Source organism: Schistosoma mansoni, chromosome W (assembly GCF_000237925.1).
Source record: "Schistosoma mansoni strain Puerto Rico chromosome W, complete genome".
NCBI classification, from domain to species: Eukaryota; Metazoa; Platyhelminthes; class Trematoda; order Strigeidida; family Schistosomatidae; genus Schistosoma; species Schistosoma mansoni.
The window spans coordinates 12,621,201-12,693,289 of NC_031502.1; the positions used below are offsets into that span (position 1 = coordinate 12,621,201).

Sequence of the window (72,089 nt, forward strand, 5' to 3'; positions counted from 1 at the left end):
TTGTTTGTGGAACATCGAATCTTTTTCAACAGTTCACAGTATCTTTATAGGCAGGGGATAACTGCTTGTATGTAGTACTGGAGGTTAGTACGAACGAATACTGTATGCAAAGTCAGAAGTGTTTTGGCATCGACATAACTTTAGGTCCCACGTTATGACCATAGGGTTCTAAAACATTTGACAGCTATCACACGGCAGTGTGCGGTAGTTTTTAAGCCCTGGCTAACGATGACTCCCAAACCAGTGCATGTCCGAACAACAGGTAGCTCAGTGTTATTCACTGTGCATACATCTGTACCTTGTTGACTAATATGCATCACAATTCATTTGAAGGCACTTATTGGGAAATGCCAAATTCTAATTCACTTAGATAATATCTCCAGGTCGTTTTGAAACTCCAGACTATCACCTTTACTTTTTTATCGCTCTCCATATCTTCACATCATCAGTATATAACGAAACCAGTGACGATAGGAGACTAGGAAGGTCATATGCATGCGAGATAAAAAAACATTGTATCCAACACTTTACTCTGGGATGCCTTGCTAACTACAGTTTCCCAGCAAGACAACTTTGAGTTCACCCGTATTCTTTGTTGACGTCCAGCTAGGCAGTCCTTTATCCGAATAAATTAGTTGGCTCCAATTCTTATATCGGTTAACTTTGATCACAGCTGGTTGTGAGGGTCGTTGTCAAAACATTCACTGCGAAGAAGCTTGTTATAGAAGTGGAATCACAAACTTTAAGAGTGCTCTTTTTAAAGCATTGGAGGGTCTTGTGGACTTGAAGAGATCTACATCCCAGATACATTTCGTTATTATGAAAGCTGTTGAGATTAGATAAAGAGAGATTGGAAGTTAATAGTAGTCTGTTATTCTTACTCTGTCATTCAGTTACAATAATCGCGTGTTTTATTACTATGTAGTATGCACCTCCCAACAGTACTAAGTTCAACCCACAACAAATTTTTGAACTGCTGCTAAATCTTGTTTCGGTGCTTTCGCTTCCTTGCAACTTACTCGCACAGTAGCAAGTGTCGGATGTCGAGGTAGAAGGTGGTCAAGTATAAAGGGTGATGACGTGATCCTTGTTCGATTGCTTTCAGAGTAAGTCGGTTGGCTATTATTTCGTTGGGAATTTTTCAGATGGAGGTGTTACACTGTATAGACATGGAATCATATAGTTATTCGACCTTCTGTCCACAAACTTTGATTTTGGAATGTGTTTCGCTAGCTAATGTTGTTGTCCAGTAATTGCACAATACATTGTCGTTGCATTCAGACACATTTTGATTCTCTGGAGATAAAATCTACTGAGGTTGTAGTTGTCTTCAATCGTTTTTAGTTTCCGTGAAGACTGGGCAGAAAATCGAGCACTTAAGGAAGTACTCAGCGAGTATTAGATCTGACATTAGGCGTATGTGATAAATTTCTCAGACATTTTTCGGTGAGGATTGACAATCTCGTCAGCTGATATGCCATCTTTACTCGACTTTGCGTGAGCATAGAGTTAGTCTATTGACTTCGAAATATGGTGTGATACATCGAACGATGCAAAAATGTGATTAGCAGAGTGACGGATAACGTAGTAAATGTCATTTTCTATAACGAGCAACATAGTTTAGGGGCATATAGCGATCTCCTTAAGTGTGGATTATCCACCTTGTCAGTTAAAAGGCTTCCTAAAGAAAAGCAGCGAAAAACTGGTCCACAACAGTCCTACAAATTATGATATTTTTAACAATTGAGGTCTCCAAACATACACCAGAATATAGATGCTGGTACTTTATTCAAAACATAACTCTAAAGCACTATGAAATCTTATGCCGAATACTCAGGCACAGTGTGAATGAACTAGACCTGCAGAATATGTACAGCCTGAATGGACTGAAACAATTAAAATTTTGACATTTTAAAGTAAAAACGGGATTTACCAGTTAATCACAGCCCAATATTATTGGTACGACTGTTAAACGAACTCATTGACTATACATGTCCAACATAAAGTTGAAAGCAATTAGTCCTTTTCCTAAATTAAATGAAAGTTCAAGCAAAAGAGGTAACAAAGGGGAGTGAAATATTTTACATCGTATGGAAAGAATAAGAAATCGTCGCGTTATCCTAGGTCATAGAATGACTTGAGAGTTACCAGGGTAAATTCAAGGTTACGACAAACGGTTTTTGTACACAAAAGGAGAGTTTAGGTTCACAAATAGCCAAGGCTTCAATAAACCTGAGAATACATCCTTGACAATTTTTATACAACGTTTTAAAAGCTATATGAATGCCAATTTTGTAACCCGTTTCGCTATCAAGAAACATAGTTTTCTACCTCAAATGGTCCTACTTTTCAGAGCCACCTGTGAGACAATGAAGGATCAAGCTTGACAAGAACAAGCCCTAAAATAAGAAACGAGCGAACAACAATATATAAAGTTTAGAGTTGTTTAAAAAAAACTAACAACACCAACACATTTCATAACTGATATTAGCTCAGCGAGTCAGATATCGGGCATTATATCTAGCTATCAGGTCTTTGAGATTATATCTCCTAAAACATAAGCAGTGGAAAAACTGAGGATCTCTACAGACTAGTATCTCGTCGACAATTAATCTTCTCCGAATATAACTACTCTTTTGCTCACGCACGGAATATCAAATTGCGATAGAAATGAAAAAAACAGCTCCATACACGTGAAATAGCGCTTTACACTAACAAAAGTGCTATGTTTATTTGTTAATAGCGATATCATGTCCGTACCATTAGAATCTCTGTTCGCCGAGCAGCCATGGTTGTGTCGAGGTCGATGAAGACTACCAACTGGAGTGCGGAGTAATGCAATAGTAAAATCTGGGGATATCTTGCAACGTTTGTAGTTGTTTATCATTAACATAGAATAGGAGGAATGTGGCTAGCAACTTTAATCAGGACGATAGTTTAGTTCTCTTCGGGACTATTCAGATGGATGTACTTGGATTTCAGTGTTGAAATTCACTACGTGCCTGAACCTAGTGAGATTCAGTTCAGATGTTATTGCGTTGTACAATTAGCCACTGAGTCCAGATAGCCACTCGCTTTTGTAACGAGTATCAGATTTAATTCAATTTGAAATATTTTAGATTGTCCCATTTCTGAAACTGTCAACTTAAATTTGATCATTCTGCTGGACACATTTCATCTGTTATTTACTAATCTGCGTCATTCTAGCCATCCTGCGGCAATCAGGAGTAATAAAATTTCAGTTAACAACAGAAGAAATAAACTAATCTCAACTTATCAACTTTATCATCGTTTTCTGTTTTGTGTTCCATGAAATTGTAATGTGAGGATTTCATCCTTTTCAAACATTACCCACAAAATAACCAGTCCCCTTTTTCAATAAAGTTAATGACAAGGACCGGGACTTGACGGAAGTTATCTCAGTTTTCCAAACATGATCATTCAAACAGTAGTATACCACTACATGTGATAAACCGATCGAAACACTGCTGTCCAGTCAACGATAAGCTTTATGAATTAGGTGCATAAATAATTATACTCATCACTATCACAACTTGCAGATAAGTATTCATCATGTCATTATTGCAGCTCCAGCTGACTATAATTTGATTTGTGTGCTCGAAACGTATTTATTTAGGTAGAAACGAGAAGGGCAATAAATAACATTACAAGTTACAATGCCGTGACTATTATCATGTTAATTGTACGTGTAAAACAGTGTCGGGAACAACCCTGAGTTAACTGTGTCAAGTCGTCTTCACACAAAGTAGCGACTGGTGTTTGATTTGACTGCATCTTCCATGTTGCATCAGCAAGTGTATAAGCTCTTTGTAGTTCATGAAGTGAAATCTCAATAGGTTAAGTTTTAACCCATTGTCTACTGATCATTAACTCATTATTATAAAGTTGCTTTTAATGGACCTCTAGATCTTTGCGTTGACTGCATGGATCAATGCTGATGAGATAATTTTATCTAACAAGTTGCCCAGAAAGGTGAAGAACTGGGTTGACCGAAGATTGCTCCTTGTGAAGCTTCTGATACTAAAACCTCCCAACGTGAGTGCACTCTATTCATCTTGATCCAAAACATCCAATTCTCTGGGTAATTCCTGAGTCAGGATAAAAGTGGGTCATTGAAACCCATCTTCTCAACCTTTGCTATGAGGAGTTTGTGCTGTAATGTCAAAGGCTTTTTCGAAGTCGAAGAATATTACATTGAATGGTGTCTTTTGTGCCCAGAAAGTCGTCGAACTTTCGCATACTACGAGTAGATTTAACGCAAGAGACCTGTATTTCCTGAACCCGTATTAGTTTTAATGGAGCATACTGTTCTTATGTATGCTTTCCCTCATTTGACCATTGACCAGTCTTTTCACTTAGAGAGTACTGGTAGTAATGCCACCGGTCTATAACACGTCGAGTTTTTCTATCTTCATCTTTGCATATTGAGAAGAGTGGTCTCCTTGAATTCGCTCAGGAGTAAGTGTGAACCTAGCGAGTTAACCAACAGATCACGTGCAAACGTGCTGATAGATTCTGTTCAGTTTCAGGACCATAGGTCGAATATCATCACATCCTTATGACTTCCTTGAGTGTAGGGATTTAAGTCTCTATAATACTAGCCCATGAGCTAGTTGGATAGCTCCAAAACCCAAACTCGAGTCAGACGCGAATGGTGTAACCGACAGTCAACTCCGAAGTCAGGCCTCGTGGCCAACACCTACCTTGGATTACCCCTAAGGCATATCATGACACTATGGCTGCCTCAAAGAACGTATAACAAACAGGATATTATTACAGAAATACGTTAGTTATAGTAGATAAAAACGAAAATGTAAGCGCCACCACATAAGCCAGTCCATGTTGAAGACTAATTGAGGCGCGTTGGCTGTCCTTGACCTTGACGGGGGACGATGAACTATTCGACATTCAGTTACCCGACAGCCGGCCGGTTTGTCTAGGGCTTAGTAACAATTCACTTGCTCTAATTGCTGTCATAAGTCTGTCATAAAAAGCAATCCAAGTTCGAGGGTTTCCCATCACTTTACCATCTCGTGATGACATACATATTTTCTTTCACTTTTGAACTTCTAATGGTTGCGGTAAGCCGCTTGTGAAATCCTCGTGTAGATGTATCCTGCCTGCTAAGATTTGAAGATGGAATGTTGAAGTATTTAGCTACTAGTATTTGGTCAAACCCAAGGTATATTACCTTTAGTTTCGCCTGTATGACCTCATTCTTTTAGGTTTTAGGACCACTGAGGGTGCCAATATTCTTCTACTCAAATGCTTTGTGTCAGAACCAGCATAATTCTGTCGCTATGCTCAACCCGGTAATACGTGGTGTTATGGCTTTGAGGTGATTGTTGATGTATATTGCCCCCCCACCTCTTGTTTTGTGTACCATATTGTATCCGAACAGTGCCATGTCTTACGAGCTCACTTCATCTATGCTGTTTGGCAGTAGCCATACCTTAATCAGAACTATGATCTAACTGAAAGAACATGTTTCTGGTTTCTCCTAATTTACCCCTCAGTCCTGTTACATTGCAACAAGGATACCTGATGATTTATCTCACCATCCGATTCTTCTCCACAGCAGTGTCTGTCTTCTGGTTTTTAAACAGATTGTTTTTGGACGTGCGTTGGCCAGTTCCCTGCGGTCTGGCCTCTGTAGGTTTTTCGTCTTCATATTGGGTTCCATTAGCAAAACCGTGGACTCTGTGTTCTGTATGGTGGATTGTTGACCGGGATCAACAGACGCCAAGGGATATTTGATTGGTTTTTCTGCTGTTGCCTCTCTGTTCTGGGGGGAATTTTATAACGTTTAGTGTGACAAAAAGGTCGTTTTTGGACCTCTGCCAGGCCTTAAGGGCCTCGTTTCAGTCCTATTGGCTTTTGAAAATCGCAGCCATCAGACGCAAAGACTTAAGGATCGTGGGCTGTAACAGATGAGGTATCTCGCACACGCCCATTTTCGCAATGCTGTGAGGTCTTATACTACTACACCACTATTGTACGTCATGTATCGTAGGTTTCACTACAAACAACCTTTATTTATTATTATTATTATTCACAAACATCTTATGGGTACATAAGTATTGTGAAGAAACCATTTCGGGTTTGCAATAATACACAAGTTTCAATAATGTTTGCATTACGTTTGCCATGTTTGAGAAAGGAAGGAAAAGGAAAATAAAATATTAATAATAGAATAGTAATAATAGTAATAATAAATCAGGTTCTGTGTAATTGGCAAGAATTTTGAATTGATTTTGAAGAAGGAAAGGAAGAAACTAAGGAAATAGAAATAAAAGAACGCGGAATGCGTAAATATCTTAACGCAGAACAAGAATAAACAACTATGTATGTATCGCAAAATGAGTAATAAAAATAAAATAAAACAGAATAAATTGGTAAGTAAATAACTTATTATTGCAGTAAGATATGACGTTAGAATAAGTGTTTGTTCGTGCAGACATAGTTTTGGGTGATGCTATGAAAGTCTCAATTAAGTGCAAAAGATAATCAATATGTATGAGGTGTATATACATAGTGAAGATAAAACGAGTCTGATAAGTTGAATTCAGCGTAATACAAGTTATTGTCTTAATCCAAAGCTTCGTAATCTTAAGGATAATATTTATTTAGAAGGAAAAAAAAGGGAGAGAGAAAAGAAATGAACACCTAGTGAAAGGGTCCAACCATGATAATAATAGTGTAATGGATATAGACTTTGGAGATAAACTAATAATTTTTAAAAAATAATAAGAAGAATCACAATAGTAGTAACAATAATAATCAACCTTCAGTGCACTCGGATAAATACATGTAGATTTATGTAACAGTATACAGAGTGAGAACCGGGTATTAGTATAAACATTAGTGCAATAATAATTTAGAATGATGCTATAATAGTCACAATTAATTGCAAAGGATAATCAAATATAAATTTCTATATGTTATATATATGTTGTGAAGATTAAAAAAAATCTGAGAATTTATTTGTTTAGGTGTAACATAGGGTTTTTTTGTTTTTAATTGTAGACTTTGGATGTTTGGGAATAAAATATGTTTAGAAGGACAAAAATCACAAAAATCCTATGGGTACATAAGTGTTCTGAAGAAACCCGAAATGGTTTCTTCAGATATGTAATGATATACAAGTTTCAATAATGTTAGCATAACGTTTACCACATTTGAATAAAAATAATGAAGGGGGAAAGAAAAAAATAATAGTGATGATAGAATAACAATAGATCAGGTCCTGTGGAATCGAGGAGAGTATCGAATTATTGTTTTAAGAAGGGAAGGGAGAAAATAAGGGAATAGAAATGAAGGAACCAGATTTCGATAGGCGTTGATGAGTGGTGTTTGCATGAAATAATGATTGTTTTGTACTTAATGTTTGCTACGTTTGCATTCCAAATACAATACGTCCGTTTGCGCTCACTTAATTTCACAAGACTTAAATTGGATATGAAGATCCAACGTTATTTTTGGGGGGATGGTTATGTTAGGAAATCGATGTTTCAAATTCTAGATGTCGATGGTTTTAATTAAGCACAATCGACATGTTATTCAGCTACACTTCCAGAACCTAGAAGATTTCTTTCCGATATTGGTTTTTAAATGTAATACTAATAAGTATATAATAATAGCAATAATAATAACTTATCCTTAAATAACAGTCTGTTACCTGAGGCATGCCATTTCACAGGCAGTATCAAATTGTTACAGGAGATAGTCTTCACTATGGAGGGCTAATCAGTTAGTTCGATATTGTATAACGTACGTTGATCATAAAATCATCAGGGATAACATTTCTCACGTGTGAATGTTAATAATATTAGTAAGATTCGTATTGTCAATATCACAATTGGCGCGCCTTACGAAGATTGTGTGCTGAAAACAGTATTCTGATACACAAGTGGCTGTCTCCCTTCTTTGTCGAGGCTATTTGAGCCTATTATTTTGTAGACTTTATGGGGTCTTGAGCAGGGTTCATTTTTAGAGAAGTGTCTAGTTTGCTTGTAGTAGCATTGTTTAGTAAGAAGTGGAAACAATTCAGCGTTTCAAACACTTTAAAAAAAGATATTTTGAACAAACAAATCAGCATCAATACCGTTGGCTCGTGACATCCCACTAGACCATAAGGAACCGTAATTAAAACAAAGTGTTCTGTCCTACAGACACGGGTGGATTGAAGTTATCTCCCCACCATCATGTATCTTGGTCCGTAACGCCGCCCTCTCTCCTTTTGTGACGTTAGGTTTTCTTACGTTTGTGGTGCGTGCGGATATTGCTTTGGTCAAAGCTCATAGTTGGAATACACTGTCTCTACTAGTTCTATTTTACAAGCAAATCAAATGGCTAAAACATTTGTATTATGGGTTAGACATCCATTTAGTATATCATACTGCTATGAAGATAACTAGTGGTATAATTTATGAAACAGAGGTCAGATTATATGTGGTTTAGAGATGGTAAAGATAGATAGCAAATCAAAGAACATGAAAGGGTTTAGAATTGTAAAATTTTCAGAGTAAGATAACAAAACGCTGAGTGACTCACAGGAATTTAGGACATTATGGGCTTCTTTCGATCGGCCTTAGTTGATCAGCATCCATAAGATTTGTGAGTTATCTGTTCACTTGTAATAGAAAGAAACGACATGATATTTAGGAAGGGTAATGCAATTTTAACCATTAAAGAGATTCAAGATCTGAATATGAGGAGCAGGAGCATAAGGGCATGGCTAGTAATCAATGAATAATGGGAGAGGGTAAATCATGTGTTTTATTATTTGGTTATCATATTAATGACATTGGGGTACGTTATATTCATGAACGATTTAGATATTAGGCGGTCCATAATAAAGTGCCTCATTGTTATATGGACGTTCAGCGAATAGTTAATGAAGCTCTTTAGATTCTAGTAACGAGGTTATTAGCCTTTTGAATTTGGTAAAAGTGTCACAGTTACGGATAGGTATAGGTAACCTGTTCCACAATAAACTACACACTGTAAGAAACTTACAACGCATTTGCTTTTGGTGTTTTACGGCAAATAGTGCATATACGTTGTTTCTCAGTCTATAGGCTGGGTCATGGATCATGATTAGGCAGGAGATTAGGAGTGTGAGTCCATGTGTTGATTGTGGAGAAATATTAGATTGTTCCTTCGCCGACAGTACCATAAGGGTTCTAAGGCGAGGTGCTTAAATCTACTTGTGTAATCGAGAGTGGAGTCACATCCTAGCAGTCAGAATGTGAAACGTCTCTGGACACCTACTTTAATCTTGTCTGTGGCATTAATGTTTGAGAAGATGAAAGAGCAATATTCAAGGGAGGGTTTCACATATATTTCGTAAAGGGTAATATGATGTTTAAATGAACCAATGATTCCCTTGTATTGGCGACTGTTTTGACTTCTAATACTTTTTGATTAAATTGCGTTGTTACTGGGATTACTAGTTTATACTATAACTCAAATACTCTTAAATATCACACGTAAGGATAGTCTCTGTTATGAAGAAAGTATTCATTGTGAAACCAATCAGCTGTCTAAATTTAGAAATAATAAAGGAGGTGTGTTATTCAAAATTTAGGCTTCCTGCGTGATCAATACATAGGTTGTTCACTGATTTGAGTGTTTAAACTCTACTTTTATTCAAGTAAAGTTGTGGTTCGTAGGGATGATTTCCAAAATGCACGATCCCGCACTTGTGGTTAAATATTAATTGCCATTTTTCGCTCCAGATATTTAGGTTGTTGAGGTCACTTTGAATCTGGGATAAACTTTTACATAGAGCTTCAGGCTTGTAGCTGTAAATAATTCCCCCAAATCAATAGCTTTGTAAGTGTTCGACATTGGATGCTGACCACATTAGTTTTAGTGGACTTGTTTAGCTGAAGGCGCTCGGTCATGCATCCGTATCAGATCACGTTACAGAACGGCGTGGTAAACATATCCTATGATAATTAGCCAGATTACATCAGTCACTGTTCGATATATTGCTAACCCATCTAATATATCTTCCAACCTCCTCGCTTGTGACTTCTGATTTTAACCGGGTGGGCGCGATTCGATTATAGGTGTTACTGTTAAAGAGTTGTCAAACTACAATACTGGTGGTATCTTCATGCTTAAAGCCGTATACTGTTTTGAGATCATCAGAGTGTAATTATGCAGTATCGGTTGGTATGTTAAGCCCATGTGCCTTATTCGAACTATTGGAATGGTCAATTCACCTATCCATCAAGATTCATGATTTCATACTGTTAATTATTCACTAATTAACGCTGACTATTTTTTATATGAGTGTAGGTGTGTATATGTAAAGCCGGCCTCCAGCGAACTCCAACAGAGCCTCCAGAGGCTCAAAAAGAGCCCCAACTAATCAGAGTACGACAGAACATTCTGGAGTTCCAACGTGGCATGCTACCATTGGTCAGTAGCAATTTATGTCGTTAATTGGATTGGCTGAATTAGGATGTTGATTTAACTTAAGCAAACATCTATAAATACCTACGATTTTCTGTACAAAGATGATCCTTGCAGTAAGGTTTTCTCTGATACCCGTGTCCTCTCTCTGGTCTTCAAGTTGCTGAGTAGTGCTAGCCCTGGGGTTATCCGAATAGCTTAGGATCTGAATAAAGCGTTCAACCTACAAGACATATCACTGGCGACGGGGTTAGCTTATCAAGATGTCATTTACCTTTGGTCAATTTGAAGCCTTGCTGGAGCGTCAGGAGAAACGATTTGAGCAGTTCCAGGTTCGTATCATAGAGACTTTAACGCAGAAATTGAACCTGAGTCAAACTGGTGCTACAGATGATGCTTCCAAATCTAATATCGACCATATTATTAATTCTATCCATGAGTTTAATTTCGATGTTTCGGCTGGTATACCTTTCGAAACCTGGTTCAAGAAATACGAAGATTTATTCAAGGTCGACCTCGGAAAACTTGATGACGCCGCTAAGGTCAGAATACTCTTAAGAAAACTTGGCACAGCTGAACATGAACGCTACAGTAATTCCATTCTTCCAAAGGACCCAAGAGATTTTACTTTTGATGAAACCATTGAGATTTTGTCACAAATCTTTGCTGAACAGTCATCCTTATTCAATATTCGTTATCAATGTCTGAAGATAACAAAAGCAGCTGATGATGACTGGGTGAAGCATGCAGGTTTAGTAAACCGTGAGTGCGAACGTTTCAAATTATCAACTATGACAGAAGATCGGTTTAAATGTCTCGTATTCGTTTGTAGCCTTCAATCTTCTGAAGATGCTGATATCAGAACCAGAATTTTGAGTAAAATTGAACAGTGTCCAAACATAACACTACAAGAAGTTACTACCGAGTGCCAAAGGTTAGTGAACTTGAAGCATGATACCTCAATGGTAGAAAACGGTAACTGTTTCCATAATGTCAATGCAGTCAAGAGAAAATCCTTGCAAGGTTCCAGCACACCTAATTATCGTAATAACGGCGACAAACCATCATCTCCATGCTGGGCATGTGGAGGCTGGCACTATAAGAGGTTTTGCCCATATAAAGAACATTGTTGTAGTAAGTGTCATCGAAAGGGCCATATAGAAACCAGCTGCAGAAAAAGAAACTATAAACGACATTTTGCAAAACCTTACTTCAAGAAATACAGGTCTGGGGCATTAACGAAAAGAATATTGGTATCGCATAACAAAGCTCGGAGGTGCCGCCAGAGAAAGTACGTAACCTTGAATATTAATAAACACCGCATTCGACTTCAGCTTGATACTGCTTCTGATATTGCTTTAATAAGTCCAGAAACTTGGAAGAAGATTGGGCAACCCTCTGTGCATCGAACAACACAAATAGCACACAGTGCATCAGGTGGAAAGTTAAACATTGTTGGAGAGATACCTTGTATTGTGTCTAAAGATGCAGTAACAACAAATGCAACAGTGTATCTTACAAAGAAGCCGTCACTCGACTTAATGGGGTTGGATCTTATAGAAACACTTGACCTAGCAGACCACTCTATTAACAGTATCTGCAAACGAATCACAACTTACAACACCTCAGAGTGGAGTCAGAAAAATGCCATGCTACAAAAACACCAAGACGTGTTTAAAGAAGGATTAGGCGAATGCACGAAGGCTAAAGCAGTGCTAACTCTAAAGCCTGCAGCTACTCCCATTTTTCGACCTAAAAGACCTGTGCCCTATGCTGCTCTTCCAATAGTCGAACAGGAATTACAACGACTTCAGCAAATGGGTGTCATCGAGCCTGTGAACTTCTCGAACTGGGCTGCACCGATAGTGGTGGTCAAGAAGTCGAATGGAAGTGTCCGTCTATGTGCAGACTACTCCACAGGATTAAATGAAGCTCTAGAGTCCCATCAGTATCCGTTGCCCTTACCAGAAGATCTTTTCGCTAAGCTGAACGGTGGCAGATATTTTGCGAAATTGGACTTATCAGACGCATATCCACAAATCCCGGTATCTGATGAAAGCAAAGATCTTTTAACGATCAACACACACAAAGGTCTGTTCCGGTATAACCGACTACCTTTGGGGTGAAGACAGCGCCCTCTATTTTTCAGCAAATTATGGATACCATGTTACAAGGTATGCCAGGGGTAGCAGCTTACTTAGACGACATCATAATTATGGCAGTAGATAAAATGGACCTGCAGAAGAAACTGGACCTGGTACTAGAACGCATAGCCGATTATGGTTTTCGCCTCCGAGTGGAAAAGTGTGACTTCTATATGCAGCAAGTACGGTACCTTGGTTTCATAATAGATAAAGACGGAAGACGACCAGATCCAGAGAACATTGAAGCAGTGAAAAGAATGCCTAGAACCAGGGACATTACCACCCTACGATCATTCTTGGGATTGGTCAGCCATTATGGTACCTTCCTCCCCGATCTCCATCGTCTACGTTCTCCACTAAACGACCTATTACAAAAGAATACGAGATGGAATTGGTCTGCAGACTGCCAAGCGTCTTTCGAGAAAATCAAGGAACTCCTGACATCCAATCTCTTATTGACACACTATGATCCTTCTCTACCGATAGTCGTCGCTTCAGATGCTTCTAACTATGGTGTGGGTGCAGTTTTCTCTCACATTTTTCCTGATGGGTCTGAAAAAGCTATCTTACATGCTGCCAGATCTTTGACAACGACCGAAAGGAACTATAGTCAGATTGAAAAAGAAGCCCTATCAATTATCTTTGCAGTGAAGAAGTTCCATAAGATGATATATGGCCGACATTTTACTCTAATAACAGACCATAAACCACTACTTGCAGTTTTTGGGTCAAAGAAAGGTATTCCAGTTCATACAGCTAACCGACTACAACGATGGGCAACCACACTTCTTGGTTACGACTTCAAGATAAAGTATCAGTCTACTACCGCCTTCGGACAAGCTGACGCATTGTCAAGATTAATAGGCTCCCAATCAAAAACCCCAGAGGAGACTCTTGTAGCAAATATAAAAGCCGAGGAAGAAGTTCATCGTGTTTTGGATGACGCAATCAATGGACTCCCAGTAACCTTTGAAACTATCAAGAAGATCACTGAAAGTGATAAGATACTGAGCACAGTCAAATGCTATCTCTCGTCCAAATGGCCAAACAATCGCCTTGACGGAGAACTATTGCAATATTTTCGTCGACGGGACGCACTAATGGTTGTTGACTCGTGTATTATGTTCGGTAATCGAATTGTTATTCCGAAGTCATTACGTCACAAGGTTCTCAAGCAGTTTCACAGTGGCCATCCTGGAATCAATAAAATGAAATCGTTGGCTCGTAGTTATGCTTATTGGCCGTCAATGGATAAAGATATCGAGAATAAGTGCCGTAACTGTCCATCATGCATTCAAGCCGCTAAAAATCCTGTGAAATGCGAACCTCAGTATTGGCCTACGCCTGCAGGACCCTGGGAAAGAATTCATGCAGATTTTGCTGGTCCAATCGAAGGAAAAATGTTTCTAATTATCGTAGACGCATTTACTAAATGGCCGGAAGTATATACTATGCCAAACTGTACAACCTCAGAAACAATCTACAAGCTGTCTACCCTGTTTAGCTGTTTCGGAGTACCAGAGACCTTAGTAACAGACAACGGCTCGCAATTCACCGCAGAATTGTTCAAGCATTTCTGTAAAGCGAACGGAATAACTCATCTTCGTTCTCCACCCTATCATCCACAATCTAACGGACAAGCAGAACGCTTCGTGGACACCTTTAAACGAGCATTACTGAAAGGGGGAGGCGAAGGGTCGACTGGGCAGGTGATCACGAAATTTTTAACATCCTACAGATCCACTCCGAGTCCGAATGTTCCGGACGGCAAGTATCCTGCGGAAGCCATGTTCGGAAGGCGTGTACGAACCGTCTTCAATGCCATGTTGCCATCCAAATTAGTTGATGAGCGCAGTCACAATTCAAGTATTCGGAACTTTAATGTCGGCGACAAAGTTTACATTAAATCCTACATCGGGAAGAACCGATGGGAGCCGGGAGAAGTCGTACAAAAATTGGGAAGAGTTCTGTACAGAGTTCGAGGAACTTTTGGGATGTGCATACGACACACAAATCAAATCCTTAAAGACAAAAGAATGATGCAGGATCGAAGTAACCCGCCGAATTTTCCGTTAGATTTAATCTTAGACGCACCAATGCCACAAACGCCAAAGAACACTGGAAGGAAGCCGTGGACAGGGAAGACGACGAGAATAATGAGACGACGTCGCAACCCAGTTGTCAAACTACAAGTTGACCCCAGAAAGAAATCTTATTCGGGGGAGGTGTTAAGCCGGCTTCCAGCGAACTCCAACAGAGCCTCCAGAGGCTCAAAAAGAGCCCCAACCAATCAGAGTACGACAGAACATTCTGGAGTTCCAACGTGGCATGCTACCATTGGTCAGTAGCAATTTATGTCGTTAATTGGACTGGCTGAATTAGGATGTTGATTTAACTTAAGCAAACATCTATAAATACCTACGATTTTCTGTACAAAGATGATCCTTGCAGTAAGGTTTTCTCTGATACCCGTGTCCTCTCTCTGGTCTTCAAGTTGCTGAGTAGTGCTAGCCCTGGGGTTATCCGAATAGCTTAGGATCTGAATAAAGCGTTCAACCTACAAGACATATCAGTGTACACTTCTTATCCTATTTATTACATGTCTGTCATTTATTCTTGTCTGACTATAAATATTGATTAACGCTTGGCTAAAGTGAGTTAGCTTACCCGCCATCTCCAATGCGTGTCATTTTCGCTTCTCTCTCTGCTATTCGCTTCATCACTCTGATTCCCTGGCCAGATCAATGAGTGTAGAAAATATATGTATTCTAAATCCATTCTCGTATTTGACTTATTTAACTCCGTTATTAATCAACGCGGATTAAGTCATTTATTACATACGAGGATAGACAGTAGGTACATTTTGACACCAAATAATCATTCATATGATCAAAAAGGAATCAGATTTGAGCTACAACAAATTCGGTGAGCCACATTTGGAACACGCAACAGAATTAGCGACTCCGACAAGCGAATACAAACCAAAAATGGAACCGCCGCCGACGAACCTAACGCAGCAGCCTACGTCGATGAAGATACTTCGGCATCTCATACTTTCGAAAAGCGTACTCAGCGAAGCCTATGCAGCACGACATGGACATACTCGAATCGTATTATCTTGTCGATACTTTGTCCTCATGTCATTCCTGCTCATCGGTCCATCCGGCGGATTGTTCCGTTATGATTCGAATAATTATCATATGCTTGTTATTACATTAATGTCACATCACATAACGTGGAATCATTATTTTTGTTCGTATTGAGAGAAAATTATGACATTTACACAGTCACATCACTCACCGAACAAATTATAATTTTATGGACACTACACGTTATGACATTCCAAACTCACTGGACTATTTTTATTATTCAATAACGCAAGATTTTCCTGCTTTAAGTGAGTTCGTCCCATTTTTTTCTATGTCATTTATGGCCTAATATTACACTCATTCACTTAGTCGAGATTATTTTTTATGTTATTATACAACACATTTTTGATTTCGATATCGCCTCTTATTATGTCTGTGGATGCCTTTAATAATAATTTTGATAAGCTTTTCGCTAGGATCAATCATCTCTATATTGTTCCAGATCATTTCAAGGGCTTAATTATTATCGTTCATCCTTGCGGATATATCGCTATCTCATGTTAGATATTTCCAACATCTTTACGATCTGCTCGTACATTGAACAGCCTGCAACCTGCTAAGTAAATTGGTGTTCTAGTGAACGATGCATGCTCACGAATTCTCAGTCTAAACAGTCGAGCTAACCTTCTGCACGCTGATAACGGCATGGTCGCAACTTCGCAAACGCCAGCAACTTTATCATAGACATAAGTTTGGAGTCATACTCCCGATAGTAGGAACTTATGTTCTCGATGCAACTAATGTTCATTCATCTCATTGGTACGCAGCAATCGTCGTTTTCTACACTTTCAGCGACAAACTAAACCGAACTTCCGCAATTTTTGTTTCATGATGATCCCTACTTTAATGTTTATACACAAATCAAGTATTCGACGCCGCATTACCAGCCGATTAGTAATGATTATGCTCATATTATCTATTCATTCACATGTATAACTGAATGCTGCATCATCCATTACCCATAAACACTACTCGATTACCGCAATTAATATTCTATTCCCATTGCACTGTACACCAGAGTTTAGAGCTAGTTTCTCAAAGATACACTCTTGTTCGTCACATACCAATCAGTCTCACTCGCTGTCATCGATAATCCTATGTATTGGTATTTTTATCATGCCTTAGTGTGGTTTCGTAACAAACGAGGTTGAGCGCATATCCCTCTAACTACACAAAGCACGCTAGGCTTCATGAGCAAAAAGGAAAATGACTCCTCATATCTTGTCTCAGCAGTCACTATCCTGTTCCTCTGGTTATTCTACTAATACATATTTAACGATAACTCAACGTAAACTGACTTCGCATTTTATTATCATTATCAATAGCAGTACAGCAACGAATATCACCAGTTGATGCAGTCATCGTCGTACGGCTGGATTATTTTTTTGTCCCACATAAACTCCAGTTATGTAAATTCGAATCCACTCATCGTTAACCGACGCTATTTACTCTACTGAGGCTTATCAGAACATCTTCATATTCCACTTCTCTTTATCCTCATATCCCATCGGCACCACAGACCAATTTCTGTTATATTCTATCCCATTTGTTTCCTCGATCTATTCCGCTGTTATACGTATAAACAATTTGTTGCTCTATTTTCAGGATATTTCGAATCGCTCACACAAACGTTATTTTATCATCCAGACAGTCACGACATAAATGCATGTTAAGTTTTTTGTACGCTTACTTATTTACTCATAATCACATGCTAACATTTTCATTTCTGTCCGCATCTTGACGATATTCATGTACATTTTTACATAAGCATGACACTTTCATATGATGCTCTCACTCCTTACTTGACACTGTAATTTATCAGGTATTGTACAATTTTTCCCTACATGTTAACGCTATTCACATATCGCTTCAGTGTTATTTTCGAAAACAGACATTAAAAAGATAAATATGCTATTTTTTACAAGGGGGCTATGTAGTATCAGTTGATATGTTAAGCTTATATACTTTATTCTGGCTTCTGGACAAGCAAATGGACCATAGACTGAAGTAAAAAACAGTATAAAAGTTAAGTGAAGAGTTTTGACCAAATTACTTTTCTATAAAAGGTTATAACTTCAGCACTCTCTTTGTACAGTTTATTGTATGAAACAGGCTTGTTAAATTCGTAATGAACTTCAGAAGTTGCTTCATCCAAGAACGCTTCAATCTATTTTTGAGTGGAAGTAGTTATTTTTAATAAGTCAATAAACGAGACTAATCTGCAAATCAAAAATCTGTATGATTGATTGAATCTTGCTTCAAAAAATTCCTTTTACATTTATAGCACTGAAAAGAAAACTAGAATCTTCCTTAAATGTCGAGGGTATATGGATTGCCAAAATACCACAATGTTATCACACAGATAATTTTGATAGTAATAATAGAGGAAATACACTTTTTACATTCATCTTTTATCTTCAACATTAAAGTTGAGTCATGTTCATGACTTCTGTTTTTCGAAAGTTGTCCGTAAAAAGCTACATGACAGAACAGGTACGTTGTTCAGCGTTGAAAGACCCGTCCGCTAAATTTTCGGTTGTCCCATCAAATAAACATTCATTTTTGCTACCGGTATCCGTTTCATTGAGATTAAGAACCACAAGACGCCCTAGTGGGCCAAGATCATTTACAGATTTCCAGCGATCAGGATAACTCGATGTCCAATGCTTAGTAATGGCAGTTTCGTTACTAAGAATAATTGGTGTCGAACAACTAGAATTGTCCAGGGATGCGTGATGTGAATCCAAAAGTACTGAACAGTGAACAGGGTTATTTTTAAGAACAACTGTTTCATCCTTTGCAGGCGATAAGGTAAGATCCAAAAGACTAGGACCCACTTTCGATACCTGTAGATGAAAAAAAAACAGAAAAAAAACATTTGAACGAGTGAGCGCTCATAAGTAAATAATCTATAAGACTGAAACTGCTTTCTGTTAGCAGAACATAGACTGGATTAAGGCATGTTCTATGCACGATCGCGTTGGTGCACGCTGGTTGGCCAATTATTATCCAATCACCGCTAGTCGATGCATGGAGAAGACTCTAGAATTTTCTCATTGTAAAAAACTACAAAGTATACTAACGTATCTCTTATTATGCTTCTTACTTCCATCTACCCATGTTATCCGGGATATAATTTCTTTCCTGTTTAACCGTGTTCTGATTTGAGGACTTGTTGAGTGAATTAGTGTTCAAGACTACTGAGCAATAGGAATAGCTGGGTCATAATAAGAGAGAATATAACAATTTCCAAAAAGCAAATGGACCCAATAATAATTCGTACACGAAATTTGTAGGACAGAACAATTATTCAGTAATAAGATATTCACTCATTTCAAATTATCATTTTTTTAATCACCGAAGCCGATTTTAAACTTGTATTATGCTTTGAAACAGATAATACTTGAAACATTAAATATAAAACTAAGAAACTGATAAGTGGAAAAGAATGATAATGATTGGTTGTCTGCCTAGTCAGATATGTAGATAGTCTGACAGGTGTCAGATGAGTTATATATTCCCCGATCCTTATTATTTATTATTATTGATTGTCCATTTGTTGTTGGATTGTACTTAACTATCTTTTTAATGTTAAACCGGTTAAGCTGCAAATTGATACGGAGTCTGACAGAACATTAATTTTTAGAGAGACGTGAATAAAACTTGGTCGACCTCAATATCAATGTACATATTATAATGCTGAAAGTGCGACAGGAACTAATATTACTCTTCTTGGAGAAATGCAGCCACCTCTCTCATTGGAAGACAAGACTATGACAGGAAAATGTTATGTATCTGGAAACCGTCATACCAGCTTGTTAGGTATTGATTAGATAGATAAATTTGGTTTGTGGGATCTACCGTTGCGTATACCGAAAGTAGAATCTCGCCCATGACCAGAAACGGACAAGCCTTGGGTCCGAGTACACATCAAATATGCTGGACCAATGAATTGACAATATTTTCTGGTGTTGGTAGATTCATACTCAAAATGGCCTGAAATTTAAGTTGTGCGAAGACTGTCTACGTCTGAAACATTGTTACATCTCAAACAACTATTTGGTAGGTTTGGAACACCTAATGTTTTGGTTTCAGATAACGGGACGCAGTTTACATCGTCAGAGTTTTGCAAACAAAATGGTATAGAACATATTAGTATCCCACTGTATCACCCTCAGTCAAATGGATAAGTAGAGAAATTTGTTAATATTCTTAAGCGAGCTCTCTTAAGGATGGGAGAAGATAATATATAAGAGGCTCTGCAACAGTTTCTACTTTTTTACAGAATTACACATAGTCCAAACTGTCAAGACGGAAAATCGCCGACCGAAATGTTTGTCCGACCAATTAGGACATTTTTTGATGATCGAATCCGTCAGGGAGCACCAGTTCCCTCAAGATTACAGGTACACCTTGTTGACGAGTGCCAAGTAGCACGAGTTTCCTGTTGACCACCTCCAATCACCATCTTATATGCACATTATTTTTGACAGTATTCGATAAATAAAGTATTTATATGAAAGTACTGCAAAAAATGAAAACTCTGCTTATATGGCTTCAGTAGATGGACTAGTGGTTAAAACATGTGACATTCAATGACTGGATTTCAGGTCAAAATCTCAAGTAATCTAATCCGATTCTGGCAAATTGGTAGTAGAACACCAAATGTGGTAGACGTGAAGTACATGGGCCCATTCTCGGTAAATGAGTCAAATCGAGAGTTCCAACAAAGACAATTAACATACAGATGTAACTACAACTAAACTAATCTATACAGGATACACTAAAAACCATTCAATATCTTAGAATAACTAGCAGAGGAAGAAAATTGATAACTACTAGCAAAAAAGAAAACTATATAAAACTGCCTTACTTCTAGTGGGATAAGACAGTCCTGTTCCAAGTTTAACTGACAGGCTCTTGAATATTGGTATGTATGTGTTATAGATGAACTATTTACTTCCATTATTTGCTTTTTCTGAATTTTATTTACCATATCATCTTCAACCAATGTGGTGCTGGAAAATACTGATACCACTGGCACCTTATTTTTCTCATCAGAAATTTCGTACACCTTTTCCAAAATTATCCTAGAAGCAAAGATATGGTTATAAGTAATGTGGTTGTGTTGTTCCGTTGTACTATTTAATTTGGGATTAATTTTGATTTGGTTATTTATTCTCTGAAGAAGTGGCTCACACTGAGTCACGAAACTTCAGAAAATCTAATTTTTCTACTTATTGGGATATCACAAATATATTAATTTATTTATAACAATCTACCCAATGCTCGATTTATTTGAAATTTCAAGTCAAACCTTGGTAATGATACCTAAAAAGATATAGTTGTTCAATATATTGCAAATGGAGTGCAAATAGTAATAAAGAACTGTTTACTACATAGTAAGATGTGGGTCTTTGAAACAGAATAATGCGAACTTTAATTATATTATTGTAAGTGGACTTCTATAATTAATAATCAAATTGAAAAATAGTAAAAGTGATTTGCATGGAACAGCTTTACAAAATTTTGACAGGCCATAAAATTATGTGATAACTATAATCACATGTTTATAAAATATATAGGCCATTAATAGCATTTCACTAAAGAGTTGCACACCGCCAGAAGTTAATCCATCACTATCAACATAAATACAAGTAGAAATATGAGCTAGCCAAAGTTATTATACCATATCAGTGAAGCAAGATGAAATTAACATTGTAAATCGTAAGGGAGTTGAGACAATAGTAGTAGCGATGAAGTGAGAAGTAAACACTAAGAACATGATGTGAAAAACACTCAATGGAAAGGCATGTCAGAAGGAATACTAGGGCTGAAGAAAGAAGTGAAACATAAGTACGGATTTAATACAAATGGAAAGCAGACAAATTTCGAATACCAATTAGGTACTTTAAACGTACTATTTAAACACTCTGTCTTAAAAGATACAAATAACAACTATGAGACGTGGTCATAAAAATAATAATAGGGAAACAAAAGAAGCATTTAATCGAAGTAGGAAACGGCGGAAACGATAGTCAATGAATGGCAAACGTGAAATAGCAAATTACAGTATAATAAATCCGCGTGAAAACTTTTAAGCTTATTAACTATTTAGAGGAACATATTGATTTTAGATGTACACAAAATATTCGAGAACTACACGAAAAAAAGTTACGAACTGAAATAGCACAAAATGACATGACTAAGTAAGGAGTATCAGCGGATAGGTAAAATACACATGGTCTTGGAGTTATAAACCAGAATTTGTGCGTAAATAACAATGAAAACGAAGAAATGAAAAGCAGGTGTGTCGCATATAATGACATGACAGATTAAGTAAGGTATACTCCATGACTATTTCAAACCATTGGTTGACTGTGCACAATGTCTGCTGAACATAAATTGTGCTGTATTTTATAAAATGAATACTATTACAACAAAAACTTGATCAAAAGATTATTTACTTAAACATATTTAGTTTATGTTGAAGAAAAATGACGGAGGAAATAGAATGTACACATTGATTGGCAAAAATCCACTATTATCCGTAAAAGCAAAGGCAAATTGACTTTTAAACTAATCCCAAGTTAAAGCAATGAACAACAATATACTTACTTTATGTGAGGCTCACAAGACTCTAAAAAGTAATAGTACGGAGGAATCGTGCCATGTGACCACTGTTTTATTTCTGAAAGACCAGTTATCAGCTTTTTCAAACAAATGTTTGTGGCAGAGATATCCTGATGGATTTCAGAGTAATCTGAAAACACAGTCCAGTTGACAGCCATACTAACTGACCGTAAAAAGGCATCTCTATCTAGACAAATCAAGTTGATAAGGCAGATCCATTCTTTTGAACGAGCTAAGGTTAACTGGTTCAACAGGTATCGTAACTGACAAAGAGTCTCTTTATTAACAGTTCTAGAAAGTAGGAGGACGGAAAAATATTTTACGAAAACCCAGTGGAGTAAGACTGCTCTAAGCAAAAATATTTTTAGCCAGATTACTAATGAATATACATAAGTGTACATCAGTCAGAAACAGTTGTATAACAAGGTTTATTGACTAGTCATCAGAAACTTTCAATTGAACAAAACTGATTACAATTGGATCCCGAAAGGTATTCATTAGCCTGCATAAAAAATCCAAGCGATCTACTTACAATGTTTCCGTACTTACGTAACAATCTCTTCATTTATTACTCTATTACATTTGTCTCATTTTCTGGAATAAAAACCCCTTGTCAAACATGTGATATATTTATTATTTTCCATTAACCTTAGTTATTCGTATTAAAAATTCCTCTAATCCTATGCAGTTCATAATTTGATTCACTTTATTATTATATACAATTTGCTACAATATCCATATAGTTTTCATGTAATCAGTTCTTCATTCAGATTAGTAACTTTAAGGTATTTATTACCATTACCATTGATCTGGGATTATGACTGTCTAAACTGTTGAGGATTTATTGATAACTAACCACGAAAAGCTAAGTGTATTGTGAGCAAATGTTGTCCTTTTCGCACGCGAAATATTGATTCATAGTCTCCGTTTGACCTTTCATTTTTAGAAGCTTGGTAAGGTTTAGGTTGTATGTGTTTCTTGTTTACCATTGAATATCTCCATATCGCATTGCTTAATTACACTTAGTTTCCTATGATGAAATAATTATTTATGAATATATTCACATAATACTAGTTATTAATTGTTCATATATTAAAATCACAACCACCGAAAGTAAAAATAAAACCAGTGAATATATTAGTTATAGAAATACAAATAAACTTGTTAACACGAAACTCACGATAGGGAGTTAAAATTAAAGGGTGAAGATTCAGAAAATGTATTATCATTTTGTACCATAATAGATGAATTTAACAAAGGTTCATTCGGAGAAGTCGACCAACTGTATATCCCTCCACTACGGTTAGAATCAACCACAACAAAATTGAATTCTTGTAACAAATTTAAGAAAACTTGGGGCCAGTTAGGTTTGGGTTGGATGTTATGACTTTAATAAAGAGAAAAAATAAACCTTAATTTTGAACAAAACACGTTGAATTTCCATTAAATTTTAACAAGAATAACAAAATTGCAATTATGAGACATATAGTATCAAAAAAACAAATAGTAAGAAATTGTTGAGTGCCAACAAAATCAATTCTGTTGTGATTTTATGTCCGGCTTTTTATCACACGATTTACCCACCAATCGAAATACCACTTATTCAATCTTAGCACTGTGCCAAACCAATGACGTTCGACCGGTATGAGCAGCCTAGCGTCCTTATTGGTCCTTTATCCGCCTAGCTCTTCCAGTTGAGTACCGAACACTAATGACAGCTCCTGCTATGGGAATCATTTATTCCAAACATACTTGGTTTATATGCCAGCCAAACCGACCGCATCACACCATAAAATAGAAAATAACATTTGTACAAGATCAAGCCAAAATATGGCTGTGAACGTGGGAGACGGTAATTAATAAACTGAACATAACTTGGGAACAGTAAATCGTATAATAATAATTTATAGGTCAAAATGAAGTTTATGATAAGAGGAATATAGATAGATACAATCTAATCACTTATATAATAGGAATATATATAGAATAATAGTCAATTAACAGATCCCGGAAGTTACCCGTACTTTAATCTTCACTAGGATATAACAAATTCGTTCAACATTATAGGTTTTAATGAACTGGGATTCTCTTTTAGATTATTGTAAAGACAGTAGACAAACGAAATATAGAAAGCAGTCGAAGACAAGGGGAAAGCCTATACAAATGGTTCAGTTAGTAAACTTTTTCCCAGTGCAAGAAGCATTTGTAAAACAGACAAACATAGGAAGATCTTGCATAAAATTACATTTGTTCACGTTTCCAGAATTCATAAAATATAAAATGAATAAAAAATAAAGATAAAAAGCACGTCAATAGATATCGTAAAAAACGAATAGAAAATAAAATGATTTAAGCTAACACTCAATGTCAAAATCACTTTAACTAATTAACCACAGATAACTTACACATTTTTATTTAACCACATTTGCAATACGTTTGTAGGACCAGTACAAAAACCATCATTAAAAATTTCGGGAATATTTGTAACCAATTGGGATGCGCGTTTGAGGTAACCTTGAGAAAAGTAATCCGTAGCTACCCTAAACAAGAGCTGTTCAAGCTGATTTCGAAGAGTGGAAGATGGTTTTTGGATATGAGTTCCTGACGTGTCAGATGATATCTTGATGTTATTACACAAATCTTTGATTTGGTCATTTCCAAAGTCCAGTAATTCCATAGGAACTCTTGTGGGTCGATACATTGACATTCCACCATACCAGACGATCTTGTTGATAGATTTCTCAGGACTGGCTTTTAACTGCATATGATGATTATCAAGACTAGGCAAATTTTTTAAATGATTACACGGGTTCAAGTACATATTGTGGGACTTGTTAAAGTCTTTTTTTCTACTACGTCCATCACTTGAATTATATTCTGTAGGATCTGGACAGTTAAAAATGAAAGTATATTCGCATATATATATATATATATATATATATATATATATAGTGGATTAGATATGTATAGCAAATACTTAAGTTTGTACTACATACTCAATCAAAATTAGGAACCCTCAGTAAAAATATGCAATAAAACTGTCCAGCACACATTTTACTAATCAGTATTCAAATATACTTAAAGAAGTGTTTCAAAAGTGATCAATTTCCACTCATCTTCACGAGCGAAAACACTTTCGCCCATATTAGCTCCTATGACATTTTCCCTTCGTGAATCTCACTGTGATAGATTCTCGATTTTCTAAAGATTGAGGCGATAAATAAATCTACCAATCTAGTGGTTCAACTTGAATTTGATCGTAATCGGTTTTAGGATGGGTTGTATATGTATTCTATAAAACGTCATGTGTACACGTAATCGAAATTCCTAATTAAACTTAACACAGGAAGATTAATAGTAATATTATTTGGATAGTTGGAAAAAAGGGATGGGATAGAAGTTAGAATAGACTTTCTATATAGATGAATATAAGTCACATTGAGGTTTTTTTTTACGTCATTTAGAAACTAGTGATCTTGAGAATGATTTATAATATATTAAGATCTTAATGTGTTTATACTGTTAAAGGTGTGAACGAGGTAGGATCTTTAGAGCAAAACATGGATTGGCTAATCGTACATCCATTAATTGTTATTAAGATTAAGAAAACAATTGAAACTCAACCGATGTATTGCGTTCTGAGTTTATTCTTTTATCCGTGTATTAATAAAAAAAAAAGATTCGAAAATTACTATACACATGAAGAGAATAATGATTCATGTGATATAAATGCAATCGCTCTACGGTATAGGACTGAGACACTTGACAACATTTATACGAGAAATTTTTTTTCTTAAAAAAAAGATAATTTTGAACTTTTTGTCTAATCTGATTATACGTAATAATGTGAATTAAAACATGATTTTGAGTGAATGAAATCATCAGACAGATTCATGTGATTGATATTCTTTTGAGATCCAAGAGAAGCTTTGGGCCATTAAGCGGAGGAAGGTGCTGCTGCTATGTTGGTGTCGATATCCAAGCATGTTTTGCGTACAGATTTCTAGTTGAAACCACATGCAATCAACAGAAATTAAACCAATACAAGGATTTTTTTTAACGAGAAAAATAAAATATGGTCAGTTAGCTACGCAGAGATAAAAACAATAGCCTTAACAAGTAAAACACACAGATGTCAGACTTGAACAAACAAATATATGCTATAGTAATTGGTTAATTCAAGTTGAAACCTGCTTACCAAAACATGGTATGAGTAGCAAAGTTTAAAAACCCAGCCAAATAGAAGAAAACAACTTACGTAAGAAGAAAAGTACTTGGATGGCCTTAAATGAACCATTCAGATTTTTGATAACAATTACTGGGTTTCAGCTGGGAATTTAATACGCAATTATGACTAGCTCATAACTTGTCAGGACATTTGTAACAAACAAACAAAATCTATCAGTATTTCGCTACTTAACCGCTGTAAACAAACTAACGAGACAAACGACCATGATTCTTAAATTAAGATGAGGGATTTCATAGCTTTTCAGGCAGGAAAAAATAGTAGAAAACAAATAAATATAAGAAAAGGAAATATTGACAGGATTTTTTGAAGCCTGAGAGATTTCGAGGTGGAACCATACTTCGTGGAAGAATTAAACAGAATTAAGACAGCGCCTTGTAGATATTTGCGCAAGATTCATCCATCTATATGCATCTAAAGCACGAACGCTCTGTAGCTAAGCTATGTAACGTTAACCCTTGGATAAGAGTTGATTTTCGTTTGTGCTGAAAACTGTAACCCTTTTACCTCTGATTAAAGAAGCAATTCACATCAGAGGGTAGATCATTCATGTCGAAACTCTTTATCCCTTGTAATGTTATCATCACTTTTTATTGTAAATTGTTTTATAATTAGCACTGCCTTTTGATTGACTAAAATTATCTTAAGTTTTTACAGCTACCATGGTACCTTTTGGAAACAAGCTAGACAACGTATGGAAAAAACCCAACTTTGTACAGAGGCCGGGTCAATGGTTAGAGTGTTCAATCCTTAAGCTTCAAGGTTTCGGGTTCGAGTCTCACTTATCTTACTTCAATAGGACTGTATGACATATAGGGTAAATAGGAGATGTAAAAAACTGAAATGTTTTTCACTTTAATGGATAAATGGTACATACGACGTTGAAAAATGTTGAATTTTAAAAATCTAATTTGCGTAAAGTAAGTTTAAGGTACAGGAAAATGAAATGACTAGCTAAAAAGACACTGAGAATAACAGATATACAAAATTGGAGCTTTTAAGAGATAGGTAATTTAAAAATAAGAACATTAGCAAAATATACTTTAATTTTACTCTGATAGGAGAGCAAATTCTGAAAGATCATCTATAACAATCTCTAGTTTAGCCGCTTATAATTACTTTAACGTTGCGGTAGTAGAGTTTTCAAAATCACATTTACTTACCAATAGCACATAGAAAACGCAACAGATCACGAATGAGATTCCAATTCATAGATTGAAGCGATGCTCGAAACAAGGTTAATGCGCACTACAACAGTGAGAAAATGTGCAATGCTATGAAATTGAAGCAAAACTTTCAGTACGTTAATTAAAAAATAATTCAATAAACCTATAAACAAAACTAACATTTCTTGATACAGAACAGTTAATCTCAATAGGTAAGAATCATGCTTCCAACTGAGAACCCATCCTCATAACTCTATCAAATTTTTGGGGGAAATAATGGATTCTTTGTTGTTATGATGCGCTGTGTCCGAGATCTGATACGGATGCAGAAAGTGCTACACCCCGAACTTGAGGGAGAACACGAGTCAAGGTTAAATATTTGTTGAGCGACCGAATTATATGCATAGACATTCATTCATATGTACATTTCTACACCTAAGAAAACCAATCAATTTCTCAGCTAATGGGACGTACCTGTCCTTTAAGATACTTCAGGTTAGCACTCATTGACTTACTCATTTGGTTACTTCTGATTGAGTCAATATCAATTTTACTATACAGTATTTCTCAACATAAATGTAAATAATCATACTTTCATTTTTGAAATTCTACAGTACTTCTATAGAATCGTCAAAGTTCACAAATGGACGAATTCTAAATGTAACTTACGAAAAAAAAAATGAAAACGGTATCAAGCGTCATGATTGAGTGAGAGAGATCTACTCTGTTACATAAATAACAACTTATGTTTTTAATGTGGAAAGGAATTCAAAGATATATATATATATATAGGTACACCAAATTAACAATAATGTGACGGATTGTAAAATTAGTAAGATGAAACTATGTTTAGTCTCGAAGTTCGTGTGCAATGGCGCTAATAGTTAATAAATAAATTCGGAAAGTTTTTGGTTTTACTATATTTTCATATTGCAGGACACGTCAGCTAAATCTATATCCATACCAACTGGTACACTAACACTACAATGCAGGTAACCATAACCAATGAACCTCAAGTAGAACGAAATGTATGTTCTGGATTGCACTGCTATGAGTAATCTAAAATAATATGAAACTTGTAACCGCAGGCAATATCGAGACCTCCTTTAGTGGGATCAATGGAGATTGGTCGAAGTTCAGTTATGAATATCAACGAGGAAAAAAGGACTTTTATGAATAATGGTAGTTTCACTTTCGTACGAATAATTCGATAATTATACGGAAAGAACCACTGTGAGAAAATGCAACCAATGCTTTGCGAACTGTGATATTTAGAAATGTCTGGATTAAAGTATACAATTAGACGCTTATTGAAATAACAAAATTGGTATAAAGAATGTGATGAGAAGTACTCGGTGTGTTGCAGGGTTATGGTTACGACAAGTAGGATGAGTAGAAGCACGCGGAATAGTTTGTGAAAACATTACCTCCCAACTAACAGAAAGAGGTTCCGATGTTTGAAGAAGAATAAGAAAAGAAGCTGCTGTTTCCAGTTTATTATTTTCCAAACATAATTCAAATAGATCTTTTGGTTTCCTTCCGATGGTAATGAATAAATGAGGCCACCAAGTGACATCGGTTTTACGAGAACAATGGGCCAAAATCTCCAGAAAATTGGAGAATTCTTGAATAAATGCTACAACTTGCGGTAGTAATGGATCTAAAACGGTAATAGGGAATTACTAAAATAGTATTCGAAACAATGAATATATTCATTACAAAGCTTATTAAAACATTCGGTAGTGTTATCAAATCAAGTGAATAACAATGCAGTAATTCAAAGGGATTCTCTTGAGTAAACATCAGAATGTATGTGAAGTATAAAGGCGAATACATAAAAGGAAGTATTTATGATTCCGAACACGAAGGATTAAAGAACAGGATGGTTGGGAAAAGTAACTCAACGAACTGTTGTACTAATGTTTTCAGAAGCACAACACATCATGAGGTCATTTTTAAGGTCGAAAGTACTTATATAATAAATCTGAGATGTGAATTTCGTGTATACAAAGATGAAATAAGATATATTATAATAAAATTAGAGCATAAGAATACCATGTATGAGTACTAAAGTATGTAGGACTGTTTTTCATCCAAATATTATGTATTCAAATGGGATATAAGTATGACTTCGTGAGCAGTTCCCTAAATATATTTCTGGAGTTTCAGTGCACTGGTAGTAAATACAATTGTGGTTCATTGTATTCTACAAACGTATGGACTATTTCCTGATAACCTAATGAAACAAACAAATAACTGTTGGTGATAAAACATGGTAAGTTAACATATAAATTGTTCAGCCAGAGATGTGACCACCGGTCAGTACTATCATAGGTAATAAATATTTGATCAAATAGCAGCTGAGTTAAAGTGACGATATTCAAAAAACCAGGGAGAAAGGAAAATTATATATATATATCTGAAAAACCGTCCTAGAGTAAGGGATGTACGAAACATCACCATCGAACAACCACATAACATACCATAATTTACAATGACACGAAGTGAATTTCAACTGGTACGGTATACGCAGGTTTGATTGACTTGCCCTTCTCATCTAGAACTTTGCTTCTGATATTATTCCAAAGTTCTTTCACATGAAAATAACGTTTTGTAAACCCAAATTAAAAGCAGTGATTTTGGTCTGTGTCACTTAAAAGACGCTATTTATTCAAATTCTGAGACAAAGTTTACGGGTAAAAGTATTCATTAATAGACGACCAGATATTTGCTGAGGTTATTAGTGACTTCATTTCTACAAAATAAAAACTATTTTTGTCCATAATAAGGCAAAACGAGTTTAGAAGAATAGCAGAATCAGAAAAATTAATGCAAGGTCATGAAACGTCTAACTGGTTCTCGTACAGTATTTGCTATGACAGGTATCGATAGCTGTAGTTTAGACAGTGCTATGATGCATAAAAGGTGAGTTTCACGGTTCAAATGATAACTTTCACATACACCTTCCCTTTTTACGAATACACTTGTAGAAATAATATAGAATTGCAAGGCGTTGAAAACAGTAGTATATAATATATTACGATGAGGCATTATCTAAATCAAATAAACTCGTGGTACTTTTCATTTGACAATTATCAATAAAAAGAATTCGTATTGTAGATGTGGATAAACAGTAATAAAAAACAGATTATGTCGTATTTAAATTTTTTACCTGGCGTTGGAATTTTGGAGGCAGCTTCAACCTCCAACACTTCATGTAATAACAGTTCCAAAATAAGGGGAAAGTACGGTAAATGTTGATACGCTAAACTCATTTGAAACGCATGTATCCCCAAACTATATGTGCAAAATTAAAAAGAAATTCGTTTTAGAAATTACGCAAACACTGCAGAAAATTACACTGGTTCAAAAAGAGACTACTGTTAGCGGGACATAGATTGGACCATAGCATATTCCGTCCAGGACTGCATTGGAGCACCCTGATTGTCCATCTCTTGACCAATAGTGCTAGCGGATAACTAGAAGATTCTAGAATCTCTTTATGTATAAATTACAAATGCACTAACGTTTCTCTTATTGTGATTCCTACTTCTATCCAACTTTGTTTATTTGGAATATAATTATGTTGCTGTTCAACCGTGTTCTAATTTGAAGACTTGTCGAGCGAAGCAATATCCAAGAATACTAAGCAAAAAGAGTAGCTGGGACGTAGTAAGAGAACTCATAACAACTACAGTTCTACTACTTTATGCGAAGCTAGTGCATACGGGGACTTCACCAACAAAGACAATGAAACTTTCCATAACACATAAAAATGTAAATCCCCTAGGACACACGAAGTCCTTTTTAAATTGTAGGACAACATATTAAAGTAAAGCTAGTTATATATTGAGTCTACTAAATAATAGTAGAGATTTTTGGATTGGATGTTATACCATTCCAATGGAATGTACTATTCGCCTACCCCATGAGTAACATGTACATATTAACCTGCGAAATTGCCACCCTGTTAAAAGTTGTGTGATTAAGTTCTAAAAGAACTTCACGGATCTCAAACCACTTAAAAAATATGTCATTTAGCCATAACTTTTAAGTAGTTTAGCAGAGTATGTGCAATTATTGTTTTACAACAAGAATTTAAGGAAAACAATAAAGATTGAATTTCTATATAAAACAACTTACTTTTTTCTTAGAAGCTGTCGAATGATATGATGTAGTGCTACCCGAATCTGCAAAAGAAATGGATGTTCAACGAATTCGAGCATCATATATAATATACTGAATAGATTAGAATCGAAAATGAAAATACAAGGACAAAACGTAAAGCAAACGAACAAAATCGGAAATAAGAGCCAAACAAACTAGCCAGGCATGAATAGATTAAGTATATAAAGGAAACCCCCTTCGATTTGAGTAGTGCGATTTATTTTCTATTTTAAGGTGAGATAATCGCGAAACATAGGAATGTTTGTCACAAGTGAGTCTACTTAATGTTTTATAGCTGTGAAAGAAAGTTATATGGGATTGATTATCACTCATTTAATAACGTATGAGTGAACTCAAAACACTTCGGTGCGTACATAAGAATTAAAACGTCAAGACATATGCAATTCACAGGATAAAAGTTGGTAAAATACTGTCATTTAATTATATAGAAATGCTTAATTTAACAGCACCCGCGTTTTTACGCATCCTAAAATTGTTTTCTTATGAACGTATATTAATAAAAGAATCTGTGAGAAGTGCAGTCAAGAAACCTACAAAAATTAAGTTACTTGTACTTTAGATGACAGATGAAAGAATGTTATCCGCAAATATGATACGACAAGAACAACGGGAATGGAATAAGTCACTGTTGAGAAAAAGCCTGCATTCATACGACTTAGCCTCAAAGGTGATGCAATAGTCTATTAAATCGAGTTTAGACTATGGGCTTGTTATGTCCCGATAAGAATAGTCAATGATAACTTTGGGATCCATTTATGGACCAATATTATGCATATATTTTTTATCGTATAATTGCTAAATAACTAAACTGTTCGTATTCATGTTCCCCTTATCATGAGCTTTATTTTGAACTATAGACTATTATTATACGATTTACCATTCTTGAGTTATCCCCAATCTATTAATTACTGCCTCCAACACTCACAGCCACATTTGGCTAAATCTTGTACAAATGTTATTTTCCATCTTATGGTACGATGTGGTCTGTTTGATCGATATTTAAACTCAGCATGTTTGAAATAAAATGATTCATACCGCAGAGGCTGTTCTGAACTTAACTGGCTAAGCTAGGCAGATAGCAGGACCGATAAATACTCAAGACTGCTCGTACGGTTTTCGTGTGTCACTGTTCCAATCGATAATTCGCTGCTCTCTGATTGGCGGTCTTATCACGTCATACATTAACTGGGCGTCCACAAGTTATAACAGGGCTGTATTTAAAAACGATTTATCCAGCCGCTCAATTGTTTTTACTAAAGTTAACAAACTGCTCGCCCAATATTAACTCCAATTATGTTTACCAGTTTACATGTCCCGAAGCGCATAAATTGGAAAGAGAGGAAGGGGATTTATAATTCGCATCTCTGATCATGTTCCTAAGAAATTGAAGATTAGAGATTAAAATGCTTTTAGTGGTGTCACCACCTGTCATCTAACTGACAGTCAACGAGATGTTGACATTTCAGAATTGTCAATAAGCCAGTGATTTCAAACTTACTACTAAGTTTTTTTTTTCAAAAGCATAAATAGGAAAGTGCCTGGTCAGACTAATGCATTCATACGATTAGCTACTTGATGTCTCTGTGTTCGCAACAATTAATTCATTTTCTTCATTCTATTTTGTCTTGTCTTAACTTTACTTATGTTAATCCAATACTCAATCGCTTTTTATGTGCTATTATGTAACTTTCAGTAGGTTGATTAAATGCTTTTTATAGACTTTTTAGTACATTTACACTATTTAACATACCAACTATAAGACCATCGCTTATGATTTTTCCATATTTAATATTCATTTTAACAATCTTTATCGAGAAGAACCTTTTCGTACTATGATGTTAAGAAAACAATAGGGAATTTCCATTTATATTCCGACACATACGGAAGAACAAGCTATTAAAATTCAATGAATAGACAGTGTGGTCGGATTGTTAAGTATTAGGTTACATCAATAAGCTTGACCAATCACTTAGAATAAGAAAGAATGATAAATTGTCCACTTTGAGCATTTATTTGTAGTGACTAACAAAATTAATGGAAATTTCTGTGGGAAGTAGAAAGCACAAAAAAAAGCACTTTCAAAATCTTCTGTAACCAGAAATATTTTCATGACTGTCCTTAGACCTAAGTAGGACAATGCAAAACAGTCAAAATACGTCAAATCAAATAGGTATGAAAAATTTATTCGACTTAACCTTAGTTAACAAAGTTCCATAAGGAAATAGCACGAATAAATCCGAAGATATATCTTCCTTCCAATGAACCAGTGGCTTGTTCCAGCAACGATGAAACTCATTAAGAATACCGACTAGCAAGCCTTCCTGAAAGCAAATACCTAAAAATGAATATAGTCATAGTGAAAATTAAATCAATAAATATAGACTACGACTATATGATATTCAAAAATCTAATTGAGGATTTTCATTTAAATCAAAGTTATTTAAAAGCCTGACGAAATAATGTCCAACAGTGATCTTGAAGACATTTTATCCGTTACAATTCAAGGAAGAAATTCGGAGAATAACTTGGTATCAAAACCAAGGAACGAGTAATTATTTATTATCCATTTAAACAGGTAAACATTGGTACAAGGAGTCACTAAAATATATGGCTCCAAACTTCGTCATTTGATTTGTGTGACAGCTGGAATATTGGCCGGGCGCCCAAACCAAAACAGGTCATTAAGGACGAGACGGAAAATATTTGAGATTTATAATCACCAGTCTTGATTTTCGACTGTCATTCGACTTCCTGGCACTGAATTATAACCAACAAAAAAAACACAAAATCCAATAGCATTCTAAATGGGTAGAGGATAGATGAACTATGGAAACGGTTAGAAGAAATCTAAGCAATACGCTAAGGAATTTTACACCCCAATCAGTGTGGTCGTCCATGGGAACAGGGTAGAACTACGATACTATGAGAATTATTTAGCATGTACAGATGGAAATTAGATGGGAACGAAGGTTTCGAAAAGTATAAATGTCTTGGGTGCTTACTCCTGAATGATAATTAGATGATTAGTAACTACCGATTTCAAGATTTTACAAAGTGATTCTAAAAAGAGCATATTGATTTTCTAACGATTGGGATAGGTAACAAATGAACCAAACTGAACCTTTAAATTCAATAATTAAGACTTTGTATGCCATGGTACTTATTTAAGATGTCACACCTGATTTAAACTGTGACTGAATGAAACGCAACTAACTAGGCTACTTATCAGGATATCAGTTTCAAAACGCACTATTGATACAAATTATCCGGTACCACCACATTATTTTAAAAATAGCTGGTGGCGTACTGAGAATTGCTTCAATATCAATGGCATTTAATAAAAGAATACTAGCGGCATAATATCGCGAAATCAAGCGGAAATAAATAACCTAATTATATTTCATTCAAATAATTAATAAACGATCAAAAACCAAGCGAGATAATCATTGGTGATACAATCTAAAAGTGAAATGAATTTTGAAAACAAAGACAATAAGAATACACTATCTATTTAACTCACTAAGAGGGTACAAGTCGCCGCCCAACTCAAATGACAACATTATTCTTCGGTAATCACAATTTAAGACCGACGAACTATCGTGATCCGTACTAAATTTTTGATTGGTATCTGATCTCACAGATTCATAATTAAAACTAAATGCAAGCGAAGAAGGAACTTGTGGTAGTGGAAGCCAAACACTAAGTCCAACTGCTCCGGAATAAAGCCACAAGGAGTCTTTCGTATAAGCATTTGCATCAATCCCATTCAATGGCGATAAACGATCATTATTAGCCTGAGAAGTGATTGGTGTGAAACAGCTTGTAGACCATAGAATTTCTATTTCAGAAGCCACTAACAAAGGTGTTCCAAATGATAGTAACTGATTGAAAACAATCATATTTCCAAAAGCGAAATAATAATAGTTTAGCACAAACAAATGGTAATGGATATTATATAAAACTAGATACAAAATGAACCAAATTTAGGAATACGCTGAAGAACACTCACATCAAGAAAAACTTAAAGGTTAAATCTCAAATATTTTAGGGAATCGATGTTTTACGGACATAAAAAGAAGGCCCAATCATATTGTGAATCACTGAAAACAACTTTAACAGATAAAAAAAAGTGGATCTTACATCTAAATAGGTTATAACGGTCTTTTTCCTTTTGACTCACGAATGAGACATTAATTTACCTCAGACGAATATCTGCACTAGATTCCCTCCCAGTATCTATTCCACAGGACTTCAACGCAGCTCAGATCAAGAACATGAGATTAGCCTGACTAGAACGTAAATATATTTCCACACCAAAACCGACACAATCCAAAAAAAATGGACAATCAATCAATAATAATAAATAATAAGGATCGGGGAATATATAACTCATCTGACACCTGTCAGACTATCTATATGTCTGACTAGGCAGACAGCCAATCATTATCATTCTTGCCCACACATAATGATATAAGGAACACTTAAGAATCTACTACTAGTCAATTGAAATCCCTTTCAAAGTTCCAATACATGATGTTTAGTGAATCTGAGACAACAAACTATGACAGGTCAGTAATAATAATGCATACAATGTAACTGACTTATCAAATACAGATTCATGTATTCAAGTTAGAGTTACACTCTAGATATGAGAGTCGGTGACATTCCTCTAATAGAGCCTCAGTAGGTGAAAGGAATTTGAACTTGAGGTGCATAGGTTAAGTGTTGTGTGTGGAAGTTTGAGGGAATAATTAATTCTCAATTTCTGCTACGTTTATAAGAACACTGACTATCTCTTAAGCGACATCCACCACATTTTTTACACTATTGATGATAAGCTATACATCTTCTGTGTGACTAGTAAAGTTATGAGCATTTACAATTTGTACTACGGAACTTAAACATATGATACATTTTTCCATGAATTTATAAAAAAATTTGTGCATATGCGAACCAATTACCATACAAGAAATGAAATTACTTAATTCCAGTACTTGTTTTCTTTTATTTTTAAGATGAATGATGTTTGAATTACCTGTTGGTTAATTTCCTCCGGAGTTCCAGAATGGCTTTTCGGAGTGACATCTAAATACGAACGTTGTAACATAAACACATCACCGGCATAATTCATAACTAAGCTTTCAATTGAGCAGAAACCTGGGTCGAAGTTACGAAACAAATTAGTTCCTGAAGTGGTTGTACGGGTAAAAGCTGAAACACGTTTTGAAAGATAATAATCAAATTTGGGTTATACATCTTCAATGGTTATTATTAATGATGCGATGAACAAAAAACTGTCATAACTACTGACAAATCATTTACATAAGCAGAAAACTGACTTATTCACGAACTCTTATTAATCTCATGCAGAATCCAATCTGTAAAAAAGCTTTAAAACTCAGTCAACGAAGACAAAAAAGAGAGAATTTTAGACTTACATGCATTACTCTTTAGAGTTGTAAGGCAAATTCGAACAACACATGCTGGAAATATGACAATATCTGTTAAATTTACAGCCTTGAAAGGAGATACGATGACAGTGCCTATGATGAAGAAAAATATATTTGGCAAAAGCGCATGAGAAAATAATGAAAATCAAAATGTGAGTGCTAGATGGAAGTTACACAAAAAACTGTAAACCATAAACTATTAAAATAAAATCACCTTTTCACTTTCGAAGGGACAAAAACGGTTAAATTTAAAGACAATGAGGCACTGATTAAATGTTTATCTTTAGAAGACTTCGACTGGTATCAAATGAGATAAGTGGAAAAATAGAATAAGCAAGAAGTAAAACTTTCCTGCATCATGTAAAATCCTTATAGCATGGACTAAAAACAGGTTTCAGAATTAAAAGTAGTCTGCACTTGAACCTCTTAAATGCTGATGTTTAGCGATATGGTGCATTTGTTTCTGCCGTTATGTTATTATCTAATATTATCAAGTTGTACAATGACGCAGATAGTCACCGTAAATCTTTGTTATGAATTGATGGTTGTACGAGAATAGTTTCAGGAGACGATTATAGTTATCTATTACCTGAGCTACAACTCTAGGAATAATACCTAAGTGCTTTACGAAATGGCTTAGCCTACGTATCTAGGTATTACAGTGATTTTTTAAATAACTGCACCGAAGTAACCGATTTCGGAGAAAACGGTTGAAAGCTTTCAGTATAAACAATAATCTACTAAATAATTTGGGTTGTAGTTAGGGTTGACGTAAGCAGTGACTGAGAAATGATAACGGCATGTAGTCCTTCTTTCGAAGTTCGAAAAGCCCTATTCCATAGAATGGCGTACAAACGACTGTTTACAGAAGCCTATCCTAGGAGTGCTAGTTTGCTTCTGAGCTTAGTACTGCACATACACTACCGAGGCTGAGTTAGTAACCAATCTCTAGACGTCGAAGAGTGAAATGAACTAGTTCACACTAGTTAAGTGAGATAATCTGAATCCTGTCTGAGGAATACAGAGGTACAAAGAATATATATACACCAGAAGAACGTTGAGTCTTAATATTGGTAGCATTATGGACATGAGTGCATGACGACAGAACACAAAAGGTCAGTAGCACATCTAATGAATGGTTACTTTCCCATTATTGATTCTATACCACAAGAACAGGAAATCTGTACGGCAAAGAAACATGTGTAGTTTTCCAAACTCTTCACCTGTTTGTAGGAAGGGAGAGATATTGAAGAAGTTACCCTCAAATACTTTACTGTTATCACACTCTGGAACAGCTAGTAGCACGAATTTGTCTTTGGACCTGAAGTTTAATATGGTTGGGTATTATCGTTCTCCAATCTGTTTATCTGACATGATGGGATCTTAATTTACACGTCTGCCTTTAAAACAGAAAGAGACAACGGCAAAACGATTTAAAATGTAACAAGATTAGCTTTCAAAAAACTAACTTTTACTGGAAACAGACTCTGATAAACCAAAGATTTGCAGACATCCATCGTTGGTAAGTACAAGAAACAGATTTCCGAAATTGTCTACAATGACTGGTAATGTAAGGGATGGAAGATCACAGATAGAGCTGAATTGATTGTCAAGTTTATGGTCAGACGAGTACACACGAACCTACAGTTATTAAATATCAAAATATTGTAGAAGGCTAATACAGTAACAGAGTAAAAGTTTGTACACACAGTATTGCGATGTACAGAATACATACCTCTACATTATTTGTTGACTTCAATAAGCTCAGATAAAGATGAAAAGGACCTTGTTTTTATGTAAAACATACAAAAGAGATATGCCAAAGTAAAATAAGCGAAATGTAATGCTATTAGACAGAGAGATTATACCAGAGCACCTCCGTCACCCATGATCAACATAAGGAGGGACATACAAACAAACGTCTGTGGAGTTGAATACTATTGGGACATCTCCCGATAATTAACAATCAACATACTTTAAATCGTAAACTGTGATGATTTGGTTTAAATAAATCATGAGTAAGGTTTTAGGATTATTTTATTTACTAAAAAACACTGACTCAGGGAGACAAATTAGGTAATGAGGAAAACATAAGCCTATAATTAATACCTCACCCTCAAGTTTGCAAACACTAATTGTTTAATGGAACAACATGAAAGCGACTGTGCTTAAAAAGTTTTCTCATCCATCTACGCACTAAAGAGAACTTTTTCACACCTTTCTGCTTGCACTCCTTAAACCTGTCATCAAATAGTATTAATAATTCTTAAAACGATCTTACTGGTTTAAAAACAAATAACTTGTTCGATGACGAACATTTTGATGACAATGAGCTCCAGTAACCAAGCTATTAATACTTCAGATTCAAGTTCAAACGTGGTTACAGGCACAGGGGGTTTATTTTTGAGTATGCTGTTTTTAAAAGCACTTCTGTCGCTGGAAGAATACAGTCAGAGGATTTCAGCGGGCAGCGTTTCGCCATTCGTGATTCTAAGTTCAGGAACTGTACATGAAGTTTGTATACAGTAAAAGTGGTCTCAAAGCTCCCAGTCGTCCCCGGAGGAGGTAAGTGTAAAAATTTTGTGATGCTGTTTTGTCTAGAGCTTCATCTAAATTTAGTTACCCAACATTATTATTTTCTAAAGAGATAGATGAATATTTGACTGTAATTCGTGGAAACGTGAGCCACAGCTATGAATGCAATTCTTTGGCACATAACGATAGCTTATAGATGCGGAAGCTAGTGAAATTAGAGTTCGAACCCGTCAGGCCTCTACTAGTTTAAGGTTTGATGCATTTGACGTAGTTGATTATGTATACTGATCATTTAGAAAGCGCCGGTATTCACAGGATGTGTTCAACTTGAGACATAAAATATTTTCTCAAGCTCATCTCTCAGGTAAATAATGTCGCTATTTTAACGAATATATATATATATATATATATATAATATAATTTCGCTCGGAGGATGCGGTGAGTGTACAACTGGATGAAGATAATGAGTTGAAAGTGCGTATCAAACGAACTTGATGAAACGTTACCTTGATGTCGCTGGTTACATGGAACCTATAAAACCAACAGCGAAAACTTATTTCTTTATCAAATTGCTGTACTCGATATGAATTTTATGGCAATACCAATTTGTTTGCCTTTATTCACCAACAAACATCTTTATTCATTAGTCAGTTACTGAATTTCTTCAAACAAGTTGGTATATTATATTACAAAATTGTTTTGCCAAAACACCGGCTTTTATACTTGGAATCCTTACAGTAAAACGTTTGCTGTATTCGGTACCGTCACTTCCGAAAAGCTGAGCTTTTCAAAAACCCAAAACCTAGAAAACGACAAATGACTTAAGTATCATGTTTTGTTAGAAAAATGTAATTGACAGTGTTTGATACCAGGATTTTCTGAAAGAAACCGTTCAACACTATACATGAAAAGCCACGTTCGTTTAAAAATGTATGATTTGTTTCACTCCGCAGCAGGTTACTGAACTCAGCATACCTCACTAGTACCATAATTTTCTGTGAAACAGGTGAGACAAATATACTGTTTCCACCAAGCCATACCTCCAAAGACGTGCAAGGAGTTTTCCTAGGAAATACAAAAATCGTAAAAGTAACAAATGAAGTATTTGATCACAGGAACTCTGAATAAAAAATGGCAGTTATTGCCCGAGATTAAATGTCTACAAGCAGTTAGTTAGATATAAAAAACAGGTATGACAATGTTAAAGGCGAGCATTCGAGATATTTCCTAGGAACAGAACACTGTCGTTGTATTTTCTAGTTACTTCAGGTTTATGTACTACGTACTTGTTTAAATAACAAGTAATAACAATAAAAATTCAAAAACTGAAAAGCTGAAAATAAGTTTATAAATACTAAGTACTAAACATGTAGGTAATCAAAATCTTGCAATCTAATAAAATACGATTGCAGGCTGGGAGCAGTTAGCAACTTAGGAAGCCATGCGCACTTGCGAAGATATATTACTTTGCAAACTAATCCGATTAATATTTAATTTTTTATGAAATGGACTATCAATTATCTATCACACAAACCTAGTATTTCTTGGGACAACTTTCTCACTTGTCAATCATAACTCAACTTTATTCTCACTGAACAATGAAGCTTGACACGTCAGTCAATATTCTCAACTATCTACTAATACAGTAAACCTATAGATGTCATTATCTAATTTCATAGATCCAGGTAAAAAGAGTCAAACGTCCACTAAGTATTTGCATTGGTAACAACAAAAATGATTAAGGGCAATGTACATTGTCTGATTTACCTGTTTTATATTGCCGAAAACATGCCAACGTTGTGAATCAGTGTTATAATGAATAAATCCATTACGACCTGAAACGGCTATTTTTTTACCATCTGTAGAAACAGCAACATACTAAAAAAAGAAGACAGGAAAGCTAATTCCCACAATGTGGAAGGAGCAAAGTGATAAAAAGGGTTTAGTCTGTAGTCATTTGCAACTCAAGCGTGACATGTCATAAAGAACAGGAAACATCACTAATTTCGACACACCTAAAGGGTAGTGTAACTTCAGTGACCACAATATTATTTGAAATATGTATAACCACTAAATTCAATTTGATTTGTTTATTTCAATCTTCCCATTGATGTTTGGGACTGCAATTGATCAGTCTCTTGTTAGCATATGTGTATCCTCTCTGGTTTGCCACGATATTGCCTTAAGTTACAAGTATTATAAGCAAAGATGGATGGTGGCTAGCATTAAACTGTGCCAACCTTTCGCATTGTCTTCCGAAATTTATATACCGTTGGGAAGTTGAGGTATTTAATGAAGGTTCTTAGGACGAGTGATATACGAAGCATTAAGAATTATCTCGAAGACATTCTATTACAACGCACATTTAAAAACAGATTTAGTTTTAACTAAAGATCACATGATATAGTGATAGTTCTGACTATAGCTGCTACATTTATGTTGTGGACGAACTTATCTATCGTACTAACAAGAGATGGCTGTATTAATTGGAGCATATTCTCTGAGGTTTTGTTATGATAAAAAGGTCAGTCGACTAGTGGGAAAAAAGTACCGATTTTCTGCACCTGTAGTCTTATCATATTATCCACTGAAATGTGGCAATAGTCAGATATTCTTCAAAGATAGACAGGATCTCCAGCGGTGTTAACTTCTCGCAATGAAAAGAAGGATTGGCAAAAGTTGGCCCTGAGAATAGAACACTTTGCCTCGGTTGAGGATTCGCAGTGCCAGAGGTGAGATTCAAAGAGTAGAAAGGAAATACAACAGAAATCACTAGCAAGAAATCAATAAGATCGGCAACAAGCAGTTGATTCTTGGTGTCTGGCGTTAGACTTTCCGGTCAACAAGACCACTGCATACTTCTAATTGTGTTGGAATTGATATTGGTCAGAATAAAATCTACTCATTGTTTCATAGTATTTACTTTGTTTCCACTATCAATACACTCGCTCTTGTCGCATCTCTTCCAGGAGTATTTTTATTATTAAGTAGCATTTGTTAACAACTGAACAAAGTTAACTATCACATTAGTTTAAAACATTCACTTCCAACAAAAAAAAGTGTAAACAAAGGATGGATTCACTCTTCTCTTTAAGAGCTCAAGCTTAACAAACACAAGGCATACTTTCAGGTTTCATAAACTGAAAATGTGTAGCCCTACATACTTTTTACCACACCAAATTAAGATTTACCTTCACATGAGTTAAATCAACATTTTCACCATATTCACGAAATTGTCATTTCAATAAAAATATTAAAGGTTCTCGGGTTACCACGTCACATATTCAAAGATCCGTATTACGTTAAAACGCTTATCCTAACATCCCGAAATTTCCAAAATGCTTGAAAGCTACTGATATGACTGAGAGACAGAATAATTGAGTTACGAACAATTAGCAGCGAAACAGAAATATTCATTTACTGTTAGGAGTATTTTCTTTTCCAAAACTGTTACGTCTGGCCGATTGTGAACGCTATATTCGCTTCCCTAAGCTAGTTCCGTACCCCCGAGCCAGAACTATACACCGACTTGAAGACCAGAGAAAAGGCACAAAGTGTGAGGGAAGCACTTTACTACAGGGTTCATTTCTGTACAGAAAATATAGGGATTTTATAGTAATTTAAGAGTCCTTGAGTTTTTACTGAAAGTTCTAGAATACTGCTAAACATAGTAGCAGTGTATAAATCAGCCAATCAGGATCTCCACATGTGACTTTTCCATTTTCGTTATTTTAGTAACATAACTTCACATAACTTCTAATTAATCGCTGATTGGTTGAAACGCTCCTTGATGACCCCTGGGCTTGTTATGTCGCTTGCGAGAAAAATGCAGGGTCATCCCAACAAAAACCTTTTTCATCAGGTCAACTCCCTATCATATTACTTGTGAGCAGTCTCTAACGATGTAAATCAGATCGTCCTTACGTTAACGATAATTTGTATACAACAGACTGATTGGAATATAAAACGCAAAGTTATGGTGATGTGAATTTACCCGAACTGGCCAATTAGAGTTGATATACTGTTTTGGGACTAACAAATTCTCTGTTTGCATTCTAGAGGTCAATAGATCCCTGTTCGCCACAATTATTCGGTCAGTAGTTTGAAGAACGATATGCAAATGGTTATCCTGAGATAAAAAGAAATAAAATGAAATATTATGATAGCTTGTTAACCCTACTGTAAAGAGCACTAAACTTTCTCAATGAAATTTCTGAATTCTGACAATTATAAATTCTCAAAGGTAGAAAACAAGTTTATTTAAGAGAACCAGTCATAATCGCTTATTGGGTAACAAACACAGTCATCTCTAGTCCTCAAATAGACAGAAACAACGTATATCGATTTTTCTAACTACATATCCGAAACTGACAAGTTTTTACAACGTAAACCACACTAAGTAAATCCATACCTTATCTAAAAATGGAAGAAGAGTGATAATCAAATGAAATCCAAATATTCACAAATGATTGATCTAAATAGCTCCTTACAAAAATTGTTTCGTAATGATTGAGAGGCCAGAGAAGAATAGGAGGATGGAAGTCATTTACAACTCAGAAATATGAGATATAATTGTCCGCTTAACATATATGAAGAAGAATTGTGTATATAAGTTTACTTGCTCTTGTGGGGTAGGTTACATCCTATACCCATTTCATAGCATTACTCAGTGTTCCTTTTAAAAAAGGAATGAAAAACTATCGCTAGTTCAGTACATGAGCACCTAATTAACACTGAAGACTTTGCTCTAAAAGAATCGTCTTCCAACATAATCTACACAGTCAAAAGCGTTGGATCGAAGGAGATCGTATCAAAACCCTACACACTGCTGAAGCATTAGGGGTCCTAACGTTTTATTACTATTACTGATCGGTTGTTATTATGACCTTTATGTTTTTTTATTTCTTCATATCTGTTAAGTGGATAATTATCGCCCATATTTCTGACCCATACACTATTTTTATACTCCCATTCTTCTCTAACACCTTAATCATTACGCAATGTTCTCTTGATGTTTGAAAGTTTGTTTCACGTCATTTAGTGATCCGTTGCTCTGTATACTTCGTTTTTCCACCTGATTGAACAGACGACACTTGAAAGTCAATCTGGAAATAAACATGTCTCAAAGTCACCAAACCAAATACATTAATTTCCAAGTAAAGTGGGTATTATCATTGTGAATTCAAACCTAAACGAAGAAATAAGTAATGATAAATGTGAGGGATTTCTAAGCAAAGAACATTTGACGATAAAATTACCATACTACCTTTCCCACTTGCATGATACACTATGTGGGTCACAGTGATAACAATTAATTATACACATTGTCGACTTTGATTCCATGTAAAAAACTTCGCAAATGTTAGTGGTGTATAAACATATACAAGATACTTTCTAATATTTTCGACAATTAGGTAAATTAGTAATTTGGAAAGAAGGAATGTTTTCTGATACTAATTATGGAGTCAAATGTAACGTAGAACTTAGTATATGTGTAGGCCACTTTGAGCTGCTGTACCTGTCTAGCACAGGGAGACGAAATGGTTAGGGCGAATATCATAGTAATGCAGGTAGTAACACTGTTTGTGGTAACAGAAAAGATTAGGCATTGAAAATACTGCTATGCACAAAGACTTGGGCAGAGGAAAATCACAGTTGCTTTGTAAAATATAAAAACAATGCATCGAATATACTATTTGCACATCTTCCTTAAATTGTTCCTTCCAATCTGAATCGTCCTTCCATTCCTGTTGCTATTTCGACTGCTTACTGCTTTCCTTTCTCTTCTCTTCATTTTCCTCTTCCGTCAGTAAGATTTCTGCTCCCACTACCTAACACACACTACTGATAACTGTCCGTATAAGTAGGAAACACCACACGACTATTTAACGAACTATAAATATACGAAATAAAAATATTACTAAGAATTTAAAAACTTAGGATCCAAGAAATTTGGTTTAACCATCACTAGCTTTCTTTCAACCTACTTCTACACCAGAAAATATCACCCGTTGAGAAAGGTGGTGGTTAGGTATACGTAATACATGTCCAAACTGTTGGGGAGATATAGAATATTCCACGAAAAAAGCCTAGAAGGACCATGTAAACGCTGGAAAACATTTTAACCAATCAGCATTGGATAGAAGTTACTGAGAAACATCTGGAAAGTGAAGAGACATGTGTCACATTCCTGAATGGATGATTACCTATCTTGTTGCACTATTTAGTAGGGTTCTAGAACCTTCCAGAAGCCCAAAGCCATCTGAAATGCTAAAAATAAACTAAATTTTCTGTACATAAATGAGCCTTGAAGTAGAGAGTTCCTCTCATATTTTGAGCCTTTTCTCTCGTGTAGTTAGTCTGGGTTTATTAGAAGAGCTTAGGAAACCGACTCAAGCGTTCAGTCAGAAGATTTATCACCAACGAACTCAGTTGAAGATTCATTATCTCACCAACCGACTCGCCATCCTTACCTAATACCGTGTTCCTAATCCAAGCATTGCTTACTCGGTGGTTTCAAAATACAAGTGGAATGCTTCGAAGACACTTGTGATCGAATACTAGTAGTCTACGAATATCCTCTATTCTTAATGGCTATATTCTTTAACCATAAAGTAGAACAGAGCGAACTGCTGCACAGTCAACTCGCACTTTAAATGGCAGACGACTATCTCATGCCACAAATGACGCAAGCTGACAGAAGTCTATCGGACCTTTTGAACTTGTGCCGAGATTTCGTCAGACACCATACCATCAGTACTGACGAGACTCCTAATGCAAATAAAGCGGTCGATGCGTTCAACTACTTCACTCCTTGTCATGAATTCAATCGATGACGCAAGCTAATCCCGAGTTAACATTATAAATTCGGTGAGAGAACCTCATTCCAAACATGGTTGCATTGTTGCTTATGGTGATCAAAAAACTGCCCTTTTTGCCAGCGTTTTAAGCGAACAGAACTATATCGCCTGAGTATTTTAAATCAAGTGAATCTCCCGATAGATCAATCCCTGACAAGTCGGACGACGAGTGTCATCTCTAAAGGCGTGTCTATGAAAAAGTTAAATAAAAGTGGAGAGAACGGACAACTCTGACGAACACCACTTTAAATAACCAATTCCGATGACAGTTTACCATAAGCTCTGACACGACCAGAAGTGTACTAATAAAAAGCCGGAAAAAGGGTAATGTCATTCTCTGATACGGCTTTCAATGACAAACACTGCCACATAGCCTCACAACCAACGCAGTCGAATGTCAACTTCAGGTCAAGGAATATAATTGCAGTCGAACGTCGAAATGTCTATGTTCCAAAATCTGCCAAAGGCTGAATATTTGGTCTATACATCTAAGTTAAAGTCTGAAATTAACTTGGTTTTTTAGAGTTTTCTAGAGTCTTACTCTTCTCTAACTGATCGCCCCGTTATGGTAGGACTTAAAAGAACATATGTTCCAAACAATGTAACTCAGTAGTCATCACGATAAGCAAGCCCGACCACCACGTCAAGGTAGCGGCTACGGTCGATCTGAGCTTTGAATGTACTAATGTGGAAACAACTCAAAGTATACGCATCATACAGTTTAAGATAAGTCGACGAAAATAGTTCACCACTGACATTTTTTTAAAACAGCGTTGGATAATGAGTCGCCATCTTTGAAAAACTATGCTTTAGTATGGTCTTAGAGACATTTCGCTTAGGAGTTTCGATAGATTATCCTTCTACATTTAAAACAAAATCAGTACAACTTATGATACGGCAATTTCGCATTTAGACAAGAACTTTAAATCCATAGACATCAGAGGTTAAATATTTAGTGATGAAAACCTTACACAGCTATTAAAACTAAAACTTACATGAAATTAAATGTAATTAGTGTTATGGTACCCATTTTTACTCACAAGTTATTTCACTCCTTTTCACATACATATATACCAGTTTAAAACTAACGAGAGAGCAATTTAACATTTACAGAGATGTTTTTGAGAAAACCGATGTTATAACTTATCCGAAATTACATACTTTAAAAATTCATGTCCCCAATACTCACTGAAATTGCGCTAGCTATGGAGTCAGAGTCCAAAAAATACACACAAATGGAAAGTTAGGATGATGATAATTCATATGATTTAGTAAAACCAGTTGATGATAATTATTTAAATGTAAAAGCAAAACATTATTCATACTTACTGACGTTGGGTTAGCTGTTATTGAAGACCTAGCCAAATGAAAGACAACCAGGTATGAAGAGTTTCGTGAAGGACAGTCCAGACCACCAGAAAAAAATTGTGACTCCTCTACTTTTATAGTATCTTTGGTGGAGACCTTTTCTGAAACAAAGGAGTCAGTGTTTGCAACCCTGGAAATTTCCGTCACGTTGTTCAAGGTGAACAAACCGAGTATATTATAACCATGATGAGCCCAGGACTAAAAGCAAGTCATAAGTCATATATATACATATATGTATATAACCATATTTATTTAATTAAAGAAAATACCGGTATTAACATGTCGGCATGTTTTTTATGTTACTTCACAAGTTGATGCTTTTATTGTATTTGATTTATGACACAAAAGTTTATTTGTTACTGGATACAGAGACATAAGAAAACAAATTAATGTGTACAACCATTATCCAATATCATAGTCGGATTAGGGATTCCTAAATACAGATAAATAAATACAACTTAATTGTACAATCCTCTTCCATTTTATTAATCGACGCATTTTTCATCCGTCCGGCTATAATACACAGACTATTTTACTACTGATCGGTCTTGATAGTTGGCCTTTGTTGTTGAATTATTCCCTTGAATGTGAGTTTTTAACATAAGCTGATGACTACTCATTATGAAAGCATTTAGTTATTCATATAATTTTATATATAAATATCCTGAGAAGCCAAGATAGTTTCCTGACTTTATTCGACATCGGATGCACTATTCTGATGTGAATATAACTGTTCGGTGTTCCCTGGTTTTTAACCATCCTCGAGCCGATGACAGTTAGTAGTAAGAATATCTTCAAATATCACGTAAAAACTGTCTCTTTCAAATACACATTAAAATTTGAATGAACAGTTATGGCCGATCTGGCTTGAAGATGAATGAAAAAAACTGTATTAATGAGGGAACTGACAATGAATTGATTTGATATTAACGATAAAAGTGAACAAAGCTTCACAATACTCACGAGGTTTGAAATATTTATCCCACCAAATCGACTAAGATGCTCACTTAAGCTGGTGTATAACAATGCACCAAAAACTGACCACAACGACCAACCCGAACGTAACCAAACAACAGCCAGAGTATATCCATCCGGTGACCATGAAATCTCCGAGACAGGGCCTACTTTCTCGGTAGTATCTAAGATGAAAAGCAAGAAGTTTGTTTTGAATGTGTAACAATTATGAGTAAGTAGGCTCAGTTCAACGTCATAATCTGCATGACAATGTATCATTTGAAAAAAAGTTAACTATTTGTTGGAAGTTTACCGGATAAATACCATAAAACATTTATACACTTAGTTTCAGAAAATTATTGAAACGAAAACTAACGAGATGATTCCCGACCAGATATACAAAGAGTATGTTTAATTTTAAAAACACCGGAATTTTCATCCATCTTGTACAATAAAACTTCGTTGCTGCAAAAAGAAAAAAAAACTTATTCAACACTTGTAAAATGAATAGGTTGTTATTTCAAGCGTACTTATCACTGATTGATTCATTGCCCATTTAGAAAATTTTCGATGAATAAATCTGAATAAAGGAAATAAAGATAACTAAATAAACAGCCAGTCAGTTATAAAAAACGTAGAACATGGTGCATATATCCATTGGGACGAGTTACGACACTACATCATGACAGGAAGATGAAGTGAAAGTATAAGAGGTATTAAAAGATAAGGTACAGAGAATATTATTTGAGAATTATTTTACTAAATAAAACATATAAAAGATTCTTGAAACTCATGATCCAAGAGAGGACGAAGAGTGTATGTTTCTGGATAATTGAGACTGATTCAGAGCCATGTCAATTTCCAATTACTGATCACGATAATCACGTTGACCCCCGCCAGGCAGTTTGGACCCATAAACATGGTCTACATTAACAGTCAGCGATTAATTCCACGTTTTTGCCAGGATATGCCTAGCTTTGCTCCAACCTACTCCCACACCAACAAACACTGCATTGAAGGAGGAGGTTAGGCATATGTACTACATGTCCCAAACACTTTAGTCAATGAAGATTTACAGCCATGTCAAGTGACTGGCCATTTTCACTTAATCTTTAACCTCAGCATTAGCCACTGGACTTTTTCACAATATATCAGCCATGCTTTGAAAAACTCCATGACGAGATAGCTGTGACGCATGTATGTCGTCTACTTTCCATATTAACTTGTCATAATGGCTATTTCGAGGCAATCTGAACAAGACCCTTATATCTCAACCAAGAATGATCAGATTTCAGTAAAAATATCAACAACAGGATAGTCAAAATCATTTCCAATTGAATTAAAACTCGTACCTATTGCACAAGTGAGTGGCTAACTGTAATCAGCAGCTAATTGGATAACGCAATCGAGTTTGAATCAAACGGTATTGGGTCTGAGTCCCGAAATTAACACCAACCCTGGGGTGAAGGGACATCCAGCTTGCGAGTCCCAAACAGACGAAACGCAAGTCCTGGACTACACTACTAGCCACATTCCATTTATTGTATATTTGCAATCACAGATCCCGATCCTATTTACATAGAAACCAATTCACGAATACAGTTCTAAACGTTTGATGAGTAATAATCTCATCTTATAAATATTTCGCGAAACATTTGTACAGAGAACCTCACCAGAAGGCAAAAATATGCTTCAATGTTCAAAAATCAGAACATTTAAAAGTCGTAAGACACGATATCATAAGCGTGTCGTACATTGCGAAATAACTTTTGAACATAAAAGTATCACTAAACTGAAAAAGGATCAACCTCATCAAAATGATTATACAAAATACAGGTCTAATCTAACTGACAGGTTAGTGGATACAAAGAATGCGGTACCATTTCCTTACTAAGAACCGAGCTTGGTTAATACGATATATATATATATATGCTTGGTGAGTATTAAAACATGGTAAGTAATGTAGCACATCAAATTGAATCTATAGGTATGAGATGTACATAGAAAAAAAAATCCTGCCTTTCAGTTCCAACAGCAAGTGTCCGAAAGCGATTATTTACACCTATACATGTTGGATGACTGACGTTTTCGACCAAAATTACTTCAATGTCCTAAAAATTCAAAAATATCGACAGTCAGGACAATATCGAAATGTTAGGAATAAACACAGACAAAATGATAGTACAGAATTTAAATGAATGTTGAAACATTAATTTACTATCGGCTGAACACTTGTTACAAATTGAGCAGGACTGAAAGACGAGAGTCCAGGCATTACAATCTCTTTTATATAAAATCGAGATAAAAATAAATTAGAGCATTAATGTGAACCCATTTTTGGAATGAATAAATCGAAAGGGATAAATAAAAACGTTCACCAAATTGAATTACACATTCTCCATAAATAAATTTAAAGACACAAAATTACTCTGATTTACTGGTTTAGCATGATTATTTTGGAAAATCTCTTCAGTCAGTCAGTCAGTCACAACGTAGAACTTCGTACGTACGTACATCAGTTCGAGTTGTCATACCACATTAGCACAGAGATGCAGTTGTCAATTCAAATCCCATAGTGGTAGAAGTAGTAAGAGTATAAGCAGTAATCGGACAGATTAGGGCTTGAAGATGTTATTCAAGAAGTATAATCCAAGGAAATAAATTTGGAGAGAGAAAAAAGATAGACATGAAGAATTCAGAAGATTATAATTTGGCAGAACACAAAGAGTGGATGCACCTGCGCCATTGCAAACGATTTTGAGCCTTGTCATTCAAGGTCTCTAACCATCGATTGCTATCATCTCGCGAATCCCAACCAGGTAGTCTACACCTACCAGCATGGCTCAGTCCACTTGTCAGTGACTTCATGGATTTATGCCATGTTTTATTCTGGCCGCCCCTAGCTTTCTTCCACCCTACTCCTACACTATAAAACATTGCACGTCGGGGCAGTCGGTGGTTGGGCCTACGTGACACGTGTCCCAGCCATCTCAACTGATGAAGTCTCACTACTTCATCAATCGATTTGCCATCCTTACCTAGTACTCGTTTTCTAACAACTGCATTACCTACCCGGTGGTCCCAGGATATACGAGCAATGCTTCGAAGACACCTATGATCGAAAACTAGCAGCCTACGAATATCCCCTACTCTTACCAGCCATGTTTCACTGCCATAAAGTGGGACGGAACAAACTACTGCACAGTAAACCCGTCCTCTGGTTGGTAGACGGATATCTCGCCTACGCCATAAATGATGCGAGTTGGCAAAAGCTAGTCGAGCCTTCTGTATGCGTGCTGAGATTTGTCACACGCCAGACCACAAGAGCTGATGAGACTCCCAAGATAAGTGGAGCGGTCAACACGCTCAACTACTTCACTCCCTATCATTAGTTCGGGGACCGATGCAACCCAATCCTGAAGCAACATTTTGCACTTCGAGGAGGAGAATCGAATCCCGAATATGCTTGTATTGTTTCTTATAGTGGTCAGAAGACTCTGCATTTTGTCAGCGTCTTCACCAAATAAAATTATGTCGTCGGCGTATTCTAAGTCAACAAGCGAGTCTCCCGGTAAATGTTCTAGGACCTGACGTAGGGTGAATATCTGGTCTATGCAACCACGTCCAGGTCGGAAATCAGCCTGGTTTTCTCTAGTCTGCTCTTCACGAGCTTTGGTTAGGCGTCCAAGTATTATTGAAGCTAATATTTAAGACACTATACTAGTCAAACTGATTCCTCTATGATTATCACAAGAGGACTTTTGTTCTTTCTTATAGATTGGCACAATCAGTGATTGAGACCAGTCAGATGGAATTACGTCCAGTCCCCAGATTCTACACAAGACCTCAGTCAATCTCGCTCGCTAGTACTGGACTGCCATCCTTAAAAACTCAGGAGTAAACCTGTCAGGACCTGTTGCTCTCCCTCGCTTCAGATTTCCTATAGCTTTTTCAACCTCGTAAAGAGTTGGAGGATTTACATTAACTTGCCATTCAGGACGACTGGGGATCGTGGGAAACGGAAGTGTGGCTGAAGGTCATTTGAACTGATCCCTAGTGTTCTGCCCATCGATCCAATCTCCTGGATTGAGAATGAATAATATATCCATCGTTTCCCGAAATAGTTTTGTTGATAGTTGGGTTCCTAATACCGGTTTCTTTAATAAGTCTGAATAGTTGTCTGCCGTTACCTATTGCCGCAGTCTTTTCCATCTCTCTTGCTTTCGTTACCCACTACTGTTCGCGATCATTACGTAGGCTTCTTAATACCCTGACTTCGCTCTTCGTTATGTTCAGAGCCAGTTGGGATGAGTTTTCGAGCAGCTGTCAGTGCGGTAGGTGCTACTGAGATCCAATGTTTCTACCTAACTTTATGGTTTACCGTACTAGCAGATATTTCTGCTGTTTCTACGGCCTTTCGGATGTCATTCCACGCTGCCTCGGGGTGGGCACAACTTACATGGCTGCCTAACTGTTTTTCTAGTTGTTCTTGAAATATATTCTTAGCTTGCCTATCATTAAGTAAAAACCTCAAAAATATGCCGAATAGCATAGCGGCGAGACATACTAGTAAGTAACCTACAGCCGCAAAGATTAATTTACCTACATGTATTATGAGAGAAATCAAACAGAAAATTATAACACAAGCGATACATACCTGCGTTCAAGAGGAATCTTCCTACATATTTAGTACCGAAACTTCCAATGCAAAACTGTTTCATTTAAAGAATCACGTGTAATACTTCACCAGTCGAAATATTTATCCTGGATTAACTTTTTAATCAAAGTATGCAAATTACCACCACTGTATCAGAAAAACAATTAGCCTAAAGTACTTAAATGCTGGAGATAAGATTGACATCAACCACGTTAATGAACTTCCGCCTTTGAGGACGAAAGATCATCTCCAGATGCAAAAATTGACTGGATATGGTTCGTTTCTCGCTTCCCTATTGAGAATGTTTTAAAAAAACTTAAATATGGGACACTGAAAACATCTATATCACATCAATGCTTCATAACTGTAACCATTATGGCAGACGCCCTATGCTATGAGATCATTTTCATTATAACCACTGTATCTGGACTGCCTTGCTCAATTTTGAAATTTTAATAGACCAAAAACATTTTCAGATTACATTCAACTAAATCCTGAAATAGCGTAACTAAAGGAATGCTCGGATCTTACAACATGCTACTATAACATAACAGCCAGCTCCTTATCGATAAATAAAGTTATCCAAAAGTGAAGTCCCATTTAGTAATTTCAAGGTAATTTATCACACGAACCGTTTGATTTGCAACAGCACCAAGTGATACAAACAAAGCTATATGACCAGAAGAAAAAAGAGCGAAGGCGCCGCCAAACGTAGGAGACCATTCTACAGTTTTGCAGTAAACTTGTTCTGAGTTTTTATCACCTGAAAAGGTAGGAAAACACTAAATGCAATTTAGTGGAAAACAAACGCAACTTGATGCAACATCTAATGAGAGAAACTATGAAGGGGATAAGCGTCATGTGAAATCATTTGGTTTTAACATAGTCTACAAGGGTACCACTCGCCGAAATAACGTTTTACAGTCACTGACTGTTCAAGAGCCATATGGAAAAGCACCAACTATCTATATAGGAACTAAAGTTGAAGTAATTGCAGTGGACAAAACTACCTCAATAAGTAGCCACAAATTGTAAACCTGTGCCAAAGAACCATATATTTATACTTAGAATAACTTCATCCTATAATTAGTCCATTTGGCGTTTGTGGTATCTAAATGGATGGATTTACGTACATTAATCACAATTGTCAATATCACAGTTCTTATCCACTACTCGTTACCACTTATGATCCCAGTGACACGTAAACTCATTTACCAGGTGCTTGGGTAAAAGCTACACTCTAAATATGAAGGCTAATGGTTTGATTCGGATGTTTTTTAGCCCCTAAGCCACCGTTGCTTAGATGTCAGACATGTGAATTTATCGGGTTAACTATTTAGTACCTATTCAAGCTATAAACAGAAAAAACTATGTTAGGACCCATAAACTTTCCAGTTTTAAAAGCTATTTGGCTGAACAAAAGTGACCCCCAGATATTTGCTTAGAATTTGCGGCTTCGTAAATGAATTTTGTAATATTTACATAAACTGATACTATGTAGCTGGTACACCCAAACCAGAAAGACCCTGATTACATAAAACAAACAATCTGATCAATTTTATTGAGGACATTTTCTAATATTATTCTGTAAAATAATGCCTACATAACTACGAACCATGGGGGTTTAAAACACTATCTTCAGCTGCAGATAACAAAAGTTACGACAGTCTAATAATTTTTTTTGTAAAAACATATATTGTTAGCCATCAAATCACTAATTTCGACGGAACTTTTGTGATAAAAAAATTTATCACTGTAGTCAAGTACTTTATTGTCAAAATGACCAGTCACATAAGTCCATAAGCAACAGAGTATTAAGATGCAAAAAATAACTGAGATTTTACAATATTTTCACCCGTGTTTAAGATAATATGGATTACTTAGATATTTACCGCAAAGCGAAGTCATGTGTTTGCTAGGTCTGGCAGGAGGATAGAGATAACTTCAGAGTCATACAATACGAAAACATCCTATATGATTAGGTCGGAAGATGAACTGACACAATCCTGAACATAATTATGAGTGTTCAAGTAAGGCCCTATGCAGCATGTGATCTTAAAACTTTTCGGTGATGAGGACGATATATATACTTATATATTCCTGAACTGCGAGGGAGTGAATTTGAAAGTCAATAATATGAAATTAGTTGGCGATGGGAGACAAGAAAGGCCAAAGTGAAAAGTTCGAAAGAGGTGACGACACTTCGAAACAAATGAATGCAACTAGGAGCCCCTGAAGCAATACTATGTTGGTGTAGCTTGGAGAGAACCAGACCGCGTAATATCTGAAGCTAGGTGAGCCGTGCATTGACGTATGAACAGCTTGAGAGAGGTCTCTAGGATGGTAAAAGTTCCTAAATAGTAGATATGAGCGGGGATGAATCCACTATTCATTCCTTAATTAGTTAGGCTTACGATTCTGCAGATCTTAATTTTCAACCTTTGTTTTAGTTCACTTCTGTGATGTAACGACGTTTAGTAAATTGGCGAGATGTGCAGTGTCACTGTTTCAAATAAGAGCCTAGCATACTTTTTATGCTTGGTCAGTAAGATTTCTCGAATGCAGTGAGTAGTTCACAAAACTTTGTGGGAGAGATTTGCAGATACAAAAGTCATGAAAGGAATACTAGTTTCGGTGATTGATAGCCACTACTTCACAAGACTGTTAAAAACGAAGTAACTTAGTATAAATACAAAATATTAACGATCATAGGTAAACGTTTTTAAACAATTACTGAAGCTTTTGATATCTCGCGGCAAGTTGATAGACCTAAGGTTGATAGATTCACCATAGTACGAACCGTCCCATCGCAATTTTACTAAATCCCCTTTCTCAGAAGCAACAATAACAGTTTCACCTAATGAGAACACACTGAGAACTAAGTAGGTCATACCCGCAATTTACCTGCATTTACATTCAGCAACTCGAACAGATTTTAGAAGGAATATTTCTATAGACGGATTAGGAACGCTGATTATCTCAGGATCTTTCTAATCACAACACAAATATACCTGTCTGAATCCAGTGATTCGCAGACGGACTGTAAGTTCCCGATAGAATATATTAGCAGTGTACCCTTCTCAGTCTTCGTGAGAAAAGTAATTGAAAAAATTCAACTAACGCATAGAAGTATTTTGGAAGAATCCCATTTTAAAACAGCAGACGATGTGAGCCCATTTTCAGTCAAGCACAAAATCGAACGAGAAAAATGTGCTATGGCACACAAGAACTGTCCACTCGGAAAACAAAAGGAGAAATTCTCACCTTAAGATGAAAAATAACGACATCTGCACCAGTGCAAACAATGGATGTCTCACCATCTTCAGATGAACATACCGCAGAGACTTCACCCAAGCTACAATGCGCCTCAAGAACCGAAGGCCATCCAACAAGGTAGTGCATCACTACTTTCAGAAAGAGCGGACAAATTGCACAAGGACTTCGTTAATATACTTCAACCGTCAAGTTTGCTCACCTGTAATATTTCCTCAACAACTACTGTTTACCTCTTGCATATTACAATTATAACCTTTCTTTTTTCACCTTTCACCATTTTATGGACTAAACTTTCACCAGTTATCGCTTGATTGAGCTATTTATATGAAAATACCATCTAGTTTGGATTTTCTAGCTGCTTGTTCGTTGTGATTTGAGTCCGTTCAGTGTGAGATCAATATTGGTTACGATCTGGAACGATTTTCTGCCACATATATTCTAAAACTAGTGGGCCGAATAAGTTAGATAAAGGAGCAGTGCTTAATGTAGCCCCTAAGTTCCCACAGAAACAATGGGTCATTGAACTTCTTTTTGAATGATTTAGCGAAAATACCATCACCTTAACACAAAGAAAAATTCTAATAGTTGATAAGTTTTTCACGAATATCTTTGTTAGCTCGTTCGTGTCCTATAATGAGATGATGACTTCCTAACTCGAATTGTTACTGAAACTTATTAATAATCTAGTGCTTTGGAAATAGTTATGTAACACGTTAAACATGTCTTCAATGATCGCCTCATGTTCTAAGAGCTGTACATTTGAGGCTACCGCAAAAGTAGAGTGGGGTTTATTTTCCATCCCATGCACCTCTCTGGTTGCTTTTAGTTGAATGCACTTTGAGAGATTAGAACCCCCAAGATTGCGTGTATTGATGTGGAAGATTTCGGACGTGTCCCAGCACAAATACCGAACACAATTCCGAGCAAATCGCAAATCAGTGTAGTTAACGTTTTGTAGATAAACTCCGGGAGTGCAGAATATCTACGGAAAAAGATAACTAGATTATTACACGCTGACAGTCACGCCGTTACTTGTAGTAAACAGTTTAGTAATGGAATCTTCAGTACTCGCGTTTCTTACTATTTGAAGCGTTTTATCAGGGTATACCTCCATCCCAGGGTTAATGTTCGCTCAAATGGAATGAAATGCGTGTCCTGGATTCTACTGCTAACCACATTTCATCTATCGTATATTAACATGCATCATCATGGCGTCCAATGAAGACTGATCAATCTCCAGTCACAATTTGTTATGTCCCGACAAAAATTATGAATTATAACTGTTGAGGACTATTTATAGACCAATGTGATATGTATATTTCCTATTGTATGATATTTAAGTAACTTAACTATTCATATTCATGTTCCTTTTATTACAAGCTTTGTTTTGACCAATGAACTAATACAATACGATTTACCGTTCTTGAGTTATCCCTAGTCTTCTAACTACTGCCTCCAACATTCACAGCCACATTCGGCTAAATCTTGTACAAATGTTGTTTCCTATTATATGGTACGATGTGGTCTCTCTGTTTGGTATGTAAACCCAGCATGTTTGAAATATAATGATTCGTACCATAGAGGCTGTTATTGGTGCTCTGGACTTAACTGGCTGGGCTAGGCAGATAGCAGGACCGAAAATACTCTAGACTGCTCGTACGGGTTTCACACTGTCATTGGTCCAATAAATAAATCACTGCTGCCCTAATTGGCGGTATTATCACGTTATAGATTGTAGAGGAATAATTCCACTATACTTGACTCCAATAAATAAATGATATCCCGTTAACTGAATATTTAGTGCAAGCTGAATCTCCTAGTAGAATTATGGGTTTACTCGAGATCATTGAAAAGCCTGGACACCAGTTATAGAGATAGTTTATTGTTGAAGTTTGGTGAAGATCCACAAGCGTACAGATAGCAAGCACACAGGGAAAAGAAGTGAGTGACTATGTGAGTGTGTCCATGAGCATTAAAAAATCCATATATATTGCCAATCGTGATGAAACAATCTAGCTATACTGGCTGAAACAATCGTTCCTCAAGGTCCTACCATGCCAAACAGATCGGTTGAAGAGTGATAAGACTAAAAGCAGCGAACCCAAGGTCCGAAGGAGAAGTCGTACTGCTGACTGTACAGAGGTGTGACGGCAGTAAAGTGTTTTCTTCTCCAACAGTAAGGTCCCAACATGTACGGAGCTAACACAAAAATTACCCATAAAAAAGTCGTGTGTGACCGACCTTGAGCAGCTATGCCTCGGGTACAGCGGTCACGCTCTCAGGTCATTAAAACCACTTCTAATCCAATTTCCTTTCCATGTACCTCTAGAAAAACCCTTCCACGGTGTGGCCGACCAGGAAGTGATAACCACCCTCATACCTCCAACATCACTATAGATCACTGTATTCATAATCAATCTCCTTCTTCAATTCCTATTACTCTTATGTCGACTTTCGCCACTAAACTTCTTCTTTCGGCTTCCTGAAGTGTCACCATAGCCAACGATTCTAGTGCACAAAACACTGTCACAATTCTACTGAAACCTCGCTCCAGACTACACATTGGAGCCTTCAACGTACGTATCCTATGTCAAACCGGTCAACAGACCTCCTTGGCTAAGACCCTAGAATCTCGTACGATCGATGTATGCCGAGTTTCCGAAACACGCATAGGGGATCCTAGTGTAGTCATTCACTTGACCTCACCTCGTCAAAACGGATAGCCGACGAAATACACCCTCCGAGTTTCTGGCGACCTGACGGCTAGTTCTCGTGAACTTGCAGTTGTAGCATAGAACTTAGTACAAGAGCAGAACAGGCACTATTAGAATGGGTCCCCGTTAACAGTCTCCTGTGTGCTGTCCGGCTAAATGGCTCCGTAAGAACTCGGAAGAATAGGGAAACATGTTGTTTTTTCGTCGTTCCTTCTTACGTTCCCACTAATTGCAGCCCGGATGAAATGAAATATGACTTCTACAGAAAGCTCTCTGAACTTCTTCCAAAAGCTAAGTGCTCAGACATAGTACTAGTAGCGGGTGACTTTATTGCCGAAGTAGGTAGCTTAAACCAAACAGTAAGACATTTAGGTGGGTATTTTAGCATACCAACTCATCGTCTGTTGCAACTATGCTCAGACAATCGTTCGTTTTTAACAAAAACTAACTTTAGGCATAAGGAGAGACATCGTCTAACATGGCGACCCTCTGCGCCAAACCGACGATGGACTCAAATAGACCATATTGCTATCAGTCCAAATCGTCTACTTGCATGCAATCTCTCCATTGTATTCCGTGCTTCCTCTCAGATGTCGAGATCTTCATATTCCAGTTGATCACCAAAAGGAAGAGAAAAGACGAGAGTAAGCAGCCTTGGTCTGACTCGGGTTCCCCTTTGGAAGGCACTTGTCAGTTGTCCTCCATGCACCGCTTTGCACTGTAGTCCATCATATGAGTTCTGGATAATGCTGACAATCTTCTCAGGAACTTCATAATGTTCTCCTTTCTACTTTGTCAAATGCCTTCTCATAGTCGATGAAGTTGATGCATAGTAACGAGTTCCACTCCCTTGATTGTTACACGATGATCCGTAGTGTCGCAATTCGGTCTGTGCACGACGGATCCTTGCGGAATCCAGCCTGTTAATCTCGAAGTTGGTTGTCTACTGAGTTTTTCATCCGGTTCAGCATCACTGTTGAAAACCTTTCCTGGTATTGATAGTAGTGTGATGTCTCTGTATTTTTCACATTTGCTCAGGTCTCCTTTCTTTAATATCTTGATGAGGTGTCCATTCCAGTCCGTTGGCACTTGTTCTTCCTCCCAAATCTTCCCGAATAGAACGCGAAGCATACTTGCAGTTACTTCCATATCTGACCTCAGCTGGTATATAATTAGGTCCTGTTGCTTTCCCGTTCTTGATTTACCTGATGGCCATGCTAATTTCTTCGATCGTTGTTGGAGTGACATCTATGGAAAGATTTGTAGGTGCTTCTTCGATGTCCAGTGGATTCATTGGAGCAGATCTATACAAGAGTTCCTCGAAGTATTCCACCCATCTGTTTCTCTGTTTTTGAATTTCGGTGATTGTCTTTCTTTCTTTGTCCTTGGCCGGTCTCTCTGGTTTATTATATTCCCTCGCCCAGCACCTCCTGACATGTTGAGGTTAATGCTTCTTTAATCCCTTTCCAGTTGCTGTCCTTAGTAGTTTCTTCTTTTAGCAGATCCTGTAAGGCTTGAAACCTGTTGTTGGGAGTTATCTTGAATTCGTTGATTTTGTTAGTATCTCGAAGGAAGGCTGTGTTAAACCTTTGTACTGCTATTTCCCCATCTGTCAAGTGTTTCTTTAGCTTCAATTTCATCTTCGCCATAACCAGGTGGTGATCTGAAGCTATGTCAGCTACTCTAATGGTTCTCACATTTTCCATTGTCCTTCTGAATTTTTTATTGATACTAATTTCATCTATTTGGTTCTCTGTGGTGTGGTCCTGTAAGATCCGTGTAACTTTGTGTTGCGTTTGTGTGGAAATATTGTGCCGCTTATAACCAATTTGTTGAATGCACATAGATTTGCAAATCTCTCCCCATTTTCATTTCTCTCTCCTAGTCCATGTCGCCCCATGGTATCTTCATATCCTATGTTGTCCACTCCGACTTTAGCATTTAGATCTCCCATCAGGATGGTGAGTTCCTTTCTTGAGCACTGAGCTATGACTGCTTGTAGCCTCTACCTATAAAGATTGTTGCTCTGTTTGCTAGAAGGTGCATCGGCCTCGTGACTTCCGAAAAATCTCAGCTTTCGTCATGAGGCGTCATCATTGTTCCTTCAACTCCCACGCAAGAGTTTAAATGGTTTGAATTATTTTTTCTGGTTTGCGTTTTTTTATCGAGTTATTTTTTTAACGGGATGGTGTCGCTTACCTCATGCCCAACCCTTCTCCTTTTTGTGGGCTTGGGACAAGCAGTAACTCTAGGAGAGCTACAGGCGGGGTTAAATCGGATCTAGCATAACCAGATGTCGAAGGAACGGCTATGAGCGGTGGTGGGTAACGAAGGCGAAAGGGATGGAAAAGGCAGCGGCTGTAGGCAACACCAGGCAAATCAGCATTAGGAGGTCAATTGTAGACGAAAAATCCTGGAAAAAGATGAAACTCTAATCTGCTCTCAATCTAGACGTTTAGAACGATGGGCGGAAAGCTTTAAGGAGCAGTTCAGCTGGCCTTTAGCTACTGCACAACTACCCACTATTTCCAGAAAACATGAATGGAACATTGAAGTAGGTCCCCCGACCCTAGCTGAAGTTTAAAAGAGTATAAGTAATCTGAAACGTGGAAGAGCAGCTAGTCCAGATGGATTGGCTCCAGATGTCTTTAAATATGATGGTCCAATTTTAGCGAATATGTTGACTAATATTTTGGCTAAAATCTGGGAGTTGGACTAAATCCCATCCGACTGTTCACAATCATTGATTGTCCCAATATATAAGAAGGGGCCCAAATCATCCTGTGATAACCATAGAGGGATTAATTTGACTAACATAGCATCTAAAATACTAGCCTCAATGATTATCGGGCGCCTAACTAAGACTCGTGAACTCTAGTCACGAAAAATTCGGGCTGACTTCAGACCTGGTCGTGGCTGAATCGACCACATATTCACCATTCTTCAGGTTTTAGAACACAGGCACGCTTATCGGCGTCTGACAATGATAGTTGTTCTTGACTTAAAAGCAGCATTTGACTCTGTAGACCGAGAGGTTCTGTGACAGTATCTGTCATTGAATGGTGTACCTCAGAAGTACACAAAACTTGTGAAGGCTCTTTACTCGAACACTAGTGAGGTCAGACACAGGGTATTATGGAATGATGGTAAATCAGTTGATGAGGTGATGAATCTTCATCGACTGAGATGGTTGTGCCACGTGCTACGTGTGCCTGAACACCGATTATCACGACGCGCTATGCTGACTAGTATTGGCGATGATTAGAAGAGAGTTAGGGGCGGCAAAACCAAAACGTGGCATCAGAGCTTGAAGTCACTAACTTCTAGTCTGAGCCATGTTAGTAGATGCAGACTACTTGGTTGGGGTCCGCGCAACTATCATAACTAGTGGTTGGAGACTCTAGGTGACATGACTCAGAATCGATCACTTAAAAGTTTAAAAAGCAACAGCTTAAATTCATTTACCTCTTCTGCATCTCATGATGATTTGTTAGACTTACTTGATGCGTGTTTACTTCAGAAAACCAAAAAGACTTGACAGAAGTCATTCAGATGTAAAACATCTTTGGGAATGACGTAAATAGTATACTTTAATCCTCGGAAAATACGTGGCTAGGAGTTCTCTGTCGAAAGTGCTATACCTCGACTCAGTGTCTTGCGATCGTCTCTGGAAGAACGTCAAAGACTGCTAGGTGTTGTTTACCCATCATTATATGACCACTCCGATTGCCAAGTCGGATGCGTGTACTTCGATATTTGTGAATGCCTTGATGTCCTAGTGTGAAAGCATGGTTGAGTCTGCGATAACTTCCTCAACTGTGAAGGAGACTTTCTTCACATTTTCGTCCAAAGTGATGTTCTCACACCCAAAAAGCATCTGTTTCATTCAGTTGTGACGGTACATAAAATATAACCATTGAATGAGGCCTCACTAACAGATTATTTAGCATCGGCGCCTATTTAATTCTGTTTTCTTATATCAACAATTTCATTTTAGAGTTTACCCGTGTCTGTAACAGTGTTTATCACTGACAGGTACGCAGCAATAAGAATCCAGAGAATGGGATGGCGTGAACACACATTTTAGTAAATTCATCGTTTTCCTTAGGGGGCGATCTGTTGACCGTTCGTCAAAAGGCTGAGTTGGATCGAATCTTGCAGATAATCGTTAATATTAGCGAGCAATGAACTAACATCAGTACCAGTGATGACGAGGCGATTTTAGTTATCATGTAAGACGGTTACAGTTGCAAGGACATTTTCGAAAGGTTTGATGTTGACGAGACTGAAAAGTTTCCCAAAATTTATTGATGACTTACCATAGGCGCTGTGGTTATCTGTTGCTGACAGTTTGGTTAGCGATCTTTCTGTTGACAGGTTTATTGATTCAGATTTGTATCGTCTGTCATTGAAATGAAGGATAGAAACTTAGGTAATCGTTTTACAGAGTTCAGTTATTTATTTTTGCGTTCAGTGGAGCGTTTTTCTGACAATAGACTCCCGGTCAGAGGTTTCTAGCGATCTCCACAATACAACCGAAAAATGCTGCGAGTTATTAAAGTTCACTACTGTAGAATGGGGTGGGAATCGCCTGCGATTATTGAGGGTGCTTAGATGAGAAGAGTTGTCTGAAGACTCTCTAGTCGAATGTTCATTGATCACTGATCTTTCACATGAGATAAAACATTTTTATTTCCGGACCATATTGTAATTCTGAATTGTGAAAGAGCTAGTGTATTCTTTATAGGTCGACTGGGTTAACTCATTTAAAGATACTTTAAACTCTGCTTTACATTCTCTATTCATATGCACTTCCCTTTGACTCTTTTGCGTATTGTTTATACTACTCATTTAAACTCAGTAGATAGTTGTATCCCTAGCAATTTTTAAGCTGATGTAACGAATTTAGTCATGAAATATTCTGAAATATTTACACATACTTATATCATTTATTGTAATTGTCATTACAATGACTTTATCTCAATAATTGTAACAGTTATTCACAATTTTGTGTATTTTTAACCCTTGTTTAAACGCAACGGTTTCCATATTGTTTACTCATGGATCGGTTTTTGCCTACTGCTACACTGTTACGAAATTTAGATACAGCTATTATTCTTTATGTTACTATTACAGGAAGCCCTCTTTATTTCAGACAAGAAGACCCGGTAAGCGTCGCAAACACCTTACAAGTTGAGGTTTGTAAGTAGTTTCTGTACATTATTCAATAAAGAACCATTGTTTTAGACAAATCGTTTTTTTGCGAACATCGATTTTGCGCGTATCTCAATCGGGCGATTTGGACGCTTCGTTAGACTCAACAGATGCTCCTATTTAGAGTTCCTATAAATTCTGAAAAATCACAGGTAACCATAATAGATATAACGTACCTGTTGAGATGGCGTGGTAATGCACACCTGTGTCTGTCACAAGGTGTGTGTTAAAAACAGCTCCTAAATAACTGGATCAGGCTTCGATATTATTAAGCCAGTGTAGTGACCTATTTTTATGAAGAGAACGTGATCGGCAACATGGAAATAACTATTATTATAACCAACTGTAGCAGTGATTGTTTTAATGTTTCTGTTTGTTTAAGTGTACCGAAAAATACACTTCCGTTTTTGTGACCTTGCACTAACTCACGTACGCCCAGTAGTCTCTCTTGTGGATCTTGGCACGATCTCGGTATTAGTTCGATACCACGAGATCGCCAACAAATACGTCTTACTACAGCTTTCAACTGCCTTCTGATATTTGGCCTTCGGATGAGTCTAATCTAGTAGCTGACACGTAGTTTTCCTGTAATGGTGGTCATAGTCAACCGCGACTCGTCGTCCACTACACCAGAATATCGAGTTGACAGGAACGGGGATTATATTTTTATGATTGCGTGTTCTCTCCGAAATAGTTAAAGTAAATTATATAGGTTTGCGGAAAAAACTAAAAACATGTCATCGCATCACAACATAAAAAAACAAAGTTTTAACGACCGGAATAACAGAATTTTGTCTGATCACAGAGCTAACGAATCAAAATTTATTTGATTAGATATAAACTACTTTCTTCTGTTTAGCGCCCAAAGTATTCTTTAGTGACTTGTTAAATTACATCAAAATACAAACTCTGTTCTCAATTTATTCGGTCCTTATTTGAGAAAGTAAACAAATTGTATCAAAGGTGCAAAATATGTCAGATGGTATTGTTTCTGCTACACAGTCGGACGTTTCTTTAGCACAAAATAAAGTGCTAAACAACAGGAGGAATGGCTAATGAATAGTTTTTCGATACCTTAAAATCAATGAGAGAATTCCCAACAGTATGAGATTGAATATCATTCTCTATGAATTTGAGTAATTTTCCAGCAGTTAGTCTGAGAACGACAGTCATCAACTAGACCACACCGTGGTCTTGAGTTTCGTCAGAAGTGATCTTATCGTCGATGATCTGACAACATGCAACAGTAAAATTAAGTATGTGGTGTAAATCTGTAATCGAAGACAAATAACTAAAGCTCTGACAAGGAGGACTGAAGGGCATAGAACCTTGTTAAAAGTGTCCTTTGTAAGTTAAAATATGAGAGAGAGAAAAAACTAGGAAATACCAGTCAACGTATTGTTTATGTTACAGTAATGTTACAACAAGGAACAGACTAACAGTTTATCGTTTGATGTGCCAGATCACTACAAACTCACCTCTTAAAATGTCGTGAGTATACAGTGTTTTCCACGACGCTTCGTTATTCGAGAACTCCAAAGCCAGTCTAACCAGAAATCAGGAATGAAAGGATGAGAAGATATAATTGTAGAATCGTCCGTGCCTTGAGGCGTATATGATTTTAGCTGATCAGTTGTTGTCAGACGTGCCGCATACCTTATTTCGATCTTTTGTGTATGCTTGGCAGTGCGCTTTCAGATACGGGTGCGTCCAGTAACATTATTGGGATAAGTGTCAATATGGAAGACTTTTAAAACTATTTGTTTCTAGAATTTATTTATCTGTACATAGATTTGTATATCTTGACTTTCAAAATACATTTGTAGTAGGGTCGAGTTGAGGATGGACTATGATCACTACTACGATACGATTACGTGCCCAGAAACGACTTGGTTCCTTTGATAACACGTAAACCAGAAGGCTTTATTAATCCAGATGAAGTATATTTATTGGCGATCTCGTGGTATCGATAGAATACCGAGACGTGCCAACGAGTACAGGTGAAATGGGCAGAGCGTAAGAAAGTTCGAACCGAACAAGGCGTATAGCGGAACAAGAAGTGAGTCTGATACAGTTAAACAAGTACAGTAAAACAAGCACTGGTACAACTGGTTATAATAATAATAATTGTTTCTATTGTTCCAATCGTGTTCTTGTCGAGACAGGCCGGTCACTACACATTAATCGATTGATAAACTTCAAGACACCTGGAAAAATGTAGCTATATTCATGTAACTTACATTGACATGTCTCTAGACTACAGTATTTTACACATATCAAAATGTCATGAACTGAGACTTAGTATTTGTAGCAGGTGACTGTGGCCGCCAAATAAGTGGGATGATTTGGGCTAATTCCATGTCAAGGCTTCAAGAACATAATTAACACTTGTATCCGAACAATTATTACCACGAATTTCAATGAAGCAGCATGTTTAGCCTACATATAGCACACAAAACTTTCAACAGTTTGCAAATATGTACCTACATTAGCGCGAATTCGTTGATTTTGAACTTGCAGTTTGCTACAACAGTAGAAAATAATTCAGATGAGCAATATCTGTTAATTCTGAGGAAAGATTATTACCATATCGTTATGAGTTATAATAAACTCTAGTATGCGTCAATATCCAACAGTTAAAGCACCTCCATTTAGTAAGAGCAAAAATACCCAGCTGTTAAATTTTCCGGACATTTGGTTTAAGTGTCAAAATTGTTCTTAAATAATGAAGGTTAACGTCCCCTCATTGGACGTCCGATGACATAACAAATCAAATATTATTATTTTATACCTTAAGGACAAGATTTACAAGAATGTCTACATATTTTCAAGTACCTGTTCATATGTACCTTGTGAAAGGTCCTTTTGTGCACGTGTCTGCATTTATATATGTGCTTGTTTGTGAAGATCTCTTCATGTACATACTTTAAGTAGCAATAACACTTTGTTTTTACTTTATTATGTAAAGTTGTTATTTGGACAATTTCAGTCGCATATTCTATCGAATGTTTGGTCATTGACGGGACTGCTTTGTTCGCTTTAAATACAATTTTAGTTTTCCCAACTTCTTACTCGCTCTTATAGTCCTTACAGACTAGGTTAATATGTCTTTACTTGACCTCTAACTTTGGTGGGTATCGTCTTGATCTTTTCTTAAAACTGATCGTTTTGATTCATCCAAAAAAAATGTTTCTTGATTAACAGGAGCACCTTTTTTGTTCTATGTTCGACTGGATTATTCATTCTGGAGGAACAACTTTATGGGGTGCATAGCCCGGTAACGGTATTCACTTAGAAACATACTCAACTTAATCATTGTGTTTAATTTATCTGTGTGAAATAACGGGCATCCAACGTTCCGCTAGAGACTATACTGGATTGAAACCACATCGGTTTGGAAGTAACAGTGCCATTGAAGATTCTGTGATGAAACCGAGGTCAATTGTTATTTGTTTGGATGTAAGGCTTTCTCCTGATCTTTTTTGGTCCTCTTTATTTAATTAACATAGAAGGAAATTCCTCGTCCGACTTTACATTTAAACAGGTCATGTGGTTTTGCATTACTCGACAATTTTTTTAGGGCTTATCAGTCATTATAGGTTATTTGCTATCCTTTACTACCTCAATTTTTTCTTGAACTGTAATAAAAGGTTTTTCTGTGCTGTATGCAGTGATGTTGGCAGCTAGTAAGATAATTTATGAATATTTTTACGTTTTTTGTGATTGTGGTTGCAAATAGTGCTGTGTAGTGTCTCACCCTGCTAATAATAAGCTTTTTATCCGCAATACCAAACACCTACTTGAGTGAAAAAGAAGCTCTTTAGTAACTAACTGGATGGGGTTAACATTTTACCGATGTCTGATTAAAGCACTATATCAGCTAGGAAATTGGAGCTTAGAAGAAAAAGGCTAGTAGGAATTACTAATCAAATACAGAACATTTAATTCAATTACATTTTCCTTTTGTGTATTTTCCGACAGTTGCGTTCAAATTTGTGCACCCAAAAAAGTGTAGAGCTCCTTAACACCTTAATAAAGGCATAAACTGTGTGATGAACGGGTGATTAGGACTAATTTTATCAAGAAAACGTATGCACCTGAACATGCGTACTCTTCAATATCGTTGAAAAAGTACCAGGTTTTCTAGTTTCCTGTAATTTCATGTTCTTTATTTAAACGATAATGTCTTTCTATTTCCGATCTCCCGAGGAACATTTGATGTCAGACGATTGTCTGTGGTCGCCTTCAGTTTGTTTACCTTATTGTGTGTATCGAAATAATAGAACACGAGTGCAAAGAAATCAATCGGTTAATACAGGCTCGTCACGAAGATACTGGATTGCTTGTTACTGTAAGACAGAATTGTTGTTTTACACATTTAAGGTTGTTATGAAATTTAAATCTTTATTAGCATGTAGACTACCTTGAAGCGTTGTTATGTAACAAATGTCCGGTCTATTCAACTTCCCATCCGTTGCGGAATATGACAAAAATTCTCCGTTGTTCGCATACAAAATTTACTGTAACCAATCGAAGCCTAATTAATTTAACATTTTTTGACCTTAAAATGCCTTTCATCTTAAGAAGAGCAATTTTCATTAATATTCATTAATATAATATTATTATTTTATAATAAGGTGAAAATGAGATAAATTCACTGTTATAATAAATAGTATTTCTATGGGTAAGGTCAATTGAAATAACACTCAAAGAAATTCTCATCAACTTACGTAATAACTTAATAATAATAATAATAATACGACCATAACTCATATATTATTATTAATACATTTTAATTGTTTATCAACTATGGATATCATATAATGAACACTTATGTGTATAGTAATAATAATAATAATAATAATAATAATAATAATACCTGTTAACTTAAATAACAATTTTTTCTTTCAAGAATGTTTATTTTACAATTTTTTTTAAAAAAAACTGATAAATCCAGATATTTCATGATAGAACTAAAATTAGGTAATTGTAAGCAAAGATGGATAGTGGCTAATAGTGGAATCCAGGACGCGTGTTTCGTCTTGTTCGGGACTCGTCAGTTGGATGTCCCTGCATCTCAGAATGGATATTCACTCTGGGACTCGAACCCAGTACATTTCGCTTCAAACGCCATCGCGTTATTCACTCAGCTACTGAGTCCTGATAGCCACTTGCTTGAGCAATGGGGTGAAGTTTAAATTCACCTAGTACTGGATTCGAGTCCCAGAGTGAACATCAGCTCTCAGATGCAGGTACATCCAGCTGACGAGTCCCAAATAGGACGAAACACACGTCCTGGATTCCACTGCTAGCCACTATTCACCTTTGCTGACAATGCTTGTGAATTAAGGCTATATCGAGGCAATACGCACAGTATGCACATATGTCACTAAGAGACTGATCAGTTGCAGTCCTAAACGGTAGTGGGAGGATTCAAACAAACATTACTAAGTGAATTTAAAATTAAGTAAAACAAAATATCCATTTATACAGTTGATCTCAATCGAATTTACAAAAGTCATTGACAATACAAAAAATAGTATTAGATCAGACTTAAGTTTACTTATTTATAAAAAATGATGAATATTATCATTATTTAAATTACTTTGTTGAAACTGATTATCATCATTGAAATATAGAAGAGTTATGTTAGAAATGAGTACACAGAATTTATAAAAAGAAAAAAGTGATTTTTGATTGGACTAATACAAAAAGCTCAAGTCATTAATAAGTGGATACGATCAATGACATTCAGAAAAATTGCATAACTTAAAATGGATAATAATGAATTCGTGGATTGTAATTTTTCATAATTAAAACGTCTAAGATTTCATTTTGAAATCGCATCGAAAAATTATTATATTGATATTGTCTTACTACTAATTTATAAAACATTTGCCATTAACATTATATAAAATACATATGTATATGTATCAAAGACCGCTTTACCAATTGATTTATAAACTGCATCATACAATTCTTAGTCACAATAACTGGTTGACACGATTAGGTACTGATATGTGGTAGCGAAAGTAAAATATGATTGGTCACTGATCTTGAACTAACATGCACTTAGCGTACTAGCTATTAGATGAGTGATTTCCTTTTCTCTTATTGATTTCTACTCCGGGCTGCTTGTAATCGTGTGGAATAAAATATTGTCTAGCGTTTCTCTGACTTTATATACTGGGTCGTAAATCCTGGATCTGATATAACTTGACTAGTCTCATTATCTTATTAACGTATTATCGTAGTATGCCTGAGATAAAAAGAAATACTTTCAACAATCTGTTATATCAGATAAACAGATAAATTTTATTTATCTTAATTATAAATTGGTTGACAACATAGAACAGACAATGTATAATTCTAATGTTTTTTTAATGAGATTCGTAGTCTTTTTCTTGTCACAACTATAGATCACTTCAGTCTGCATAACTGTACAAATTACGTTCTGTGTCTAAGCGATCAATAAAAAAAATAATTTCCCCTTTCATCTCAGTATCTATTAACAGATAGCACTACTATATGGTGCTCAAATACAATTGATGTGACTTTTTCCTAAGTTTCAATTTTATGTTACCCGATGATGGGACCGCCTGAGGGAAATTTTTTATTAAAGTAAAATTCAAATGTAAAAATTCAAACTCTCATATACAGTCAAAATAGTTTATACTAGATTGGTTTACTATATTGGCTTATAGCAATGCACAATTTACAACCAGTCAACAAATTACTACAGACAACAAATATTCCTAAACACATGAGCACACATTTTCAAACACATGTTATTCAGTCAATTGTTTCTTAAGTATTTCTAATTAGACCTATAAATTTTCATCAATAAGGGTTAAAAATTTCAATCATCGGTAGATAAGTGTCAGTCGTTAATATCAATATAAAATCACCAATGTAAGAATTCCTGTTTTCCCATGAAGATTTGACTTTACCTAATTTATTTATTTCACAGATTTGTGTATCTATACACTTTTTGACAATTGCGAAAAGTAAGAGAAACATGTTGAAATATTGAATGCTGAGGATTTCATATTGCACTTAACATATCACACTGAATACAGTGATTAACAT

At 36.3% G+C, this 72,089-nt stretch overlaps 1 protein-coding gene across 1 annotated transcript; it reads right to left on the reverse strand.

The window, feature by feature from the left end:
• Positions 1-17,487: 17,487 nt before the first annotated feature.
• Positions 17,488-57,198, reverse strand: Smp_125550 (hypothetical protein; the record flags this gene model as incomplete). The annotated part of the gene is made up of 24 exons (XM_018788579.1): positions 17,488-18,585; positions 20,613-20,829; positions 22,358-22,663; positions 24,778-25,258; positions 27,782-27,866; positions 29,212-29,444; positions 30,957-31,081; positions 31,928-31,974; positions 34,168-34,307; positions 35,493-35,853; positions 37,008-37,183; positions 37,411-37,515; positions 38,892-39,063; positions 40,933-41,022; positions 41,725-41,835; positions 43,952-44,086; positions 48,147-48,383; positions 49,149-49,324; positions 49,516-49,604; positions 51,159-51,250; positions 54,429-54,559; positions 56,531-56,667; positions 56,701-56,786; positions 57,061-57,198. The coding sequence occupies 24 exons, from the start codon at positions 57,196-57,198 to the stop codon at positions 18,217-18,219; spliced, it is 4,239 nt and encodes a 1,412-aa protein (XP_018654107.1). The 3' UTR covers positions 17,488-18,216.
• Between the last annotated feature and the right edge of the window lie 14,891 nt (positions 57,199-72,089).